The 72089-nt window shown below is 40.6% G+C and overlaps 1 protein-coding gene and 1 long non-coding RNA gene across 6 annotated transcripts; one reads left to right on the top strand and one right to left on the bottom strand.

The window, feature by feature from the left end:
* Window positions 1–9685: 9685 nt before the first annotated feature.
* LOC311292517 lies at window positions 9686–11838 on the bottom strand. Its single transcript, XR_014627733.1, has 3 exons — window positions 11621–11838; window positions 10623–10750; window positions 9686–9720 (listed from the first exon to the last, which is right to left on the bottom strand). It is a non-coding gene; the product is annotated as an uncharacterized lncRNA (long non-coding RNA).
* A 39348-nt stretch (window positions 11839–51186) lies between these two features.
* Window positions 51187–70808, top strand: LOC311292027 (oxysterol-binding protein-related protein 1). 5 transcript variants are annotated; one of them, XM_084411460.1, is made up of 13 exons: window positions 51187–51302; window positions 52568–52657; window positions 55199–55271; window positions 55450–55584; window positions 60134–60231; window positions 60312–60494; window positions 60641–60748; window positions 60885–60974; window positions 62843–62966; window positions 63128–63247; window positions 65864–65987; window positions 66960–67050; window positions 69990–70808. In XM_084411460.1, exons 2-13 carry the CDS (start codon window positions 52599–52601, stop codon window positions 70090–70092), a joined length of 1308 nt encoding a protein of 435 aa, XP_084267586.1. In that variant the 5' UTR covers window positions 51187–51302; window positions 52568–52598; the 3' UTR covers window positions 70093–70808. The 5 variants fall into 5 exon arrangements, with proteins under 5 accessions (XP_084267586.1, XP_084267585.1, XP_084267583.1 ...); XM_084411459.1 differs by having other exon boundaries at window positions 51187–51306; XM_084411457.1 differs by having other exon boundaries at window positions 51224–51306; window positions 66960–67059.
* The last annotated feature ends 1281 nt before the right edge of the window (window positions 70809–72089 follow it).

Here is a 72089-nt window from a genome sequence, read left to right as displayed (position 1 = left end):
TTTCAAAGTAGCAGATGGCAATTTGGGAGCTGCAGTAGTAGATGTGCCGATCTGAAGGAGTGATGCGTGTAAGCTTCAGGGTTGAGACCGCAGAGTTAGCACAGCCACTTCAGATCACTTCACTTTTTGCAAACCAGGAGCTCATCATGGAATGGCCGTCAACGAGGAGAAATAAAGGATCATCAGGAGCAGCATGACGGCAAATTTCCAGAAATCGGGATACAGATGAAAAAAGGGCAGAAAACAGAATTAATGCAAGATATAATGTTAGGGGATCCTTTATTAAATTGGTCAGTGTTAGACTGCTTAAAACAAAAACATCATGCCACCATATACCCGACGCGACAATACAGAGCAACAGCATTCTCATAAATAATAAGGACCAGCACTGGCTATATAATCAATCATATTAGTAACAAAGACAAAAAAGCAAAAACACATCCTGCCTTTAGAAAAGCTGCAGTCGACGAGTGGAAGTGTTAAACTTTCTCAGAACGAGGTCTTTCCATTCGTTGTGGATTTTCTTTGTAAGGTCCCGCTCAAATTCAAGTTGCACGAGCTGAGCCTTACGGGTGTGGTTCATTGCTCGTCTGTTGTCCGTGAAAACATTCTTGACGTAGAAAATGAGTTCTCACACATAGTGTTAGAGGCCCGAATGTGACAGCGAGTTTAAGTGCGGACGAAACACTAGGCATAGCTTCAAGTACTTTGCGATGTTTAGAGAGAAGTCTCCTAGTAGTCATCATCTGCATTGATGTGGCATTTTTTGGAATTGTTTTCACAATTTCAGCCAACTGGGGGTCCTTCCTGATGCTGAATTCCAGTAATGACATGAACAGTCCACTCCCACCTTCATCCCAGTCCACTCCCACCGATTTTTGTCGTTGTTCTCTGTACTGACAGCACTCCAAATGTACAAAAAAATGAGCTCAATGTTAAAATTGACCGGAGTTCTCCTTTAAAACGACTAGAAGGACACAAGCGGAAATATACATGATGAGAACAGTTTCAAAATGTTATGTCAATGATATAGTTAGCTGGCTTTAGCTGCCTACAATTCATCAAAGTGCAGTGAAGTTAATGAATCATACATCTTGCAGAAGCAGCCATTGTAGGCCTTCTGCCAGCTGCTGAGACCCCCTCCAGAGGCAATTGGGTGTTGACATTTTTCCCTGGCCCCCTGGAGACTATCAGAGCTAATCTTAATTAAACGTAAGGGCATGCCAATGTATTCACAGTAGTTTTGATAGTTAAATGTCAGTATCTCCTGCTGCGTATGCTGTCAGAATGAGTGGACCACACCCCACCAGCTATTTACCTGATATGCTGTAGCAAGATATGTGATGCTTGGGCACTTGAAAATAAAAGGATATGTTGTGTCAGTGTTTTTTTCTTTGGTCCATATAAAAAAAACAATAGGTTCCAATGCTTTTTTGGCATCTTTTGCCATATATGGAATACATATACACATTTACATTAACTCATTAAAAGCATCAAAGTGTCCCACAAGTGTCCGCTGAATTACCATTACACGCAACACAATATACACATGGTGCTGTAAGCTCACCGTAAATTACACAAATGCAAACATTACATATCTGTGACAGCTATAATTTTATGCACAAATAAATGCACAGCCATTCGTATTTGTTCTCTGCATCGAAAATATATAGGAACATGCTGTTGTATCTTTGACAACTTTTCAGACTTATTTTGCTGGGGTATATAGCGTTTGATTGGTTAAAATGGAGTAAAGACCGGGTACACTCAGTGTGGATAAATCGCATTTGTGTCGAAGACTCGGGATCTATTGAAGAGAACTTATGTATGCAGAAACTTTTACAAAGCAAAAACAATAAAAAATAGTTTTTGATCCATTAATGCATCTCTCACTTACTGTATGCCATCATCTCACTGTTGAAGTGCCTGTCCCATATGAAAAAAACCTGCATGCTTCATATACAGCAACCATATATCTTCCTTACTTAAATCGGCCAGAATTACCTTCTGTGTTTCATGTAAGGCCAATACATGTCCTATACAAAATCAGACCGATTATGGCCCATTTCATACTAAATAGCACACATACAACTTGTAGGGGATTTTTGCGTTATATATATGAATACTGTAAAAAGTCTTATATGAGTTTTACATGACAAACGTATGCAAATGTGTATGGTATTAGTAGAAAATAACTGATATTCATATATAAATCATTTAAAGTTCTTATATTGAATCATATGACATATCACAGATCTCAGCCAGGATTCTGAACCTTATGTCAACACTGTAAAAAAAATCCCGTTGTTTTTACGGAAAAAAACTGGCAGCTGTGGTTACCAGAACAATACTGTAAAAAAAACACATCACACCGTAAACATACTTACGGAGTTACATGTAAATTTAACATTTTAAACATGTATATTTAACATTGGATTTTAGTAATATGATATAATGTTAAATTACCGACCTATTGAAGTATTACAGTAATATCTGTTTTATACCATAGTATTACACTGACAAACCAATAATATCAGCAGTAATGAGAGTTACATGATTAATCAAAGCTCATCACAAGTAGTTCTTCCACAAGAAAGTTCATATAAATATCTATAGAATCTGCACAGTGTCATTCACACAAACATTAAACACCATCATGGTAACACATGAAATTTAAAAAATACAATAAACATTAATTTAACAACATTAAATGTAACATAAAACCCTAATGTACATAACTGATTATAAAAAAACTAAGAAAACTATGACGAAACATAGTTATTTCAACAAAAATACATCAAATGTGAAGTGTCACGCAGAGAATTGTGGGAATGTCAATTTACATTTTTTCACTGTAAATTATACAATGACTTGTTCGTTTTTACTTCCAAAAACTGAAAATTTAAATTAATTCTGTTTTAAATAAAAAAATCACAGTTATTTACTGTATATAGTACGGAAACTTTCTGTTAACCAATTAACAGTTTTTCACTGTAGCATTTTTACAGTCTTTTACTGTTAAAATTACAATCATTTTTTTACAGTGAAGGTTATCAAGAAAAGCAAGAAATAATGTTGCATTTACATATACCAAGTTCTGTCATGAAACTCTAGATGGCACAGGCTGATGAGTCCTCAACTCAATTTGGTAGCGATCACATCATTATCTACATGGCACAGCTGATTGGTTGCTGTTGCATCAGTGGCCAATGAGTTGCAGCTCAACATTCTGTACTGGTAGTGTTGCTGTTAGCAGTCTACTACGCTTTCAGAAACCCTTCCCCTTCCCCAGCTCCACCTGTATAGATCTGCTATGTATGTTACATGCACAGCACCAGCATGTCACAACAATCAATGTCTGTGAATAGGGTTGGGAATCGAGGTCAGGAATCGGATACTTGTAATAAAATTAAAATTTCCATTCCTCTCATCGATTCATTTGTGTGCATTTCAATATGACTTTAAACAATTCAAGTGCGAGACGACTCGCGAGCTGTTTTTGTTATAATGAGAGATAGAGGACCAAACAGCGAGTTTGACAATAATACAGTCTTTAATGGAAATGAGAAGCGAATCACTGAAGCAATAAAGAATGAAAATCTTCTCTGGATTCACAGGAAACAGTCAACTTAAAACCTCGCTTTGTAGAAATCAACATAAACTGCTGGAGGCAGAAATCACTGGAACTCAGGAAGCGCAGCGAGGCGTCAGGCGAAGTAGAGCTCCGAGTGAGAGGCGAAGTCCGCCGAGAGAGTAGGTACCGTAGGCTGGATACCGCGTCTTGATCAGGAACTCAGCGTCTGAATCGGCAGGGCAGAGTACAGTGAGCCAGCAAGAGAGGGGATGAGAATACTGACTCGAGGAAAGGTTTCCTCACGAACCACACAGGACTCGACACGACACGACAGGACAGGACAGGACAGGACTCGATTCGTTGACAAGAGAGGTAAGAGAAGCGTCTTTGGCATTAGAGAGATTGGAATAAACTGACAAAGAGGCAGAGAGAAAGAGTGTTAGAAATAGCAGGAAACATCAGGGGGAAAGGGAAAACAGGTGAGATGAATGAGCGGAGATTAAGGATAAATGGGAACAGCTGGTACTGATGAGACCAGGGTGATGGTGTAGCGAAAGGGTGTGAGATGTGGCCACAAGAGGGAGACAGAGAAAGGAACCCGGATCATGACAGTACCCCCCCCTCAACGAGCGCCCCCTGGCGCTCCCGAGGAGGAGAGCTGGCGAGAGCGGAGGAAATCATCAATGAGCGAGGGGTCCAGGACGTCCCGGGAGGGAATCCAGCTTCTCTCCTCCGGTCCATACCCCTCCCAATCGATTAAGTATTGGTGACCACGACCCCGGCGGCGCATGTCAAGGATACGACGAACCCTGTAGACAGGAGAATTATCAACACGAACCGGCGGACAGACAGGACAAGAAGGCGCACGCACGACGGGCTTAATATGCGAAACATGGAAAACTGGATGGACTCGACGAAGATAGGCTGGGAGGCGAAGTCGTACCGCGACAGGATTAATGATCTTAATAATACGAAATGGACCGATAAAGCGAGGTGCCAACTTGCGGGAATCGGAATGTAAGGGTAAATTTGCGGTGGAAAGCCAAACGCGCTGCCCACGAAGGTAGCGCGGACTCTTGACTCGACGCTTATTGGCAGTAATGCTCATGCGAGTGTTTGAGCGGCGAAGTGCAATTCTCACCCTCCTCCAAGTGCGCTTACAACGGTCAATATAGGCTTGTACTGACGGTGAATTTGATACAGCCTCTTGAGACGAAAACAAAGGAGGTTGATAGCCGAGACAGCAGTGGAAAGGCGAAAGACCTGTAGCAGAGGATGGGAGGGAATTGTGTGCATACTCTGCCCAGGCCAGTTGCTCAGACCACGAAGCGGGACAACGGTGAGCAAGGCTGAGAAGAATGCGGGCGACAATTTGATTGGCACGCTCGGCTTGCCCGTTGGTTTGAGGGTGAAAACCCGACGAGAGACTGGCGGTAGCTCCAATTAGACGGCAAAACTCCTTCCAAAAAAAGGCGGAGAATTGCGGACCTCTATCAGAAACCACGTCAGTGGGAAGACCATGTATCTTAAAAACATGATCTACCATAATTTGGGCGGTCTCTTTGGCAGAAGGAAGTTTAGTGAGAGGAATGAATCGAGCAGATTTAGAAAAACGATCGACAACTGTTAGAATGACCGTATTGCCAGCCGACGAAGGAAGCCCGGTAATAAAATCAAGCGCGATATGAGACCAGGGACGAGCTGGCACAGGCAGTGGTCGAAGCAACCCAGCCGGGGGGGAGTTGCCGGTCTTGGTTTGAGCGCAAGTAACACACGAGGCGATAAAGCGACGCGTATCGCGTTCAATAGTGGGCCACCAGAAACGTTGACGAATGAAAGCAAGAGAGCCCCGTACGCCGGGATGGGCAGACAATTTGGACGAGTGTCCCCATTGGAGAACAGCGCGGCGAACGGATGTGGGCACAAAAAGGAGATTCTTGGGGCAGTTACGCGGCACCGAAACCTGGCGTCTGACCAACCTTTCGATTCCCCACACGGCAGCACCCACAACACGACCGGGAGGAAAAATAACCTCAGGGGTTACGGCTGTGGTGGGGGAGTCGAAGAGGCGAGAGAGAGCATCAGGCTTGACATTCTTTGAACCGGGGCAAAAAGAGATGGAAAAATCAAAACGTGTAAAAAACAGAGCCCAACGGGCTTGACAGGCGTTGAGTCTTTTAGCCGAGCATATGTATTCTAAATTTCGATGATCCGTCCATACGATAAAAGGAAAGGAAGCGCCTTCTAACCAATGTCTCCATTCGCCGAGAGCCAACCGGATGGCGAGCAGTTCACGATTGCCAACATCGTAATTTCTTTCGGCGGGCGCGAGACGGTGAGAGTAAAAGGCGCAGGGATGTACCTTTCCGTCTGAAGAAGAGCGTTGAGAAAGTACGGCCCCGACCCCCACCTCCGAGGCATCGACTTCGACTATAAATTGTTTCGAGACGTCAGGAGAGAGTAAGACAAGAGCGGAAGTAAAAAGAGTCTTTAGCTGATCAAAAGCAGCTTGAGCTGTCTCTGACCATAGGGGGGTGGTGTGGCGCAATGGATAAGACACATGCCTTTGGTGTGAGAGACCCGGGTTCGAATCCACTGTGAGACACCAATGTGTCCCTGAGCAAGACACTTAACCCCTAGTTGCTCCAGAGCCATGCGACCTCTGACATATATAGCAATTGTAAGTCGCTTTGGATAAAAGCGTCAGCTAAATGAATAAATGTAAATGTAAATGTAAAGCGGGACTTAATAGAAGTCAGTGCAGTGAGGGGCGCGGCTACTTGGCTAAAATTTCGTATGAAACGACGATAAAAGTTGGCAAAGCCAAGAAAGCGTTGAAGCGCAACACGGGAATCAGGAACGGGCCAATCGGTGACCGCTCTGACTTTAGCCGGGTCCATACTGACTCCTTCTGCAGAAATGACTGAGCCCAAAAACGTGACCGACGGAACATGAAACGAACATTTTTCAGCTTTGACAAAGAGTCGATTTTCTAATAGACGTTGCAGAACACGACGAACGTGTTGGACATGGACTTGGAGTGAGGGAGAGAAAATGAGAATGTCATCGAGATAGACAAAGACAAAAATATTTAGCATATCTCGTAAGACATCATTGATAATAGCTTGGAACACGGCGGGGGTGTTGACCAGCCCGAAGGGGAGGACCTTATATTCAAAGTGACGAGGGGCGTGTTAAAGGCGGTTTTCCATTCGTCACCCTCTTTGATGCGGACTAAGTGATAGGCGTTACGAAGATCGAGTTTGGTAAAGACTTTAGCTCCCTGTAGGATCTCAAAGGCCGACGACATCAAAGGCAAGGGATAACGGTTCTTGACAGTAATCTCGTTCAGCCCACGGTAATCAATACAGGGACGTAACAAACCGTCTTTCTTCTTGACAAAAAAGAACCCTGCACCGGCAGGTGACGAGGAGGGCACGATAGTACCGGCGTTGAGGGAATCGGACAGATAATTCTCCAGCGCCTCCCGTTCAGGAGACGATAGAGAATATAATCTGCCGCGCGGGGGCGTGGTCCCCGGGAGAAGGTCGATACTACAATCGTAAGGACGATGGGGGGGAAGAGAAGTGGCCCGGGCTCGACTAAAGACCTCCCGCAGATCGTGATAAACCTCCGGGACTCCAGACAAATCACCGGGTTCCTCCTGAAAAACAGAAACAGAGGAAACAGGTGGAACAGCAGAGGTTAAACACTCAACATGACAAGACAATTTCCACGACAAAATAGAACCATCAGACCAGTTAATCTGGGGATTGTGTAGTACTAGCCAAGGATGACCGAGTACCACAGGGGTAAAGGGGGAATGGAAAATAAAAAAAAGAAATTGTCTCTTTATGATTTCCCGAGACGGTAAGCGTCAGAGGCGCAGTCTTCTGATTTATTCTAGGAAGGACGCTACCATCTAGGGCATAGAGAGGGGTGGAGTCTTTTAAGTCTATGAGGGGAATACCTTGCTTCCGAGCCCACAACTCATCGAGGAAATTCCCCTCCGCCCCCGAGTCAACCAGAGCCATGCAGGAGACGGACGAGGCGGGCCACCGAAGAAGTGCAGGAAGGGTTGTACAGGACTTGGATGGAGAGTTCCTTGACATCGCGCTCGCCAGTAACCCTCCACCTACTGACGAGCTCTGGTTTTTACCGGACAATGAGTGACAAAGTGGTTTGATGAGGCGCAGTACATGCACAGGCGGTTGGTGATGCGTCGCTCGCGTTCCTTGGGAGAAATTCGAAGACCACCAAGTTGCATGGGCTCAGAGTCCGTGTCAGGGGCGAGAGGAGAAACGGCAGAGGAAGAAGCAGGAAAGCGAGAGGCTTTGGTCCGACGTGCTCTGTGGCGCAGGTCAAACCGCTTCTCAATTCGGATCGCCAGATCGATGAGGGCATCGAGTCGAGCAGGCACCTCGCGCATGAAAATCTCGTCCTTGAGATCAGGATTCAACGCCTCTAGAAAGCGCGCAACCAGCGCCGGCTCGTTCCACCCGCAGGACGTGGAAAGGGTGCAGAACTCTATAGAAAAGTCAGTAACAGTACGCCTTCCCTGGCGAAGAGACGAAAGGAGTCGTGAAGCCTCCTCCCCGTGGGCTGACCGGTCAAAGACACGGATCATCTCTTGTTTGAAGACTGTGAAGTCGAAGACGCATTCACCTTCTGCCTCCCAGTGAGCTGTTCCCCATTCCCGAGCTCGTCCTGCAAGGAGGGAGATTACGTAGGCGACCTTGGCTCGGTCTCGAGTGTAAGTGGCAGGCTGTAACGAGAAAACCACCTCGCACTGGGTAAGGAAGGAACGGCACTGAGTAGGCTCACCGGAATACACAGGAGGATTGTTGACACGTGGTTCGGAAACTTCACGGACCTCAGAGGCGGGCGGCTCGTGCCGAATATGATGAACCCGCTGTGTGAGGTCGGCCATCTGGCTAGCGAGGGAGTCTACAGCCTGGCGAGCGGTGGATATCTCCTGCTCGTGTTTTCCCAACATGGCACCTTGAAGCTCGACTGCCGCTTGAAAGGGATGGCCACTCGCTTGGTCCATAACTGGTCATTTTATTCTGTTATAATGAGAGATAGAGGACCAAACAGCGAGTTTGACAATAATACAGTCTTTAATGGAAATGAGAAGCGAATCACTGAAGCAATAAAGAACGAAAATCTTCTCTGGATTCACAGGAAACAGTCAACTTAAAACCTCGCTTTGTAGAAATCAACATAAACTGCTGGAGGCAGAAATCACTGGAACTCAGGAAGCGCAGCGAGGCGTCAGGCGAAGTAGAGCTCCGAGTGAGAGGCGAAGTCCGCCGAGAGAGTAGGTACCGTAGGCTGGATACCGCGTCTTGATCAGGAACTCAGCGTCTGAATCGGCAGGGCAGAGTACAGTGAGCCAGCAAGAGAGGGGATGAGAATACTGACTCGAGGAAAGGTTTCCTCACGAACCGCACAGGACTCGACACGACAGGACAGGACAGGACAGGACAGGACTCGATTCGTTGACAAGAGAGGTAAGAGAAGCGTCTTTGGCATTAGAGAGATTGGAATAAACTGACAAAGAGGCAGAGAGAAAGAGTGTTAGAAATAGCCGGAAACATCAGGGGGAAAGGGAAAACAGGTGAGATGAATGAGCGGAGATTAAGGATAAATGGGAACAGCTGGTACTGATGAGACCAGGGTGATGGTGTAGCGAAAGGGTGTGAGATGTGGCCACAAGAGGGAGACAGAGAAAGGAACCCGGATCATGACAGTTTTATGTTCTGCACACACATCCAAAGCGCGCTTACAGAAAAAGGCATTGATATTTAATTTCTTAAGCTGTATAAAACTCATACTTACTTGAGAATAGTAGTTGCCTAAGAAAGCGCCAGACAGTGCAAGCCCATCATAGGTGTCAAATCTGTTATATATGTCTTTCCTTTTTGTATGCATGTAGTCCCCATCAGTCTGACTCTTGTGGTGATGATATGCCTTATCATGCTGGTCATATCGGTGGAAAGAGGACCAATGTGATCCTTCAGCTCTCCCTCCACCATCTTTTCCATATTTTCCCACATTCCCCGTATGACCCCCGTATCCCCCTTTTAAAGGGCCCAAGTTGATGATGTCTCATGATATTTTGTCTTCTGTAAGAAAGCCATTTCCTGTAGGGCAGAGCACAACATATTTATATGCCTCTGTTAACAGTGCCTGATACAATATTCACTTGTAAGCAAAATGCAGGGTCTTAAATTAACACCTGCTAAGTATGAAAATCATCTTTGGCGAGTAAGTGATAATGATATATCACATATTACCAAATCACGTTAACTTGATAGGAATGATAGTTTGACCCTTGCAGATGTAAGCGATGTGCATGATGATGAAAGACAAAAAGAAAACTCTACTTGTTTCTTTCTACTAAATAAAACATCAAAACTTTAGACCGTCCAAAACTAAAACATACAACCAGACGTTTGCTCTAAATTTAATCTAGGTCAGCTAATCAGATTAATTAATAAATAATAGGCATATGTAATTATTAGGTTTAACAATTTGTGTGGTTGACAGTGAAGAGTAAACATTTCTGCAGCAGCGCTCTTTACACATGTACAGTAAGTCAAGTCACATTTATATCTATAGCGCCTTTTACAATACAGATTGTTTTAAAGCAGCTTTACAGAGATAACAGGAAAATAATGTAACACAGTGTGTTTCCAGAAGAAAACAGCGTCACAGTCCAGCTTAAGTAAGTTCAGTGATGTTTCATTTTGTTGTAAAAGAGTTATTAATTTCACCACAGACTGAACAAAATGAAGCATTGATTGGTGATTGGTTGAGCTAAACTGGTATTATCTAATAGTTAAATTTAACAGCTGACAGATATTCAACATAATTCATTTGTGAGACAGTCTAACAGAAGGACGGACAAAACCAGTCAAATATCAACTGAGTTCATAACTTGTCAAGTTCGATTACCATTTTCTAAACTATAGCGAATAAACTGTGATAATGTGAGAAATGCTGAAGTTCTGAAAATTCTGCCTTGTACTGTAGTGTCACTTACCTTGTCCTCTCCCGGTCCTTCAGTGTTATATGGGATAAGCTGCTCTTTAGCATCAAATGGGATGGTCTTGAAATCTGCTGCAGCTGCGGCACCGCCACAAACACAGAACAGCAGAAGAAGAGGAACCACTGCAATCACAGACAACTCAGTGTTCATTCAGCTGTAGTCGTCTTTAAACATATCCACAACCACTCAGGATTCTTATGTAACACTTACATTTTACTAATATGTATTGTACGTACAGGTATACTTAGATTTCAAAATCCAGGACCAGATGTAATCAGTATTTTGTTATTTTAAGTGCTTATTACTTGAGTAGCCTTTAGTTTGACAGTGATGTAGGGCTCCAAAAAATAGGTAACACTTTATTTAGATGGCCCACTTTTGACATTCTACTAATTTTAAGAAACTTTGCAACGACATATCAACTTATTCTCCTAACCCTAACCTTAACCTAATAGTCTACTAGTACTCTAATGACTGCTAGTTGACATGTAGTTGCAAATGTACCGCGCCACAGTTCAAGTGCAACCGAACTCTGACCACTTTCTACAGGTAGTCTCGGGTTCTGCACTGCGGTGCGCTCCTGTGTACACATGACAGCTTTCACATTAACAAATGCTCATGCAAACCCTGCTCTGTTTCAAACTAAACTATGGAAGCTTGTTTCCGCCACAGAATAAAACATTTTAAACGATAATTCAAGCTTATCCCACATTTGCGACAATCTCAGAATTTTGAGAAATAAACTTGCGAATTGTGAGTATATTTCATGCAATTCTGACTTTATAACTCGCAATTGCGAATTTATATCAATTTATACCCGCTGTAAATTTATATTTATAACAAGCTTCCTTACTGAACTGTCTGTGTGAAAGCAGTCAAAAAAATATTTCTAGAAAACCATACATTTTACTTTTAAATCATGATGCAAGTATTTCTGTGTTGACAAACAGCACGTCCCTACAGCAAGAGAGAGGTTAAATGTTGCTACTCACACAGAAGGAGCAGCAGTCCCAGCAACATTAGAAAGACACCAGATATCCCAAATCTAGAAACCGTTTTTTTGTGGCAGGCAAACTTTCGATGCGTCACATATGCAGATGTCTATGCTGAGCCTCTGAGCAGCACAGATCTTCCCCTGCTGGTCACTCACATCCACAAACACATCGTACGCACCGGGCCATAGTGTTGTTTGAGATCTGAATATCGCTGTAGTGTCTGAAAATATGATGGTAAACAAGAAGACATAAAAAGATTCATACATGATTAATGACCTGTTTTGAGCCAAAAATTCAGTACTAAAAGTAGTTTCTAACATTTTTAGGTAACTAATTGCCTGACTTCATTTACTAACAGTCTTAGGGTATGTTTACACGACACCGTTTTCAACTGAAAGCAATTTTTTTTTACTCGTTTTGGCCGTTCATTTATACGGCAACGGTATTTTGGGGGCCTGAAAACACAAGCTTTTGAAAACGGGTTTCAAAGTGACGTCATGCGCATGCATACTACATGTTCATGCTGTACGCGTGTGTATTACGTGTTTCTTGACATCCCCAAATACTGGCCTGGCATGCATAATACAGCCTTTTTGGCCATTTTCGCAGTGTGTTCGTCTGTGTGAACGGGGGTCGTTTAGACCAGAGGTCCCCAACCCCCGGGCCGCGGACCGGTACCGGTCCGTGGGACATTTGGTACCGGGCCTCACAGAAAGAATATATAACTTAACGTATTTTCCGGACTATAAATCGTTCCGGAGTATATGTCGCATCAGTAAAAAAATGCGTCATGAAGAAGAAAAAACATAATATAGCCTAAGTCGCACTGGACTATAAGTCGCATTAATTTAGAAATGTAGCCTATTTCACAAAAAAAATATATATAAAAAAAAAAGAATAATAATAATTGTTCGGATGGTACTGTTCACCCTTACGGACGTGCAGCGCTCTGAAAGCGGCACAAAAAGACTGCTTTAAAACTTTCACAGAGACCTCAGACAGAAAGCAAAAAGCCTGTCTTTAAATTGTATTTCGTTTTGTATTAATTGTATCTTAATTTTAATCAATGTTTCATCACCCAATTGCCAGGATTTAATAAGAAGTAAATATAATAGAAAATATTTTATCAGGACACGGAGGCGCGGGCGCGTGAACTGGAGCTGATCTCATAAATTAACCGAAATTCAGCATATAAGGTAGCCTACTTGCCTCACAGACCTGAGACATAGAAAGCTTGAAATGTCTAATTTTAAACAGAACAATTCAAAACAAAAGAAAACTGACTGTTCTCTGCTTATGTAATTCGTATATGTGCATTTCTCTCTGGCGCGTTCACTAGGCATACTGCGAAGATCGAGTCAGCATTGTCAACTTCATCTTTGCACAGAAAACACTTGTTTAAACAATTAAAATGTCTCCTGCTATATTTTACATATTCATAATCATTCATTTTGGTTCTTAAAATCGGTTCTTTGTGACAGCTTTTAGGTGCTTTATTGGCAGCGCCACCTTACATCGCATCAGCACCGTAAACATGGAGATTTTTTTCTTTTGGGGGGCTTTTTGTTTGTGTTCAGGCTTTCTCAGTTGTCTTTAGGCGCGATATTACGAGTACCCTGCTAATAAAAATGCAAGTAAGCCTACACATTGGATTCACGTTTATTATTATATTTAATTGTTTTTTATATTTTTTTTTATATTTTGTTGTATTTATCCGCCGCACCTTAAAGGCCGGTCCGTGGAAATATTGTCTGATATTAAACCGGTCCGTGGCGCAAAAAAGGTTGGGGACCGCTGGTTTAGACAACGTTATCGTCTGTTTTTAGTACATCGTTGTCTGTAAACATACTCTTAAGCCCTATTCTGATAGGATGTGGGGTAATGTGATAATTACCAGAGCTTCTTCAGGATCCCAGACAGCAACTTTGGGCCCTATTTTAACGGTGGAAGTGGAAAAGCGCAAGTAACTTTGTGGGCGGGTCTTGGCGCTGTTGCTATTTTCCCGGCGGGATAAATGACTCTTGCGCCCGGCGCAAATCTAAAAGGGGTTGGTCTGAAGTAGCTTCATTATTCATAGGTGTGGTTTGGGCGTAACGTGAAATAAACCAATCAGAGCGTCATCTCACATTCCCTTTAAGATCAGGCGCGCTTGTTCTATAGCGGATTGCTATTATAACGGTGGATTTGCAAGGGCGCACGACAGGAGCGGTTCACAACCGAGGAGACCGACGTTCTCGTCAGGGACGTTGGGGATGGAGAAACACACCCAAATTAACTTCGGTTAAACAGGCGTATGATAATTTGGGTAAATGTGTAAGCTGGATGTATGCTTTTATAATAAAATGTCTATCTATCTATCTATCTATCTATCTATCTATCTATCTATCGTAATAATGTACGATTTGCAAAAATGATAACTGCTGCTTCTGTGTAGATGTGAGAATCAAAGTGTATGTGCGTTGTGCACACGCTACATTGATTATGGCCAAGCATGCGCCCTTAAAATAGCATATGAATAACATGCGCAACGCGCCACTGACTTTAAACTATTTTTTTCCGGTCAGTGGCGCAATTGTTTTCTAAACCTGTAAAATAGCATGAGGGAACGTTTGCGCCGGAACACGCCTCCTCTTTGCGCTGAACCGCCCCCGGGAGCGCAAGTGTGTTTCTTAGTTAACCGACGTGCATCTGTGGAGGGAAAAGTCCGCTGTGCGCGGGTGCAAAATAGGAATGATACATGTGTCGGTGTACAAAGTCAATTGCGCTGGGTGCAAGATAGGGCCCATAGTGTCATACTGTCCAAAAATCTGCCTTTTTCTGAACAGTGCATTCTTGTGCTTGTAAAGAAATGTCCTTGAAAATACCCTCAGGCTGCTGATGCACTAGACTGCATCCAGTTATTTATTCAACTGAATATTGCAGAGCGTTCCTCACGAGATGTTCCATGCATTTCGCCTTACAGCCACGCACTTTCCAGAGTGAACATGCAAAGGTGGCATTTGTATTGACCCTGCTGTCAGGGAAAGCAGCGCTTTGGGGAACGGCGGTGTGGGAGAACGGAAACGACTGCTGCACCTCGTTCCAGGCACTCTCCGAGGAGATGAGGAGAGTTTTCGATCGTGCAGTGGCGGGTAAGGAGGCGGCCAGATTACTCGCCGAACTGCGACAGGGGGAAGGCTCGGTGGCGGACTATTCCATTCGGTTCCGCACCCTGGCCGCAGAGTGCCGTTGGAACGAGGAGGCGCAGTGGGATATGTTCCTGCATGGGCTGGCTGACCGCGTTCAAAAGGAGATATACACAATGGACTTACCAGAGTCGTTGAACGGACTGGTGGAACTTGCTCTGAGAGTGGACGCTCGACTGAATCGTGTGACCAGATTGACGCGTCCCAGCCGTCCACAGCCCGACACGGGGGACCACCCGCCCGGTGGTGCGAGCGCGGTCAGCCCCGCATTCGACCACGAGCCCATGCAGGTGGGGAGAGCTCGGCTTTCCCGGGAGGAGAGGGAAAGGCGGAGATCCCAGGGACTCTGTCTATACTGTGGCCGGGCGGGCCATTTCATCCATTCCTGCCCGGGTAAAGGAGCTAGCCCGGTAGTAAGTATGAGGCTACTATCGGGTGGGATCTCCGCCGAGAAGACCTCATCACCATCATCGACCCTCCTCCCGGTAAGACTGAGATGGCGAACGTCGACGCACTGCACCAATGCACTACTGGATTCGGGAGCGGAGGGTAATTTCATGGACTCCAAACTTGCACTTAAGCTTCAGATTCCCGTCACTCCCCTCCCGCACCAGATTACCGTCAACACACTCAATGGACAAGAACTTCCCCGGATTACGCATTCTACTGAAAACATCACTCTCATTACTTCTGGCAATCACACAGAACTCATCTCATTCTTACTCATGGACTCACCACTTGCACCAGTGGTTTTGGGACACCCGTGGCTTTCAAAACACAACCCCCGTGTCGACTGGGGCACTAATTCTGTTTCCACATGGAGTAACCACTGTCATGAGTCCTGTTTAGTGTCTGCCTGTCCCTCTGTGTCTGGTTCTGTGTTTCAGAGTGAGGCAGCGGATTTGTCTAACGTGCCCGCGGAGTACCTCGACCTGAAGGAAGTGTTCAGTAAGTCTCGTGCTGCTTCTCTCCCTCCGCATCGTTCCTATGACTGTGCGATAGATCTACTGCCAGGTAAATCTCCGCCTAAGGGCAAACTTTACTCTCTTTCTGTTCCCGAGAGGGAGGCCATGGAGAAATATATTTCTGATTCTCTAGCCTCTGGGTTCATCCAGCCTTCCTCTTCTCCTGCGGGGGCGGGGTTCTTTTTCGTTGGGAAGAAGGATGGTTCTCTGCGACCTTGCATTGATTACCGAGAGCTGAACAACATCACGGTAAAGAATTCTTATCCTTTGCCGTTGATGTCTTCAGCTTTCGAGAGGTTGCAGGGAGCATCCATTTTCACGAAACTGGACTTACGTAATGCATATCATTTGGTTCGCATCAGGAAGGGGGATGAATGGAAAACCGCTTTTAATACCCCCAGGGGGCACTTTGAATATTTGGTTATGCCTTTCGGGCTTTCCAACAGCCCAGCGGTTTTCCAGGCACTCGTGAATGACGTGTTGAGAGACATGGTAGATCAGTTCATATATGTTTACCTGGATGACATTTTGATTTTTTCTTCGTCTCTCCAGGAACACGTTCAACACGTCAGACGAGTGCTCCAGAGACTGTTAGAGAATGGGCTTTTTGTCAAGGCGGAGAAATGCGCGTTTCATGCACAGTCTGTTCCCTTCCTAGGGTACATCATCTCTTCTGAGGGAGTGCGCATGGATCCTGACAAGGTTAAGGCTGTGGTAGATTGGCCAAGTCCAGATTCCCGTAAGGCCCTACAGCGGTTTCTGGGGTTCGCCAATTTTTACCGGCGTTTCATTCGCAATTTCAGCCAACTAGTCGCACCTCTGACTGCCTTGACCTCCCCCCGAACGACGTTCAGGTGGTCGAACACTGCCGAGGCAGTGTTCACCAACCTCAAGAGTCGCTTCGTTTCGGCTCCAATTCTTGTCACCCCTGATCCCACACGTCAGTTCGTGGTGGAGGTCGACGCGTCAGAGGTGGGAGTAGGAGCAGTGCTTTCACAACGCGCTTCCTCAGACGACAAGATGCATCCCTGCGCGTTTTTTTCTCATCGACTATCGCCTGCCGAACGTAATTATGACATTGGTAACAGAGAGTTGTTGGCAGTCAAGTTAGCGTTGGAGGAGTGGCGTCATTGGTTAGAGGGTTCGGGGGTACCCTTTATCGTTTGGACCGATCATAAGAATCTTGAATACATCAGATCTGCTAAAAGACTCAACTCCAGGCAGGCTCGGTGGGCTCTTTTTTTCGGACGTTTTGATTTTGTTCTCTCGTACCGCCCGGGTTCCAAAAACATCAAACCCGACTCTTTATCTCGTATTTTTGATCCATCCGAACGCCCGGTGACTCCCGAGTGTATTTTACCTTAGAAGGTTGTCATCTCCACTCTGGTATGGGAGGTCGAATCGAGGGTCAAGACAGCCCTAGAAGGGGTAACGCCTCCGCCTGGTTGCCCACCGAGTCGTTTGTTTGTTCCGGAGGGGTTACGGTCCGACGTTATTCGATGGGGTCATTGCTCCAACGTGGCGTGTCATCCAGGAGTGACTCGCACCAGCTTTCTTGTTAAGCAACGATTCTGGTGGCCATTAATGGCTCGCGACATTCACGATTTTGTTTTGGCTTGCTCAGTCTGTGCCACTGGTAAGACATCTAACCAACCCCCAGACGGGTTACTTCGACCGCTGCCTGTCCCTTCGAGACCCTGGTCCCATATCGCTCTAGATTTTGTCACCGCCCTCCCGCCCTCCAAAGGCATGACGGTTGTTTTAACCGTAGTGGACCGGTTCTCGAAGGCGGCACATTTCATCCCCTTGCCCAAATTACCTTCAGCCAAGGAGACAGCGGTCACAGTCATAGATCACGTCTTTCGGTTACATGGCCTCCCGATGGACGTGGTCTCTGACAGGGGTCCCCAATTCGTATCCAAATTTTGGCGAGAATTTTGTAAGTTACTGGGGGCCACGGTCAGTCTGTCCTCGGGCTATCATCCCCAGAGCAATGGCCAGTCTGAACGAGCCAATCAGGACCTCGAGAGAATGTTGCGATGTTTGGTTGCCAAGAATCCGTCGTCCTGGAGCCAACAGCTTTCTATGGTGGAGTACGCCCACAATTCATTACCAGTGTCATCCACGGGCCTTTCGCCATTTAAGTGTAGTTTAGGTTACCAGCCACCAATTTTTCCGAGTCTGGAATCCGAGGTCGCGGTCCCCTCCGCTCACGCATTCGTCCAGAGGTGCCGCCGTACTTGGACTAGAGCCCGTGAGACTCTACTCCAAGCGGGGGGGCGCATGAAGGCCAAGGCCGATCGCCACCGGTCAAAGCCTCCCGTTTACGTCGTGGGTCAAAAAGTGTGGCTTTCTACCAAGAATATTCCGCTCCGCTCCGTGTCTAACAAGTTAGCTCCCAAATTCATTGGCCCGTTTCCTGTCACCAAGATTATTAGTCCGGTGACAGTCCGACTCAAACTCCCTCCTGCGTACAGGAGAATTCACCCCGCCTTCCATGTGTCTAAAGTCAAGCCCGTGTTTTATTCTCACTTTAATCCGCCTGCCCCAGTTCCCCCCCCCGCCGCGACTCGTAGATGGGGAACCTACGTATTTGGTACACCGTATTCTGGACTCGAGACGGAGGGGACGCGGATTCCAGTACTTGGTGGACTGGGAGGGTTACGGTCCGGAGGAGAGAAGTTGGGTACCTGCTAGAGACATTCTGGATCACTCCCTTATCGATGATTACAATCGACAGGTAAGGTTGTCTGGGAACGCCAGGAGGCGTTCTTAGGGGAGGGGGTACTGTCACGGTTCATGAATCGGCTGTCTCACGCTGATGTGTCTGCGTGAGTGTAATTGTGTGGGTGTGGTTACTCGTTGTGTTGATTAGTGTCTCCAGCTGTCATCAATCCCAGTTCCCTTTATATGCCCAGTAATTTCCCTCTCATGTTGTCAGATCGTTGTGGTTGTTCCCGGTGTGTGTCCTGTGCTCGTGCCTCGTCTACAAGGTTCCTCGTCTGGATTTCGTCAGTTCTTTGTGTCGTCTGGATGTTCCACGGTTCCTGGGTTTCACTCGTGCACGCTGACCACTGCACCACCACCGGATCGCCATCTCGTCCCTGCTTCGACTGCCACCTGAGTGTTTGTCCCCGACCTGTGTCTTTACATCTGACCACAAAACAATAAACTGAGTTTTACTTGCATCTTGCATCCTCCTGTTATTTCCTCACAATACATGGATGTTTAATCCGCATGCTCTCTTCTGTTCCCTGTGTTTCTCAGTTTCTTGGTTTTAATTACAATCAGTTACTTATTGATGGTTTCAATTTTAATGGAAAATCTAAATGCAATGCTTACATAACACGTCTGTCATGCATCTGCATCTACAGCATTATTCCCATGAAGGGGGTTTAAAGTGCTGTAAAAGAGATATAACAGGCAAACTCTATTGCCCCTCATGCTGATTTCAAGTCAGCATTTCTCAGTCTTTCGCTAGTGGGTGATACATGATGATAAATAATACCTCATGGCTTTGACGTTTCCAAGAATTACTGTATATATAAATATATATATATATATACACACACACTACATTCAAAAGTTTAGGGTCAGTAAGATTTTCTTTATTAAAAATGTCTTCATTAAAGTTTTCAAAAGTGACAGTAAATTATAATGTTACAAAAAATTTCTTGTTAAAGTTTGTTCTCACAGTCGGTTACCTTATATTATCAATCCAGCAATCAGTTCCAATGGGCATGAACATGTTCAGGTCCATCCAGAGAGGAAACCAGTCCTCAGTTTTCTTGTAACACATCCGCACTGGTGCACTACCAGTCTGGGCTTGTCTATTAATTTTGGCCTCCAGGCGATTGCCCAAATTTCCAGGTACTGTTTCAAAGGGGTAAAAAAGTATTATTATTTTTTATTATTTTACCAGACACATATTTTGTTACCAAAGATGGACCTTACAACAAACTTCACAATAGGCTATATGAATTTGAACTTGTCTAAAAGTGAGGTCACTCTGTTGTCTATGTTGTACACAAGATAACAACATACAACACAATGGTATGCTTTTTACTAAATTAATGAACCAAACACTTTAAACAACATATCCAAACTGAGTAAGATCGCTTATGATAAGAGGAGGAGTGCTATTCAGGGCCGTGCAGAGACCTCTGGAGGGGCAGGTCCTCAAAGTATAAAAGGGGGCACATGGAACAAGTAGGGCTGTGCTCAAAATATCAGTACAGTAATATATCAATACGGATGATTCTGTATTGATACAGCAGCAAATGCATTGATGCAGTTTTGAAAAAGAAACAGAACAGAAAAGACAAATTTTAAGTTTAAAAGTTAAACAAATTATTTGTGTGCACCTATTAATAACTCTGGGATTAGAAACTGAAGTATCTTAAGTTGTCCCAACCTGATGGCTTTTTCTTCTCTGTTATACAGAATAATAAAGAACAGCTGTTATAGTGAACTGTGTAGGACAAAATCAACGTGGCCCATGTTTCGTACAGTATAATTTTATTTAATGCCATATCAGCATCTGTGGCTATTTTCATGGCAAAAACTGATTTACAAAAATACAAGAGAACATTTATACAATGAAAATAAAAACAAAGCAAACAGAAACATCAAGATTTTTAACATTAATGTGATACCTGTTCTGGTAAATTCTTACTAAAGTCCTTACGTGAGTTTGCTGCCTTTGCTGTTGTTGTTGTTGTTGTTGCTGCTGCTGCTGATACTGATACTGCTGAGTTGATCTGAGACTGTAGACATTAAAACAAACATATAGGAGATATATTAGCTGATTAAACAATTTTTATGTGACCATGACCAGATGTAAAGATTGCTGACAGTGTTTGGAACTGGCTCATTAGCTCACTGACCTGCTGTAAAGCTGCAGATTCTGCCCAGGCTGTTCACTAAGCTAGTTGCATCCAAAGCAATATCTAAAGCCCTTGCACTCTTACAATTAACCTCAATTAAAGCTTGGATGCGTGTCTCTAGTTCTGAAATCTTCCCTGTCAGCTTTACTATCTCTCTGCATTTATCACATGTAAATCCTGTGCTGACAGAGAAGGATATGCTAAACATGTTGAATTAAGTAGTAGGAAATTATTAGTCATCCAATTTTTATATCACCTATACATTCCGTTAATTTTGTGAATTGGTAAGTATCGTCAGGGCGTGAAGAAATATAGAGCTGAGTATCATCGGCATAACAGTGAAAACTAATTCCATGCTTCCTAATGATATCTCCCAAGGGTAGCATGTACAGAGTGAAAAGCAACGGTCCTAGTACTGAGCCTTGTGATACGCCATACTGAACTTGTGATCGATGAAACATCTCTTCATGTACTGCTACAAACTGATAACGGTCAGATAAGTATGATTTAAACCATGTTAATACAATTCCACTAATGCCAACATAATTTTCGAGTCTATTTAAAAGAATGTTGTGGTCAACAGTATCAAATGCAGCACTAAGATCGAGTAACATTAATAGAGAGATACAACCACGATCGGATGATAAAAGCAAATCATTTGTAACTCTAATGAGAGCAGTCTCAGTACTATGGTTCGGTCTAAATTCTGACTGAAAATCGTCACCGATATAATTTCTTTCTAAAAAGGAACATAGTTGTGAGGATACCGCCTTTTCTAGTATCTCTGACAGAAAAGGTAGATTTGAGATCGGCCTGTAATTGACTAATTCTGTACCATCAAGTTGCGTTTTTTTAACTAGCGGTTTAATCATAGCCAGCTTAAAAGTTTTTGGTACGTATTCTAGAGACAAAGATGAATTAATGATATTAAGAAGAGGATCTATGACCTCTGGAAGCATCTCTTTCAGTAGCTTAGTCGGTATAGGGTCTAACATACATGTTGTTGATTTAGATGATTTAACGAGTTTCGAAAATTCTTCCTCTCCTTTAGCAATGAATGAATCAAATTTTCCCTTAGGGAGACTACAATGCACTGCCTGATGCGATACTGTAGTAGACGGTTGCATAGTTACAGTATAAATTTCTCCCTGATATTATCAATCTTATAAGTGAAGAAGTTCATAAAGTCATTACTGATGTGCTGCTTAGAAACTTCTGGGCTTGAAGCTTTATTTTTCGTTAGTTTAACCACTGTTTCAAATAAATACCTAGGGTTTTGTTTATTTTCTTCTAATAGGGTTGAAAAATAAGCAGATCTAGCAGCTTTTAAGGCCTCTCTGTATGCAATCGAGCTCTCTTTCCATGAAATGCGAAATACCTCTAGTTTTGTTTTCTTCCAGTTGCGCTCCATTTTTCTGGCTGCTCTCTTAAGGGTCCGAGTGTGCTCGTTGTACCACGGCGTTGGACTGTTTTCTTTAATCTTCTTTAAGTGCAACGGAGCAACTGTGTCTAAAGTGCTGGAAAAGAGAGAGTTAAGAGTTTCTGTCGCAATATCGAGTTCTTCTAAGCTATCTGGGATGCTGAGATGATGAAACTGATTAGGAAGATTATTAATAAAGTAATCTTTAGTGGCAGAAGTGATAGGTCTAACATATTTGTAACACGGAGTCGGCTTTGCAGCCTTGGCTAAATGAACTTTACACGAGACTAGATAATGATCTGAGATGTCATCGCTCTGCTGCAGAATTTCAACGGCATCAACATTGATTCCGTGTGATAATATTAGATCTAGGGTATGATTACGACAATGAGTAGGTCCTGACACATGTTGTCTAACTCCAATAGAGTTAAGAATGTCTTTAAATGCCAGTCCCAGTGCATCTTTTTCGTTATCTACATGTATATTAAAATCACCAACAATTATGACTTTATCTGCAACCAGTACTAACTCTGATAGAAAGTCAGCTTCTCCAAAGATTTGTTCGGGTCCTAAGATTTTAAACTCAAATGTTTATCCAGCCTCCTGGATGAGTTCTGACCAATTAGACACTGGGCCCTATTTTAACGATCTGAAACGCAAGTATCAAGCGCGAAACACAAGTAACTTTGTGGGCGGGTCTTGGCGCTGTTGCTATTTTCCCGGCGGGATAAATGACTCTTGCGCCCGACGCAAATCTAAAATGGGTTGGTCTGAAGTAGCTTCATTATTCATTATTCATTATTCATAAACCAATCAGAGCGTCATCTCACATTCCCTTTAAGAGCAGGCGCGCTTGTTCTATAGCGGATTCCTATTATAACGGTGGATTTGCCAGGCGCAGACGCCAGGAGCGGTTCAAGGCCGAGGAGACCGACGTTCTCGTCAGGGACGTAAAACACAGAGAAGTGACGTTGGGGATGGAGAAACACACCCAAATTAACTTCGGTTAAACAGGCGTATGATAATTTGGGTAAATGTGTAAGCTAGATGTATGCTTTTATAATAAACTGTCTATCTATCTATCTATCTATCTATCTATCTATCGTAATAATGTATGATTTGCAAAAATGGAAACTGCTGCTCCTGTGTAGATGTGAGAATCAAAGTGTATGTGCGTTGTGCACACGCTACATTGATTATGGCCAAGCATGCGCCCTTAAAATAGCACATGAATAACATGTGCAACGCGCCGCTGGCTTTAAACTAGTTTTTTCGGTCAGTGGCGCAATTGTTTTCTGAACCTGCAAAATAGCATGAGGGAACGTTTGCGCCGGAACACGCCGCCTCTTTGCGCTGAACCGCCCCCGGGAGCGCAAGTGTATTTCTTAGTTAACCGACGTGCGTCTGTGGAGGGAAAAGTCCGCTGTGCGCGGGTGCAAAATAGGAAGAGATTTCAACCTTAGGGTCATTCAGAGTTCCTTAAGAAGAAGGAGGTCTGTTTTGTATATCTGTCATGGGATCAAGCAACCTCTGCTTTTATCTTGATCGGGCCATGAGCTTTGCCATCTCTGAACCAATCAGTCTTTTCCAAACCATCTAACATTGACAGCGTTCTTACTTTAGTTGCTTGCATGGCCATAAAGTTCTTAGCGTAGACTGGCTGGAGCCTGGATTTTATGGTTCTGGATTGGTGATTTGGGGTCTGGAATGTTGAGTTCGGTGTGGAATTATGTTTGAACAAATCACCTGGAAGATTAATTTGTGTTTGGTTCGCCCTCAAACCTTACATAACCTTACATAATGTAACATTTTAACAGGATGTACTGTACGAAACCAATGGAAAACTTGTGACTTTGAGTGTGTGCGTGTGTGTGTATAAATAACATAGTTTGGGAAATGAAACTAGACAGTCTGTTAGAATCTTGTGATTAACAAATGAAGTCATCATTAAAACAAAGTTTAAAACAAAAAATCCACTACAGTTTGGCGAGCCAGCCAGGAGTCCTCGGAATCTCCCTCTGTCGGATGGACGGGGATGAGGATTTACGTTGTCTTCACTCTGCCAGACTGCAGAACTCTGTTCGACAGAGGGAACCATTCCAGTCGGTCTAAAAGGACTTAAAGTATTAAGGTAGGATGACAGACCTCAGCACTTTTCCTTAAAAATGCTTCTAAATTAATTAAAAGGTTTAATTAAATTTTGGCTGTTCTGTTAAGTAAAATTTTGCAGAAAACTGGTAATCCCATCTAAAAGATTTAAGGATTTTGAAGAAAAATGTTTCTTACCTTGTCTATTAAGGGCAATGAGCAATGATTATGGTTAAATGCAACCAAGGTATACAGACCCTTTCCAAAAAATTTGAATATCATGGAAAAGTTGATTTATTTCCATAATTCCGTTCAAAACATTAAACTTCCATAGATTATAGATTCAGGGCCCACAACTTAAACGATTTCAAGTATTTAGTTGTTTATTTGTACATAATTTGGGTTTCCAGCTCATAAAACCCACGAAAACAGGATTTAAAAAAATGTGAATATTATATGAAATCACACAGTAATTACACAGTGATACCATGGTCATTGAACTAGGTTTTGGTTATTTTGGCAGTGTGGGCAGGTGCAAATCCTGCTGGAAAATGAAGTCAGCATCTCCATAAAGCTTGTCTGCTGAAGGAAGCATGAAGTGCTCTGAAAATGTCCTGGTAGACGGCTGCGTTGAGTGGACAGCACAGTGGACCAACACCAGCCGATGACCAACACAGACTGTGGAAACTTCACACTGGACTTCAAGCATCTTGGATTGTGTGCCTCTCCATTCTTCCTCCAGACTCTGTGACCTTGGTTTCCAAATCAGATGCAAAATTTGCTCTCATCAGAAAAGAGGACTTTGGTCCACTGTGCTTTATTAAATCCAGAGTCAACGCAGCCATCTACCAGGAAATTTTCAGAGCACTTCATGCTTCCTTCATTATGGAATTATTCTTGTGCCAATAATAATGAACGTAGCTTTTCAAGAAACTAATGGAAATATAAATTGAAACAGAATAAGATATCTTTGAAACTGAAAAAGAATAAATCACAGGCAATTTATTTTACTTCGTTTTTAATACACTGCATGATTTGCTAACTATTTCTCATATTTCAATCGCTTATCTGAACTTACAAATGCGCTTCCAGAGTTTTCATTTGCGCTTCTGAAGTTTTCGTTTACGCTTCTGAAGTTTTCGTTTACGCTCTGGAGTTTTCGTTCGCCGTTCTGACACATTTCTCTCGTGGGGGCGGGGCTAGTGTCAGTGTGTTCTCATTGGCTACTGAGGTTTTGACTGACAGCTTCTTCACCTGGAAGTGAAGACGTCAGTGTTGTGTTTACATGTGTGGATTTAAGCGTCTGTAATCGCAGCTTTCTATTTCATTTTAGTGATATTAAGTTATGTTTTTTTTTGTTTTGTTTTTTCTGTATTTACCTGCTGCTACTACTTTGTCGACAGAAGCTTTTAGGAGCACAAGAGATCTATTCAGTCTATTCAGGTGTAATTGTACATTAAAGTACTGTATATAATACTTAAAATATTGTAGTGTTCAATGTTTTCAGAGAATATTTGTTTATTCCTGATGATTATTCTGCTTGTTAGGCTCTGATTAGGTTGAGCTGTTACAATTTAAAGAGAATACTAGCAAACGTGTGTGATATATTCAGCCGTCAAGAAAGTTTCACTTCAGGTAATCAAGGTTGGCAACCATGGCCATCACACTACTCATTGTTAGCATGATATACATTTACACCATCAAAATTAATGATCACTTAAATAAGAGGAATTTAAACAATATGAAAATTACAATCGTGGCCTCATGTCAGATGATACAGACCTCAAATGATACATTTCATTACATATGTCACACAAAGAATGTTCTTGTTGCCATTTTTTTTATTGATAATTGGATTTAGTTATTTCATTTAATTAATACTATCTTCTAACATTTAAAATGGTAAATATATTTTAACAATCATCAACCGTTTCAGTTGTGACTTCTACAACCAGTTAAATGAATGTAATTGAAAATATGAATTCCAATAAATTGACATTCTTTATTGTCACTAAAGCATATACACAAGTATCAGAGTGAAAGCCTTGGATGCAATTATGTTGTGACAGGAAAGACCAGAATCCACAAAACATTAACTGCATACTATACATGTAATGCACAGTATTATCATGATATACATTACTATGCAAAATGCACAATTACAAATACAGAATACATTAAGAAAATTCATATACATTTTAAATGATGCAATGATTCTTTGAGCAGTTCCTGTTGCAGTACAATAGCAAAGCAGTGACTGGACACAAGCAGTGCAAGGATAGTCCACCCAAAACATGAGCATTCTCTCATCATTTACTCTCCTTCATGCCATCCCAGATGTATATGACTTTCTTCTTCACATAAACATAGACAAAGATTTTAAAGGAAATAATCCATATCTGTGAGTCCATATAATACAAGTGGATTGTAACCCATGTACGTAAGACAGTTGGTCGGAAGTGATTTTTAATAGTTAAAACTGTTTACAATATTAGTTTTCTTTTATCTAGCCTGTTGTTTGACTTCAGAAGGCAATGATTCATCCACTGAGGTCGCATGGATTACCATCACGCTCACTGTGTGTGGTTTTTAAAGCGTCTTTAGGACTCGCAGAGATGGATTACTTTCCTTACAATCAATGCATCAATAAAATGCATCTGGGACAGCATGAGGGTGAGTAAAATAAGTGAGAATTTTATTTTTGGGTGAACTATGCCCTTAACATTCATATGTTGTTGGTATGCTAATCCAAGATCAGCATAGACTAATAAGAATAAAGTGCAACCTCTTGTGTACTTGTGAACTGTGTTTGTTTTAATCTAGAGGAAATTGAAACATTTGCTAGTTTATAATATTAAAATAAAATAAATCAGGTGTCTGAAGATCAAGATCCCAGTCATTCAAAGGTGATGTGTCTGAACAAAGTAAGATTATTGTCTGATAGGGACAGTGGATCTCTGGTACTATCACTCCATCCTCTGTGTCAGCATCAGAATTTTGTTTATGGAAAAGTTGCTCCACTCCCTGGAAAATGAGAGAGGAAATGTATTATAATCTAACAATACAAACTGATTTGAACTCCCACATACAGTAACAAGTTGAAGACTTAAAATATTTATTCCAAACAAATTATATAAATGTTTTAAGAGATTTTACAGTACTAAATATTTAACTCGGAGTCATGCAGCATTTATCATCTGTAATACTGTTGTGTAACCAGTAGATGGCTGTATAGCCCTATATATAAACATATATCCATGGCTGTGTATTCCCTAGTTGCTGGATGTTTTCAGTCATAATTACTTGCATGTTTAAGTTTTTAATTTGGACATATATTTATTATTAAAGACTGTTAAAGATTAAACATTTTTCACAGAAATGTTCATTTGAAGTGCAATTTTTTGCATTATTGTTATTAGTCAAATATGGACACAGAAAAAGCATTGTGTTACTCATACTAGCTATAATAGCTTTATCAGTCACCTTTATCACACAAAAGTAATCAGAATAAATATTGCGACCAGGGCGATACTTCAAAATAATTGAGTGTTTACATATTATGAACAGAGACATGGTCTGTGGTCAAGTCGTGTCTCTCCTCTTTCAAAAACTCTGCATCGCAAATTAATCAGCAATTGAGAAATTCAGGTTTAAATAGCTTTATTGGCATGGTAAAAAAAAAGGCTTTACATTGCCAAAGTTGAATCAGGCAGTGATTGACAGTGCTCTGGTCCTATTGCATCGGTCATTGACTGATACAGTAGCCTACTTTTTGTACTTTAGGCTACAGTACAGATACTGTACAGTACTCTAGCCCAATGATGTTTGGGGTGGCTGGGGGGAAATATGATCTAATCGAAGACTGTAACCGAATGTAACGTTAGATAAACAAGTCATGTAATGATTGGGCTAAGTTAAATCAAGACAACACAGCTGTATAATGTTATGGGCTCTCACTGAGCTCTAAAATGCCTCTCCACCTGAAAAAAGCCAGTACTGTATTATAAACAGAGCCGGACAGTAACTGAGTACATTTACTTGAGTACAGTACTTAAGTAAAATTTTGAGGGATCTGTACTTTACTCGAGTATCATTTTTGGGGAGTACTCATGACTTTACTCAAGTACATTTGAGAGGCAAATATTGTACTCTTTACTCCACTACATTTCTATCCATAACTGTGAGTACCCGTTACTACTTCTAAAAAAGAAAAAAAGAAAAAAGAAACATCTCGGAAACCCTCTCAAATGTGATTGGATTGTGCAGGCGCCACTGATTGGGACAGCCTATCAGCAATCACCTTCAGCTTTCCGCCAAAGTCAACTCCATGGTCAGATTTAGATAAGAGACGAAACCATGGACGAAACAATAGATGAAGACGCAGCAGGTCCATCCCGGGAGCGATATTTTTTTTCCCAGGATGGCAGGGGAAGACTCATGAATATTCATTAGGGAAGTCATCCCTGATTGGTCTTAACCCCAGTGACAGGTAGGTTTAGGGGCGGGGTTATGGAGGTCATAAGACCCCCAGTGATGGGTAGGTTTAGGGGTGGGGGGTGGGGTTAGGGGTAGGTCATTAGACAAATCAGGGATGACTTCCCTAATGAATATTCATGAGTCTTAACCATCCTGGGGAAAAAAAAATATATCGCATCCCAGGAATGTGCCAACCCGTGGCCCCACCTCACCAGACTATTTCAATTTTCTGAACAAGTTAATGATAGTTTTCGCTTCAAGTGTTTGCTGTGTTTACCAATGTAAGCACTGTGGCAGTAGTAATGCAATATTTAGAAAATGTACTCTTGATACTCAAGTACTTTTAAAAACAAGTACTTTAGTACTTTTACTTAAGTAGACATCTGACTGTAGTACTTTTACTTGTACTTGAGTAAAATTTAGCAAGGGGTATCTGTACTTTTACTCAAGTAATGAAGCTGTGTACTCTGTCCGCCTCTGATTATAAATAGTATTAGTATAGTATTTTTTAAAAATCAGACTTACCACGAGTAGGCTATCCAGTATCCTGATAGCGACGATGACTAATGATAATGATATCATTCGTCTGTACTATTCCTTCTAAGAAATCATCTCAACAATATAGTGTAGCAGCAAATAAATACAGATATAAACTTAATATCACTCAAATGAAATAGAAAGCTGTGATTACAGACGCTTAGATCCACACATGTAAACCATAGACTGTAAGATGTAAACACAACACTGACGTCTTCACTTCCAGGTGAATAAGCTGTCAGTCAAAACCTCAGTAGCCAATGAGAACACACTGCCACTAGCCCCGCCCCCACGAGAGAAATATGTCAGAACGGCGAACGAAAACTCCAGGGGCCTGATGTATAAACGTTGTGTACGCACAAAATGGGCATAGAAATATGCGTACGCATTTTTCCACGCACATATCGGGATTTATAAAAAATAAACTTGGCGTAAATAAGTGCGCACCGTAAGGATGCTCTTGACCGTGCGTATGCACATTCTGGAGACAAAGGGAATTGGCGACACCGATGGTGAGCTGGAGTTAAATGTCTTTTTGGTCACTTTTAGACAGAACATCTAAAGACATATACAGAAAGATAATACAAAATATAATTTTACTCACCCAAGTCTATCACTTGAAGCAAATATACATCCCTTCTTAAATGTCCGCGCCAGCGAGCGCGTTGGGCCGTTTAGTGAAACTGACGCAAATAACACTTTAAATAAATAAAATAATGATTTAAACTATGTTTTACTTCTGATATAAACATTTAGATTAAATATGCCATTCAAATTAATGGAGTTAAACACTTAAACATGAAATCATTACTGAGAAGTAACAAAAAAAATGTATATTCACTCAATATAAATATTTGTTGTGGATGCGATGTTTTCAAACACTTTTCCTGTGGCGTGCTGTGTTTTAATGCTTTAACCACAGAGATAATTTATCATGATAATACCAGATTGTCTGAGAAAATAGTTTCGTGCAAATAATGCCCAAGGCCTATCTGTTTCCATTAAAAATATAAATCAATTAAAAATACAATTCGGCCAGTGGAAAAGATTGAGAAAAACTTTCTCCGAAATGTTTTTTACACTATTTGATTTATGTATTCAAAAACAAGGCAAGATATCTACGTGATTTTTATTAATGTAATGTGTCTTGTACGTTAAACATTATCACGTGGATGAATAATCATATGCAAATGATATGCAGATGAGGATCTGCATAGTAAAACTAGGCGTTGAAAGCTCCATATATGGTTATTTCGGGTGGAGACGCATGTGCGCACAATCTTCCGCTGACTGGGATTTATAAAGTGAATTCTGCGCAGGTTCTGGCGTACGAACGGTTTTATAAATCTGAAAACTTTTGTGCGTACGCAAATTCTGCCTTATGTGCGTACGCACACTTTAAGGATGAAATCTACGCAAAGTTTTATACATGAGGCCCCAGAAGCGTAAACGAAAACTTCAGTAGCGCAAATGAAAACTCTGGAAGCGCATTTGTAAGTTCAGATCAGCGACTGAAATATGAGAAATAGTTAGCAAAACATGCAGTGTATTAAAAACGAAGTCAAAAAATTTGCCTGCGATTTATTCTTTTTCAGTTTCAAAGATATTTTATTCAGTTTCAATTTATATTTCCATTAGTTTCTTGAAAAGTTACGTTCATTATTATTGGCACAAGAATAATTCCATACTTCATTTTCCAGCAGGATTTGCACCTGCCCACAATGCCAAAAGAACCAAAACCTGGTTCAATGACCATGGTATCACTGTGTAATTACTGTGTGATTTCATGTAATATAATTTTTTTTTGCAATCCTGTTTTCGTGTGTTTTATGAGCTGGAAGCCCAAATTATGTACAAATAAACAACTAAATACTTGAAATCGTTTAAGTTGTGGGCCCTGAATCTATAATCTATGGAAGTTTAACGTTTTGAATGGAATTATGGAAATAAATAAACTTTTCCATGATATTCAAATTTTTTGGAAATCAAAATAGGTGTGTTGGACATCGGCTTCGGCTGGATGTAACCGATCGGCGAGAGTAGCCGCGTGCAGGCGGGGAGGAGCTGCAAACGGAGACGTGAAGTCGGACACTTTCTGGTTCCTGTAGTGACCGCTCACGTGGTGTTTGCATACTTTATCACAGCTGAAGTGAAATAAATGCAATATTTGCCAAATAATACACAGATGTTTCAGAGACATTTTCATTCAATACTTTATGTACTGCTTCATACAGCGTCTGTTTGAACAAGAATAAAGTTCAACATAAGCTACTATCAATGAAGTGGAGTCTATACGTTTTTTAATCAGTTTTAATTTGATAAACATAACACAATATAACATCGCAACAACATGAAAAGTGTGTTTACTGTTATAAAAAAAATGATTTGTGAGCTTTAGAGGAACTAAAGCTGTTCGAATAAACACGAAACACACGTGATCGCTGTCATGCGGTGAATCCGGCCAATCGTGGAACAGCTGTGTCGTCATCAGCCCTCATGCAGCCGCTCTAGAGAAGCTGAGCTGGCTGAGTTCTCCGGCTACTCTCGAATCGCTCTCGCTGTACTCTCTGATGGCATACATCACAGTCACGTGGCGTTGGCGCTGTATCAAGTCGGACAATATTCTAACCGGCATGCAGAGCTGCATGAAGTCGAACAAGCCTATAGACCTTATGCACCAGAGAAACAAGGGCGCCGCCATCTTCGGAAAATTGTCTTTTAACTTCCGTTTTGCGGTCGCTCTGTATATTTATATGGCATTTCTGTCCAGGAGTAATTAGCTTTTTAAGTGGATTTACTTAATGTAAAGTTAACGAAAGTTATCATGAGGACTGTAATGTTTAAAGCAGATGACTTAACAAATGTAAATCGACCGGGAAGATTTTAAAACGAGCCGTTCATTAATAAACACACAAAACGCTGTGAAAATACAGACCGGAAGTCAAAAGACAATGAGCGCAGCGCTGAAAAGGGGCGGAGCTACATAAGGTCTACAGACTGCATCCTTGGAAGGTCACATTTGAAGGCCGATTGCGTCACGCGGCTCGATGAAGGCTGTCCCAATTCAGTTCTGCATCCTCCGAAGGCCGTATTCGAAGGACGGTTACGTCATCGCGCCGCGACAAAGGCTACCCTGATTCAAAAGCGACGCCAAATGCGCCCTTCGTTTCCCCGTGAAAGGAAGGATACATAAATGGACACTTAGCGGCCTATCCTACCCTATTCTACCCCATAAGTCATTGCGCGCCGCTGACGACAGCATTTATTTATTTATTTTTAAAGGCGGCCGAGACTAGAGATTGGTGGTGGACAGCAATTCACATTTAAATGTAAGTATTATGTTTTCATTTACTCAAATAGCTAGCAAAACCAGAGTTAAAGTTTATTATAAACTTCATCTTAACTCCTTCGCCACCATTGCATGGCTTCATTTGTCAGGTAGTTTTAGGCAAAACTTGTGGTAATAACGTTATTAGTTTAACGACCTATTTGTAATATTTGCACTAGTCTATCTCACTTGTGTATTATAAGAAATATCACTCACCCTATAAAGCCTAAAACAATAAGAAAAGCAGTAGATAATGCACTTTTATGTGTTTTTGTAGTGCTGTCATGCAAGCTATGTGTTATTAACCAAATTTGAGTATACAGAAATATTAAGTATATTTTGCATGTCTTGATGTGTCATATTTTGCAGTGTTAACAATGCACTTAAGATTACACCCCGTGTTAAGTACCCTTTTCTGCTTTTTTAGAACAATTCAGGGAAAAATGGGTCTGGGGAATGTAACTCCCATACAGGCACAAAATAATATACATTCCCCAGACCCATTTTTATATATTTTATATATATATAAGAAAATTAATACACGCATCTTTGCTGAAATGTATTGTGCTGTTGTTGTTAACAAGCCATGGTTCATTTTCTCTGCCTTAGGATTGCACGTGTCCTGGGACAGGAGAGGGTGTGAGTGGGAAACCCACTGCTGAAACTTGGCCCTGGTTTGTCCTCATGGATGAGGTGTTGGGACAGAGGCATTGCACCAACCCCCTGTCCTCATTGCCTCAATCCCTGAGGACAGACCAGGGCCGAGTTCAGCAGTGTGTGACCAAAAAGAGGAGGAGCCAGGGGCAACACCAGCATCAGCACCAGCACCACGAAGAAGACGAGACAGAGAGGACGAGTTTTTGGACTTGATTAGAGAAGACATGGGACTGCAGAGGCGAGGAGAGCACTGGAGAGTAGGGAGAGGATGGACAGGCTGTTTTCTCTTCTTGAAAGAATTATTGAGAAATATATATATTCTTGTTTAACTTTTTTTCACCTATATTTTTTAAAAGGAAAAAAAAAATCTGTACATTTATTTATTTTTATGCAACTTTAAATGTGTAAATAAAAGAGAATTCATTGCTCTGGACATTGTTTATTTTTGTAATGACAGTCATCATTTCTACATGAAACAAATTCTTCTATACCTTTTTTTCCCCCCAACTATTTACAACATACATTAAACATATCAAAATCAACAAACATTTAAATTTACAGTACATAAAATAAGAAAAATGATGTAGACTTTTATTCAGCTGAGTGGGAGACCCTGGTGTGCTGCTGGACCGGGATGGGCTCCACAATAGAGACCCTGGTAACGCCTCCTGCTGGTGGGACATCATCTGGGATGGTTTCCAGAGTGTTTGACTGCATATTTTCACTATCCACTAAGTTGTCTACCAACAGGTTTGCAGGGCTAACTCATGGAATAAATATTGAGATACTTTATTACACTAAAGTACTTTTAATAACCACTAATACCGCATTGGAGAAAAACTACTAGTCATATATTTTAAACCTTAGTTAAGCAATTTTTTATTATTTATTTTCATTATCTTGCATACTCTAATGTACTTAAGGTATCAAGAGTAAAAGTAAAGGAATTCTGCAGGAAAAAACAAAAACATGTCAGGGTTTTTACGATGTTTTGCATTTCTATTACTGCATGTTGCATTTTACTTCTGAATATTTTCAAGGTTGATACATTTAAACTATATACTTTTGTGTAGTTTAATGTAAAACAATGCATCATATTGTAAAATAACAATTTTGTAGTGTTGCTGTCCTGTGTGGGAAAATTACTTTGAGTATTAACGAAGTATGTAGTTCCTTACATACCACCACTGGTTATTTTGAAAATTAAAGTAACAAAATGTAGGCCTATTGTCACAATATTAACAAATTGTTGCTAACTACAGCTCCGTCCCACTTCAAAGGGCGCATCTGAAGCGCTCGGACCGGTCTAGCCTACGGAGGATTGTTCTTGTCGCCTAGCAACAGTGACTGACAGCTGCCGATGAAGAGCGGGAGTAACATTCGCACTGGACTTTTTATATTCAACTGGGTTTTATATTCAAATGGGGTTAAAAACCTGCGTAAATATATTTACCATGGTCCATTTATATGCATAATAAAAAGAATACACTAGCCTACAAAATCGCGTCAAGGTAAGATATAAATGAACATTTGAATCTTCGGCTAAGCCGAAAGTATGACCTGAAACATTAATACCACACTGTAAAAAATTTCTAACCCTCCCAAATCAAAAATTTCAAGTGACCGATAACATCTAAATTTTTCAATTGGCCCAAGTAAAATTCTGTAAATTATAAAATTAAATGTACAGATTTTCACTTGGGCCAATTGAAAAATTTAGATGTTATCGGTCACTTGAAATTTTTGATTTGGGAGGGTTACAATTTTTTTACAGTGCATGTCCTCCAGTAAAATATAAAACATAAAAATGACAATAGCCAATTCTGGCTCCATAGCATATCAAATGAATTGTCAGGATGGCAGCATACTCTCGCACCGTTGCTTGGCGCCTGGAGCGGTAATCGGGAACACCTGGCTGCGCAATTAGGAAATCCTACGGAGGCTACATGGTGCGTCCTTCGGAGGACGCATAGGCTGCATCCTTGAAGTCTTCAGTCCTTCGAAGGATGCAGCCTTCACATTGGGACACAGCTATTGTTCACCATGGTCCATTTGTGTACATAATAAAAATAATACACTAGCCTACAAAATTGCATCAAGGTAAGATATAAGTGAACATTTGAATATATAGAGGCCTATGTAAGTTTTATTTTCATATATCATTACATTATGTAAGTTAACACCCAATACTTGAACAGTTTAAAGTGTAATCAGGAACACCTGATTGCGCAATTGGGAAATCCTACGAAGGCTACATGGTGCGTCCTTCGAAGGACGCATAGGCTGCATCCTTCGAGATCTGCGGCCTTCGAAGGATGCAGCCTTCACATTGGGACACATCTACTGTGTACTAAAAAGTACGACATGATGCTTTAGTAAAGTAAAAGTTTCTCAAAATAAAAATATTTACTTAAATAAATACTTAAGTAGCCTTTCTAAGTAGTCTTTCATGTAGGCTACTTGTGTGAATGGGACAGTAACAAATTGTACTTTATTACTGTACTATAAGTACATTTTTCAAGTATCTGTACTTAAGGGATATTTTGATTTTGAACATTTTTACTTTTACTACATTCTAAAGCACTACTGTAAGTAGCGTTTTTTTTTTATAAATGGATTATCCAACAATTTATAAATAATTAATAGTTTCAACTTTAGATTGGGTACTGCAAAAACATGAACAAATAATTAATAAATGATTTGTACAAATGTGTAAATAGTACATTGCCAGGCCAAAAGTCGCCGTTTGGATTCAAATAGGCAAATGCTTAATTGGATCATTATTGCAGTGATTATTATGTTTCTAAAATGTTTGGCAACAGTTCTTCTAACTATCATTGATGGAGTGTGTAGCTTTTCATTTCTTAAACAACCATATAAGAAGACACATGGTAAATGTCAAGATTCAAAAGGCTCATATTGTGAAAGAATGGTTGGGAGCATGAAGAATCATTTTCACACATGAACTTGCACCTCTGAGTCCAGAGCTTAAATTCATTGAAAGTCTTTGGGATGTGCTGGAGGAGACTTTACAGAGTGCTGGACTCTTGCATTGACAAGGAGAGCGGTGCATTTGAGTGGCACTAAGAACACAAATATGACAGAAGCAAACCTTCAGATGACATACTGCTCATATCTTTATCGCTGTACGTTACCAAAACCACATGAAAACCTGCAACACACGGTAGACACGTGTTTGTGCAGCACAGAGCGGCTCTCTTGCACTGTATGGTGTGACAGACAACTAGTTGTCCAGTGCGGTTCCGTTCACACAACATAAAAACGTTCATATCTCCTTAAAGCGGAACGGAAATTTGTGTGGAATGCTGAGTGTGAAGCTGCATTTGATTCTGCTAAAGATCTGTTATGTGATGCTCCTGTGTTGTCTGCTCCGAATTTTGATTTGCCTTTTAAGCTACAGGTGGATGCTAGTGGGGTTGGAGCCGGGGCAGTGTTGCTGCAAGAAGACAAGGCAGGAATTGAACATCCAGTGTGCTACTTTTCGAAGAAATTCACCACATGCCAAAGAAACTACAGCACCATCGAAAAGGAAGCTCTCGCCTTGATGTTGGCATTGCAAATTTTTGAGGTCTATTTACGTAACGGTAGTATGGGCCCTATTATCGTATACACTGACCACAATCCTCTCGTCTTCCTGTCTCGTATGGCAAACTCCAACCAGAGATTAATGAGATGGTCTCTTATTCTGCAAGAGTTTGTTCTTGATATAAGGTATAAAAAAGGAGTGGACAATGTAGTGGCAGATGCTTTATCAAGAGCTCATATTGATGACTAAACTGCTCATAAAATGTGTGGTAAGTCTTGTTTCTCTCTTTTACAAACCAAGAGAAATCATAGTTTGTAATTACGGGTGGGGGTGTTACGTCCAGAGACGAAGTAATTATTGATTTATATTTACTTCTAATGTGTCTTGTTTCTTTTTTTTTGCTCCTTCTACTCAATCTGCCTGGCAGGTAGTTGATCGCTCCCAGCTGTAACTGCTTACCAATTAAGAGTGAGCCAGCATAAAAGCAGAGCTCTAGCTACCAGACGGTGAGAAAACGTTCCCCCAAGAGCTTTCTCCAGAGTGTTGTCTTTCTCCTGCCCAGCCTGTTGTTGCAGTTACAATTGGTGGTTATTGAGCTGCTGATTATTCTATTTTGGTATTCTTGTTGTTGGTGCATTGTGATATTTTTCCAAACACTTACTTTTTGTTATGTTAGTTAAAGAGAGTTATATTCTTTATCTTTTGAGTTTATGTTGCTTGATTAATAGCTGCTACTATTAACATCCTCTTTAGCAGCTACCTTAATGTTTGCTTATTTGTGTTTTGGGTTTATTGGTGTTATTTGGAAGCTGTAGGGAGGTGGATGCCCTTTGTTTAAATCTGTTTTCTCCTGTTTTGGGGCTAGTAAGGGAGTTAGGGTATAACTCTGTTATTTTTCTTTTCTTTTCTTTTCTTTGTTAGTCTAGTTCGAGGTAAATTATTCCAGTTATATTGTCTTTTGTTTATTATTTTGGCCTTATCCTCTCCTGAAACTATTGCTTCCTTTTGTGTTTTTCTTTGTATTTGTCCCACGAGCTGTGAAATCAAATCTTTTTCTGGATACTTGTAGCTTGTGGTGCTGTGGCAGGACTTAGATTAACGCTCTTTAAAATTTGGTTTTGCTTTTGTTGCGTCCCCATTTACTCCTAGACTTATGTGGGACGTAACAATGTGTTAGAGGAGACTTTACAGAGTGCTGGACTCTTGCATTGACAAGGAGAGCAGTGCATTTGAGTGGCACTAAGAACACAAATATGACAGAAGCAAACCTTCAGATGACATACTGCTCATATCTTTATCGCTGTACATTACCAAAACCACATGAAAACCTGCAACACACGGTAGACACGTGTTTGTGCAGCACAGAGCGGCTCTCTTGCACTGTATGGTGTGACAGACAACTAGTTGTCCAGTGCGGTTCCGTTCACACAACATGGGATTTACGAGAATGCGGTTGTGGGTCCTGAAAATGTACAGGTGTGTGTTCGGTTATAAAATGCGGTTGTCACTCTTGTAAATATCTGAACTGTGTGTGAACATAACCATATTATGAACACACATAAAAGACAGACAACTGCATTTTGCTGCTGTGTAAACATGGTTTATATCATTTCATCATGAAAATTGAACTAAATAAAGTTTTCTTATTGAAAACAATGGAGTATCCTGTACATTGAAAACATTACACTAAAGAGGGACCCTGCACGTTAAAAGTGATGGCAAGTGGTCCTGACCAAGTGTCCATATGTGATGAGTTGGGAGTGAGAACGTGTTGGATAAAGAGAGGTGTAACGTAATATTTCTTGGTCTCATTGAAAACCAGTCATGCTTCTGTGTTCTGGATCATTTGTAGAGGTTTGATTACTTTCTGGAAGTCCAGCCAGAAGAGCATCACAATAGTCATGTCCAGAAATGACGAGGGACAAGGTATGAGTTGTGTGTTGCATGCTCATTTAGGAAGGGCCTGATCTTTCTGATGTTGTGCAATGCAAACCTGCATTTGAAGGTCAGCTGGTTATTAAAGATTACTCCAATAAGTTTGGCTGATCTGGTAGGGGTTATTGTTGATGATCCTAGTTTAATTGTGAAATTGTGCTGTAACAATGGAGTGGCGGTGAAGATGAGAAGTTCTATCTTTGCGATATTGAGTTGCAGGTGATGTCTGTGGTGTGTGTGTGTGTGTGTGTGTGTGTGTGTGTGTGTGTGTGTGTGTGTGTGTGTTAGAAATAATTGACGATGGACTGTTGTATTATTGAAAATGAATGTGCACAAAAGGTGGTGATGATGCTGAGACTGCATTAATTTTCAATAATTCAAGTGTCTGTAGTCAATTATTTATTGTATACCACTGCATTGTTAAATTCTTGATGCTGATTGGTTAACACATGCTCATACAGTATCTAGTCTATAAAAATGTGCTCTCAGAATCACAAAGAAAAAAACAAACAAACAAAAAATGTATTAAATAAATAAATATTTCACAAAAAAAAAAAAAAAAACATTTTAGGCACTGCCAATGTCTACATTTGTGTGAAAACTTATATTTTCTGTTCTTATGTATGTGCATATGTACTGTGTAACACTGTCAAAAGCTGCATAAAAATGTATTTTCAATTTTTATGCATGGCGTAGCACAGTGCAAAAATAAAGCAAACAGCTATTTTCATACTGTATATAGTGCAACGGTCTCAACTCAGTTCCTGGAGGGCCTGAACACACCTGATCCAGCTCATCAAGGTCTTCAGGATTACTAGAAACTTCCAAGCAGGAGAGCTGAGTTAAACTCTGCAGGGTTTCTGCTGGCCCTCTAGTTACTGAGTTTGAGACCACTGATTTAGTCGGTCCTTCTAAATTGCATTAGTATTTGCATTCTTCGCCTGTTTTATCGTGTTAAAAATGTGAAGAATTTGTTCTTCTCCATAGACTGCGGAATATGTTATTTAATCTAACAAACCAAATCTTATGAAGGCTTTTAAAGGTGTGTTCTGTGCACATTTATGAGGTTTGTTTACTCAATCCTGCATTTGAATGGGTGGAGTCTATAGTCGTTATTCATCCAAACACCTGATCACATTTCATATTCACAAATGTAAATTAACAAATGGCAAACCGAATTTTACAGTGCTTAAGAAGGAGATTAAAATGTGCATAGATGTGATGTCAAAATCTAAAATAACAAAGCAATACGCTGATTTCACGCAGCCGTTATTTTGAAATCGAAAGCGAGGCTCCGGTGGGAAGAAAACCGGAAGTGTCGCCTTTAATCATAGGAGAGTCGTGAATGCGATGGCGTATTGTTGTGTTTAATGATGTTGTGTCAATTCTAAAACTGTACATACATTTCTTTCATACTTTAGACTATATACAGTGAAATTTATTTATAAATAAAATATTTTTTTTATATATAATTCAGAGAGTAAAAAATGAAGCAGGAATGAACTATATACATATCCTATATTAGATATTATCTTCCAATAGTGTAAATCGCGGCAGAAGCTTCAGGTTGGTAGTCCAAGGCATTGTTGTTTATCTGTACTTCCGGGGTTCTTCCCACCGGAGCCTCACTTTCAAGTTCAAAATGGCGGCTGCGTGAAATCAGCGTATTAAAACAACTGCAATATGCTCTTCATTTAACAATTTCATATGAAAAGTACCTATTTGCTTATTCAACAATATAGATATGCAGCCTACCCTCTCTGTTATTTGTTCCCCCCTTTTCTTTCTTTTTTTTTGTGTGTAATTTCTATTGTATTGTTAAGCATGTGATATGTTCTTCTGATGTAATATAAAAGATACCCTTGTACATGCTATTTGTTGGAAATAAAGCATAAAAATAAAAAATAAAAACCTGATAGCCAGTTTTCGCACTGTCCAATGCTTCCATCTAGTGCACCATGTTCACATTACAGTAGTGTTATAAAACCCACCTGTAACCCGGGAACCGGCGAACGTTTCACAACTTTTATAAAATGAATAAACAAATACAAAACGAAAGTAAAGGCAGCAGTCGCTCATGGACGACTGCTGTCACACAAAATAAAACAGAAACAACACAAAATCCAGGCCTGGCCTCTCTCGTCCTTCACTGTCGTCGCTGCTCCTTTTATGCTTCTGCTCCTTTATGAAGGTAAAAGAGTAGCAAAACTCAAGAGCATGTAGATGTGAATTTTAGAACTTGTACAATAAATATTCGTACTTGTATGTTAAAATTTACACTCACAGCTCCGATGTGAAAACCTGTAAAATAAAAATATGAAGTTGAATGTTGAGATTTGTACTCGCAGACAATAGTCACAAACCTGTATTCTGAATTTGAAGCTGTAGACAAGTAGTCACAAATGTGAGAAATGCCAGGGGGTTTTATTGGTTGGCGCCAAGCCAATGAAATGGGACTTTTTTTGTACGCAATGATGTCACGAAACCCGCGTCCTCCTCGGGGATGTTCTGAACATGGCTTAATTCATTAGACAGTGATATTAAAAGAAAGACATAATAATATCAAACTCAGCAAACACCATACTAATAATGCATACTATGTACAGAAAAGCAGACGAGCCCAGAATATGAACACAACACGTTTAATTATACTCCTCTGTGAGAGATACGAGACCGGTGCATCGCGCAGGTGGCGCTCATCATCAATCACGCCACCGGCCTGGCGCCGTTCTCTCACGGCCCTCGGCCTCGTGGTTGGAGGCGAGTAGGTCAAATCAACACCTTGATTGTACTTTAACCCTTTTGTGTCCCACTTTATATTAGGCATCTGTAGCTAATATGTACTTACACCAAAAAAATAAAAAATAAATTAAATGTCACACTTTAGATTAGGGTCTAATTCTCACTATTAACTAACTATTAACTATGACTTTTGACTCAATAAACTCCTAATTACTGCTTATTAATAGTAAGTAACGTAGTTGTTTAGATTTTGGGTTGGAATTGGTAGGATTAACGTAGAATATGGCCATGCAGAATAAGGCATTCATTTATATAATTAATAAGTGATTTATAAGTACTTATAAACAGACAATATCCTAGTAATATGCATGCTACCAACCAACTAGTTATTAGTGAGAATTGGACCCTAAACTAAAATGTTACCTGGAAATTAATTACAGCTGTAATCACATGCATTTTTAAATATAAGTAGCTTAATGTTAAAGCATGTATGTACACAACAAGTGCATTGTATCAACTGATTCATTTAAATGTTACTACATAATAGTTAAAGACACTTAATATTGTACTTTGTACAATAATATGACCATTTAAAATGTGCATTGTTTGTTAAAGATGTCAGGACGCATATCTTAGGGCCAATTTTCATAACATTTCTTTGATCGTATGAAATTCAAGAGATTTATCAAAAATGTAAATGTATAGGTAGCGTTGACATTTTTCAGGTTGGCCCAATGTGCATACAGTCCCCAAGCACGTATCTCAGGACACTGACTGTTTCTGTGTGAACCAGAGCTTCTCATGACAGCTACAGTGATGCAATGACTCTTTTATTTAGAAGGTGTGACTTATCCCATATTGCATATTGCAATTTCTCTCATTCACAGTAATACCTGTCATGATTCCTGTCTTGTGTGGACTTCTATGTTATTTCCTGTTCTGTGCCATGTTTTGTAGTCCTTTGTAGTTTTTCCTGTTGATTAGTCTTCCCTAGGTGTGTCTTGTTAACTTGTTTGCCCCTGTGTGTTTAAACCCCTGTGTTTCCTGTGTTCTTTGTCAGGTCTTGTCCTACATGGATCTACGTTTGGTGTGTCTCATTCTGTTCTTGTTTCCCTGGTCTCTGTTTCGGTTTTGTTTATGTTTATGTTCTTATTATACTACTTTGCATTTGGATCCAACTTTCATTTTGTTTCTTGAGTTCACCCTGCGTTACAGAAGATCTGACCAAAGATGGATCCAGAAAACCATTCCTGTGTCTTCAGACAAGATGGTCGCCGCCATGCCTGTGTCTTCAGACATTCAGACAAGATGTCCGCCGCCATGCCTGTGTCTTTGGACAAGATGGCAGCCGCTGCGCCAGAGCCCTGTGCTAAGATGGCCGCCACACCTGAGCCCTCGGAGGTTGCAGTGTTGACCATATGGGCCAGGGCCCCCTGAACTGTCGGCGCCACCCATGGCCCACTGAACTGTCGGCGTCGCCCCTATCCCCTGAGCAGCCTGCTCCGCCCTGGCACTGAGACTTGAAAATTAAAAAATTAACTTGAGACTGAAATTACGGTTAAAACGTCTATAGAAATGAGCAAACCCCAAAAATTGAAGATGTTGTAACGCGTTGTGTCAGGGGGGAAAGAAAATATGGATAGCTCACAGCCGAAGTTATTAGGCCAGACAGACTCACGGAGGCGATCATCTCACAAACAACTCGCGCTTTATTTCCCCAATCGAACTCGGGCAACTGTCTGTCCCAGGCTCCACCGTCCACAGCGTTACTAAAACAAACAAAACAAGATAAATAAAAAAAAAGAGCTCCAAACAGAAATTACCCGCATACATGGTGGATTCGAGGCGCACGGCACATACAATACCATACAGAGTGCAGACAGTTCAACAGGGAGCGCGCAGCTCTTAAATGGTCCACACTTATTTCCACTCGTTACTATGTGCAGACTACTCCTACAAACGAATGTGAGTCTAACTGCAAAGAAGAATTTAGATTGATATTTGAAGCCGAACAGCGGCCATTCGGATGGGTGAATAGGCATGATTTTAAATGCATCAGTTATTTCAGCTTTAGCAAGCAACGCTCCATATCCTGCCAGCTTGATTAACTTAATAACATTATCAACCGAAGCATAGTACAGGGAGAAACGTTCTAGCAGGATGTTTTCGCTAACACTAGCGAAACTGTTAGAATGTGGAGAAGACATGTCAAAAGTCAGACGCTTTTTCCCAGAATACTTGCGTGTACCAATGCCGAGAAAAAGGGGGAGAGCTAAAAGTTCCAATGAGAGAGCCTTTATTCGATTCTTTTTCGAGGAGTCAGGAAACGACTTCTGGTTGCAAATTTTTTTGCTATGTAAGAAGTAGACAGAGTAGAGAGAACACCGACCCGAAACCCTTGAGACAGTCCAGAAATTAAATCAACGAAAGATGGATCAGGTTGAGAGGAAAGGAAGCTAGAAAGGGTTGCCACATTAATAGGGGTGGAAGGGAGGCCGCTTACAATTTTTTCTGAGGAGGCGCTTTGCCTTGTGATTCGGGTACGGGTCCCTGCAAAAACTGCAAACATGTGAAAATCTACAGCAAAAAGTACACTCAGATTTATTGAAATTATTACATAAAGGAATGCCATTAAACTTCATGATAGTATAGGTCGCCCTTTTACATCAATAGATGCACTTGGAGGTTCAGCACCATGGACAGCAGAATGTCCTCTGCTAGCACAAGTTTTAGGGCAGAAAGAAGCTGATTGACCGTGGGAACTGAACACTACACAAGTCAAAGCTTTTTGACCTCCAAAATGCCAGACCAAGAGTTCAGTATCTAAAATGGACCAATCCAATCTGGTGTTAAAAAGCGTAATGAAAGAAGCAGATTTTGCCGAGAAGGATCTGTGGTATTCGTAAAACAAAGTACCTCCCTATCTTTGTAAAGATCTAGTTCTTCCCTGCGATCAGGAAATGCTTGACTTAAAATATCTCTGTAAATCCTGAAGGCTATTACGAACTCGCTGAAGGAGAGGGGTTGCGTTGCAGTCTGGGATCTTAAGTTGTCCTATCAGGCGACGATTTTGCAGGCCGCGTTTTTGCACGAAGGTTCCTCACGAAACTGATTTTGGACAGACTTCTGAGGCAGCGTAAGCGTTTAATGATAGAGCGAGCTTTGGTGAGAACTAAGTGAATATTTAATGACTACAACAGCCATTTCTAGGTAGAAAACGTTGATCAAAAATGTACATTTACACACAAACTATGACCAGCCGCAACTTTCAGACTTTCAGTAAGAGTAAACAAGGAGTTGTTCACTACATTTCTGGCCTGGTTGTATTTATTTTACACCACATTTTGGTGACAAGGATGGCAGATTTTTCTCTTCCTCTTCCGCCGCCCTTCCTCTCTCTCCCAGGTAAACCTCCTATACCGTGGCCCCACCCATTGGCTGCAGTCCTTTTAGACAGATCTCATCGCAGCTGGCCTAACAGAGGTGAGTGTGGCATGGAAAAAAGCACTTCTCCAACACTGCCTGGGTGTGGAGGGACAGCGAGTGCTCGGAAAAATCAGTGACAGTAGCGAAGCCACTTTTGAACAGTCTATGAATGAACATTTCGGCGCTCCACAGAGTTGCTGCGGCGGTTCATTCCACCGGTGCCATCAACTCCCCGGTGAGTCTGTGCATCAGTATGTGGCCAATCTGAGAGGGCTAGCGAATCCTTGTAAATTCGGAGGGCTGCACGGTGAAATGATCCGCGACCAGCTGATTGAACACACTAATACCGTATTGTTCCGAAATTAAGATGACCCTGAATATAAGACACCCCCCCCCCCCCCCCCTTCAAGATGTAGGCTTTGTTTAAAGCTACTTGTTTAAAATACTTTGTTTAAAATAATTTTCATTTTGCATATTGCATATGTCATATTGAATATTTAAAAAATTTGTATGTAAAGTATGGGAAATAGTGGTAAAATGCACCAACAACAATCACATTCAGTAATAAACACGTTATGGCATAGCTACCATAAAAATAAACTGAATTAAATTTCACTATGACTGATTTATCACCTTTTTTATGTACAGTGACAGATGCTTGCATGTCAAAAACCACAGGTGTTTGATCCGCATTACCTGATTATCTGATCTAGGGGGGATATGAATGTTTTTTCCTTAGACTTATCACATAGTGCTGAAAAGACCGCAGTTTCTCCCTGAAGTCAGAGGGCAAGTGCTTATACATTACACCACATCAAAGCGGCCGCTTCGAGGTAGCCGACATAAGAAATGATCGGGCTCGCTGGAGGGTAAGTTCAGCTCTTTTGCGATATCCATTGCCTTCAGCTGGATGACAGCTCTGGTTATGGGCAGCGGCAGCCCCTCATTTCTTTTTTCAGCTACGTACTGACACACTTGCCTGTCAGTTTCTTCAAAGCGGCCGCTTTTAGGACCGCAGTAAGCTTTTCTTTGACTATTAGCATTTTTAAGACTGTCTTTTTGGACTCGCCATCCTCTAACAATACACTCTGACACCATATTTCTTGGCTGCTTAGTAAGAGTTGTTTGATGACTCCTCTGTATTTATCAGTCCTGAGGGAAACACTTGTTTTACACGTATTTGATGCTCCCTATTGTTGCCGGTGTATTATTGACATGTCAAAGTCTAGACCCCGAATATAAGATGACCCCATTTTTTCAGATGTATTTCCAAGAAAAAAAACATTGTCTTATTTCTACCAGAAAGACTCGGGAGATAAAATGATATAACAAGAGTAAATTTAGTAATAGCTCAGCAAGCATAGTCTTTGGCGTAGGCCCCGTCCTTAGCAAGCAATGCGAGGGTAACGGAATCTGCAAATCCCGCCTGAAGATGAAGGCAGGGGCGCAGCCGACCCCCTGGAGGTAAAGGAAGGGACGATCCTGGTGGTGGTGGTGGGGAGGATGGAGGGAAAGGACCATCTTGGAGGTGGTTGGGGAGGATGGAGGTAATTGGCGCCGTCAGTATCTGCGAACTCAGACGGATGTAAGTACCATTCTTTTATACTGAGAGTGTTAACACATGATTGGTTAGAAGTGAGTTAATTCATGACGCGCTGATTGAGTCTTCCTGGCAGAACTTAACGCTAAGCTTACATATTCGGAAGAATACGGTAATAACAAAATTAGAAAAAGCCCTGCATTACAGCCAGACGACAACGTGTCAGCAACAGTGACCAACACTATTTGATGGAATTGGCTGCCTCACCTAATTTATGCACCAGCCCCTCATCGACCATACCGTCACTCCTGTCATTCAGCCGCTATGCCACATTCCCCTGGCCCTGCGTGAGTGAATGTCAGCCGAACTACAGCGCCTGCATCATTTAGCCTGTGGACATGTCACCCTGGGTCTCAAACCTGGTGGTGGCCACTAAAAAATCTGGTGCCCTGCACATCTGCATGGACTTGCAGCAAGTCAATAAAGCAGTTATTCCTTAAAAGTTCCCTCTGCCAACGAAGGAGGAATTCTATCTCAATTCAATGGCTCCATAGTGACTTGCTAGCAGTCTAGGATGAAAAAGAGATTTGACAGACTCAGATGCGTCAAAGAGCCAGATATCGCAGTTCAGGACTGGGTAAATTCGCAGACCCCGCAGGAGCAATCAACTGGCCTCGTTCTGGTCTACCTCCCAGTTGGGTCCTCGTCAGATTGGCAGGACATCTTATCTCCTGGAGGATGGTACCTGGTGGCCGTCTTCGTAAAGTAGCTGCACCTACCCCAGCCTGCCCACAAAGCAGTGGGAATCAACCACATACCGCTTGCTCCCACTGGAACGGGAAACCACAACACCTCAGGTTGGCAGGCAAGACTTAGACCCCTCTTTGCCCCCACCCCCTGTTTCCCCTTACCCCACTCATAATTTCACAGGCCCTGCAATCTCCAGGCCCTTTAGCCCTATGGCAGGACTCTTCTCTCCTTCCGGGTCACCTGAAAGACTTTGTTGCCACCTTCCATGTTTAGAGAGCTGCATGGGAGGGGGAGGGGGATGTTGTGTCCACTAGAGGGTGGAAAAGCTCTGTTTACAAAAAAAGAAAGACTGTTCTGTAATCACAACACATGTTTGTGCTATGGGCGATTGGTTCCGCCTGATTTATATATGTAAAAGAGAGTTGCGGCGAGTAAGAGTTGTTGTTCACTACATGTCTGGCCTGGTTGTATTTATTCTACACCACACCCTAGTCAACACATTTCTTGCAGTGTAGGACTCAGTTGTAAAAGTCAACACACATTCTAAAACAAAAGTTTTTAATGAGCATGTGTCCTGCAGGATTTTTACTGGTACTTCATCTGTTAGTCAATCTGACAAACCCGTCTGTAACAAATGGAGTATATGTTGGGCAGACACGGCAAGAGTGACTAGTTTTACTGGAGAAGGAGAGATTTAAACTTAATTTTACAAGTGTCTCCTTTTAGGGGACATTCGTTTTTTCAATGACCATGCACATGGCAATAATTGCCTTTATCCCCAAATGAATTATGCACCTGCCCCTAGCAGAATCATATAACAATTTGGCAAATTGAACAGACTAATGCCAGGGCTATGTCCTAATGTTTTGCCCATAGGTTTTGTAGCTAAAAGAGGTTTTGTGAATCAAAAAGAACTTGTCAGCCAAAACTGCAGCATCATCATAGGTTTACATTCACTTATGCGAGTTGCTACATGGTCTGAAACATTTATTGTTCAAGCACCAATAAATCTTTTAAATTGTCAAGGTTTTTTTTTTACATTAGAAACCATACACCAGCGATTAAAATGCATTGAGATCTCTCATGATACTCAACAATGTCTGTTTTTCACATTTTTTCCAAGACCTCAATTTTTGTCTAGCTTATGTCTATTTGGCCAATCTCACACATCAGCTATATGTCCAAACAGTGAAAAGAAGCGCTCAATATCTTTTTAGTCAAATGTGGGATTTTTACACATTTACACAAGTCAGTGTGTTGCCTTGAGCTCTACCTGAAAATTATAGAGAGAAGAACAGGTGAACATAGTTCTTTTGATGAGCTTCCTAGCCACACTCACTTGCCGACAGTTGCAGGATGAGCAGGAGATCGATCACAGGTCTGAGGAGGTGAAGAAGATCATCTTGATCAAACTTACAGTCCTTAAGATGAAAGATGAAAGACCAAGCCTTTAAAAGAAAGCAAATCATTAGCCAAAGATTTATTAAAACAAACAGCTGGATGTTGAAATACATGGCTTCCACCTGTTGTGGTAATGAACACATTAATTTACACTATTAGAATCATGATTCCGGTCTTGTGTACCTCTTTGTCTTGTGTGGACTTATATGTTATGTCCTGTTTTGCTCCATGTTTTGTAGTCCTTTGTAGTTTTTCTTGTTGATTAGCTCCTGATTGTTCCCAGGTGTGTCTTGTTTCCCTATCACCCCTTGTGTATATATACCTCAGTGTTTCCAATTAGTGATGGGAAGTCTAGCTCTTTTCAAAGATTCGGCTCGTTTGGCTCGGCTCCCTTAGAAGAGCCGGCTCTTACGGCTCTTCGTTTAGTATCACTCGGAGCCTTCTATTTTAACCCAATTTAGCAATTGTGAATGATGTGTGTGTTGGTAAGCATTTTTTTATTCAGTGTTTTCATAAAAGCCTTATTTTTTATGCATTTTTCGTTACAAAAAAATACACAGTTACTATTATTTGACATTTTAATAAAACTTTAATTGAACACAGAAACACAGCAAACAAATCAAATAAATAAAGGCATAAGTCTTAACATTAGCATTTAAATCCAGCTCCCCCGCCTCTCTCTGTCGCTCTGTGTACCTGGCCTGTACCACAACACTCGCCCTCTTCGAAGCGTGTGTCCACCTTCCTTCTTTCACAGAATGGTATGATCCTAGTCTGTCCTCCCATGTGATTGGCCGCGTGGTGTGCCCATCCAAATAAAGTCCCACACCAAATAAAGATTCAGCTCTCCCCAATGGGTTTACGAACGACACATCACTATTTCCAATGTTCAATGACTGGTGATGTTATGTGTGCGCTTCTTGTCAGTTTTGTTTGCCTTCCTTGTCCGTGTCTGTATCGGTTTTGCCTGGCTTTACTTTTATTTTATTTGTTTGAATAAATGTTTTCTGCATCTGGGTCCTACTCTCGTTCCTTTGAAACAGCCACCGTTACAGATCTTATTATTCTTGTCTTGTGTGGGCTTATGTTATGTCCTGTTTTGTAGTCCTTTATAGTTTTTCTTGTTGATTAGCTCCTATATCCAAATCCAGGCAAAACTGATAAATACAGACATGGGCAAGGAAGGCATTTTAAACATTTACAGTGCATTCATATTTTAACAAATTAACAATGAACTGTGTTTGTGTGAAAGAGTGTTTGAGTGTTTGTTTGTAAATGTGAAAGAGCATGATGGATTATTAAGAGAATGGCAAGATATTGCAGGTTAATCAACATTTGCATATTTTTACTATTATGTAAGTGTGCAATTACAGTATGAGTGTACTTATCAAACTTTTCTAGCTTTTAACAGCTTTCTCAGTCCTATAGTCAAACTCTCCCACAACATCATCTTTTTACATTTAATTACTATAAAATTAGTTATTTTTTACAGAGTCATTCTCAAATCACCTCCACTGAAAATGTGAGTTTCAGTAAATCTGTACTAGTGTAAAATGTGTCATTTTGACTTGTGGTAAAAACAACTTCAGTTCTTTGACATTCTGTGAAGTCAATAAAAAAATACATTCAGACACTTGAGAAAACCTAATTTGAGTTCTGAGTGGATTTTCAGGGAAGTAAGACTGAATATCAAGAAAAAGACTGTACTGGGGGGGAAATATTCAGATTGATAGCCTAAAATGATTGAGAGCATTTTTGAAGGGTGCTTACTCTGTTAAAGCACAGTAAGCCTCTTAAGACAGCTCAGTGTATAGTGAGCAGTATTGTTCCATTACACCCTTCATAATCACTTCCACACTTCAGCTACTGCCTGCCTATCTATCTATCTATCTATCTATCTATCTATCTATCTATCTATCTATCTATCTATCTATCTATCTATCTATCTACCTATCTAACAATCTATCTATCTATCTATCTATCTATCTATCTATCTATCTATCTATCTATCTATCTATCTATCTATCTATCTATCTGTCTATCTATCTGTCTATCTATCTGTCAATCTATCTATCTATCTATCTATCTATCTATCTATCTATCTATCTATCTATCTATCTATCTGTCTGTCTGTCTGTCTGTCTGTCTGTCTGTCTGTCTGTCTGTCTGTCTGTCTGTCTGTCTGTCTGTCTGTCTATCTATCTATCTATCTATCTATCTATCTATCTATCTATCTATCTATCTATCTATCTATCTATCTATCTATCTATCTATCTATCTATCTATCTATCTATCTATCTATCTATCTATCTATCTATCTATAAACCGGTCATATAATGATGTTAATCATATTCAATTATCATAATGTATATTTATTTATTAATTTCTAGACAAGGGTTGTAGACACCCCATCTTTACTCTGTAATGTGTGTTTTGGGGTGTGAATCCCATGACATCAGTATGCAGTGAAAATACAGCCATTGAGATAATCACATTTATTACAGAAACTCTGCAAAAACACTGATAATTATGAAAACATTACTGATTTATAAATAGTTGAAGTACGTACTATAGCTGTATATGTGTATGTTGTCTCAGTGTGTGTGTTCATCATAGCCCAGGTGTAGTGTGATCAGCTGCTCTCCGATCCTCTTTATGCTGAGCTCTGCAAACACATCCTCACACACACACACACACTCCCGTCTCTCCTGTGCTCCAGTTCACACACCTACAGTCTCACACACAGGAACAGCAGAGAGGACGCAAAACAAGGTGACACCTTCAGCAGCCATTCAGGCAGGTACATTCACATTTCTGCTTTTCTCTGCTCACATTTTCACTTATTTCACTGTCAAATGAAGATTTGGGCAGTAGATTTAGTCAGAGGTATGCCCAGAGTATGTGTCAAGACAGGTCAAGTGACTGTAAATGAGACCGGTACAGTAGCATTTGTCATGATGTCACTCTGAAGGTACAGTAACCTTAATCCTGATGAGAACCTGCACATTTACACTGAATGTATCATGTCAAATATTATATGTAGCAAATAATAATTGCTATATTTGATCTTTTTTACATCAAGGGTCAGTTTTGCATCCTGTTATCGGTGTGTTTGCAGGTGTGACATCATCACAGACACACGCTGTAAGCAGAGTCTAATCTAATTAGATACAACTTAGTTCTGTCACCAATTACAACACATGAATAAACATAACTATATTATTTAATTTAATGCAGTCCATCTATTTATGTCATATTATCCATCCAGCTTTTATAGCACTTATAAAATACATGTATTGATAGATGTCAGTAGTACATGATGCTTGTTAAATTGTGGATATATGTTTGGTTGTTATCATAGGCGAGGTTAAAGTTAGCTGAGCTGTGGTATTTTTAGAGCTCTGTTAGTTGACGGATTCAGCAGTTCAGTCCAGTATGAACACACTTAAAATAGCAGTGCGTGCCGAAGCCAGAAAAACCCATGAATCACCTCAGGATGAGCTGTGGGATTTATAAAGTGGAATTGCACATTACATTTAAAAGAAAAACAAAACTGATTAAGGTGAAGGGGCATGTGCTCATCTGCAGTCGACAGATGTCATCATATTGCTGAATCTAATACTGTTATAATCTCATAATCCGACATGCTTTTCAGTGATAGAAATGTGTGAATAATTTGCGTAAACTTATGCTTCATAACTAAGCATAAAAAAGCAATCCAAAGAATTTATCCAATACAAATCCATTTGTTGATTTTAATTGTCCACATTCTCTTAACAGGAGTGCTGTCAACTCTTAATCTCTCAAACAGTGTTTCCCGAAAGCATCATAAGCCTGCATAGATCATAGAAACCACAGGCACCAATGTTCTCTACATCTACTTACACTGCTTTTGGATAAAATAGCTCTGGTCTTGACAGTCTATTTCATTCTATGTATTTGTTTATCTTTATAAAATAATGAACTATTCATAATTTTCCCTTGAAGGACCACAGTTTTACTATTCTTTTATGCATTTCTAGAGCCAGATCAGTAAACAGTTTGGTGTTTTTTTGACACAGCTTCATCTGTGACCCCAGAGACTGAGACATCATGTCAGGGGACGGTAGCCAGGGAGACACGACCCAGAGCAATGGAGTCAAAAATCACAGGTATACCTTTTCTATCATGGGATTTGGCTTTCCTATCTCATTTTTAAAAAGTACACCTTGTTTATTTTTGTTAAAAAACGATTCATTTTTTTTTGTATATTAGTATTATTGTTGTTGCTGTATTGTTAATGCAGTTAAAACCTCATGTAATCAAATGAAGTACATTTTATGTGTTTACCTGAGTGAAACAATACGCCTGTTAATTGTTAACAGGCGTATTGTAATAAATAAACAATTAATAAACAATTAACTAGCTACATAAAGAATATAGCCTATAATTATGGTCACATTATGAGTCAGTTATAACAATAGAAGACCTAATACAGAGCCTTGTGGCACTCCATAATCTTACGCTTGTGTTATGACAATATCTGATTGTGACACAAAATATAGGAAGTATCTAAACATTTCTCCAGCCAGTTTAAGGGAATGTCATGATCCATGTGACTTAAATCCTTGGTTGTACAATTGGTTTTCTAGTATCTAGATCAGGGGGTCTTCAGCCTTTATCAGGTTCAGTTTAGTGAAATGAGTGATGGAGCAATAACATCTACATTTATTCATACAGTCATGTAGGTAAACGTCATACTATAGGGCAGGGATAGGCAACTCCGGTCCTGGAGGGCCACTGTCCTGCAGAGTTTAGCTTCAGCCCTGATAAAAACTCACCTGCCTGTATCTATCTAGTAATCCTGAAAACACTGATTGCCTTGTTCAGGTGTGTTTAATTAGGGTTGGAGCTAAACTCTGCAGGACAGTGGCCCTCCAGGACCGGAGTTGCCTATCCCTGCTATAGGGTAACACTTTACAATAACAGGGCATGAATAATCATGTACTAATACCTGAATTAATAGTTACTTCAACATGAACTCATGATTAGTGAAGATATGAACTAATAATGAACCAATGAAGAGTTAAGGATCGCTCTTAAACATGTTAGTACATGTTTGATAGTTAATGCATGAATTAATGTTGATGTCAATAGTTTAAATGATGACTAATAAATTGTTTAAATGTATTTCAAAGTCAGAGTATTTATTTTTTATTCTTATGGAGCCTGATTGATTTAGTTTACCCCTAAACGTTAATTAATGCATTGACTATCAAACATGTACTAACAAGTTTAAGGCTGCTGTTATTCATGCATGAATCATTATGACTCCTGTTGTAGTTAAGGATCAGTTAATGTAGTTAAAGTTCATATCTTCACTAATCATGAGTTCATGTTGAAGTAAATATTAATTCAGGTATTGATACATTAATATTCATGCCCTGTTATTGTAAAGTGTTACATAGCCTTATATTTGATATGGTCAGCCAATGAAGTGAGACCGAAAGAGGAACATTTATAGTTTAGGTTCCACTTCACATTAAGTGTCTTTAACTACTATATACAATGCACTTTTTGTGTACATGCATGTTTTTACATTGTACTTTAAAAAAACCAAAAAAAACAACACTTGCATTTATAATTACAGCTGTAATTAAATTAAATTAAATTAAAGTAAATTAACATCTATAATTACACTTTTGTAAACCTTATCCCTTAACCCACCCTTTAACCTACCCATACCACCATACCTGTCCTTAACCTAACCCGTATCCACCTTAATAGCAGCACAAGTGTTTTGCAATACAACAAAATAAGTACATACCTAAAAATTATTAAAGACACCTATAAAGTGTGACCCAATATTAATATGAATTCATTTATATACCTTCTTTTGTGATGCTTACAAACAACTGTCAATATGATTTATTCCCGAGAGCAAATGTGCCACAAAAATAAATGCAATACTTACAGATACCAGCAAATGGTTCTCCTTCAAACCAAATGTCAAACCGTCTCTTCGTAAATGTCCTTTTGTACTCGTTGTGTCCGTCATTTGGTCAGATGGTGCTGTTTGCATCAGAGACACAGTCACAATGTAATTTAATATTTCATTCACAGAATATTAGAAAACAATCTAATAAATGCATTGGACATAATCTTTCATCTGCCTAAAGTTAACTTAAAGGAATGCTCAGAGTTCAGTGGGAGTAAAGTTCAGTCATTGCCAGTACATTACTGTAACAGAGGAGTGTTGTTAGGTAACGACATACGACATGTTTAGATTTTTTTCATTGTAAGACTTTGTGAATGCTTGCAGACAACCAGAAAGATAGACGTCTGTGTGGTGATTCAAGACAATGCTGGTAGACTATCTGCTCACTTCTTGGTGTTCTTGTGTGAACAACATCACGTAAAAGTTACAGGGTTAAGCCGGGTTTATACCTGATGTCACTACTGTGAGTTGCTTTGAGACATTGCAACGGTTGATTCTGCTTTGGTCTATTTTCGTTGAAGAACTTCTGTAAAGTTACTCAAAGTCAACTTGTAGAACTGTTGTGTATAAGCAGTGTCACAAGGCTACAGCCATTCTAATATTTGGAACAACGGCACTTTTGCTCATGTAAATTGCTCATGTAAAGTGCTTAAATAAATTGCATTTAGTGTCCCCCCAAATTCTGAAATGTGTTTCATTATCCGTTTTGGAATAGGTCGGCTCTTCCCGCTGCTATGTCTCGAAACAATGCCAGTATGTGGAGCGTTCTCAAAAAATGCATCGGGATGGTAAGTCAATTTAATTTTACACATTTCTTCAACTTCAGGCACTTTATGTTCCAAAATTTTGATTGTAATCTGAAATCATTTTTGTGAATGTTTACTGTAAGGTTTGCATGCTGTTTTTTGCCAGATTATTTATAATTCAGCCTGTTAATCAGTTATTCTCATCTTTAAATCTTCACAGGAACTGTCGAAAATCACAATGCCAGTGATTTTTAATGAGCCTTTGAGTTTTCTTCAGAGATTGACTGAATACATGGAACACACATACCTCATCCAGAAGGCCAACGCGTCACAAGACTCCATCCACAGAATGAAGGTAACTATATATTAGAATTTTTTAGGCCAAATACCCCTTGGTGAAGAGAAAAATAGGGCAGGTACCTATTGAGTAAAACAAAGCTTTGCATTTTAAGCCTGGCCTATATTAGTCTCGCGTAGCCAGACCTTCAGACTGACGGCAGAAGGTCTGGACTCCATCGCAGCTTTCATTGGCCAGGGACCGCCTAGGGCCATCTAACTGACATGTAAAGAAACCAATCACAGTTCGTAGTGATGTAGTAGCCTACTCGAGTCCGGTCTCGAGACCAATTTCTGTTTTCTCGGACTCGACTCGGACTTGTTCCTTCAAAGACTCGGCCTTGACTCGGACTCGACCCTTCAAAGACTCGGTCTTGACTCGGACTCGGCATAGGCGGTCTCGTTCCCATCACTAGTCCACTAGAATACATACCACTAGAAATTGCTCTGCATGTCCTAACTATGATTAAAAAAGTCAGGGTGGGCTTAACATGTTGATGATAGAGCAGCACTGTTGAAGCAGTTTAGAAAAATAGGCAGAAGATGATGCATGTGGTAGGGATTTTTTTAATGATAGTAAAAGCATAGTCCATATAAGACGTTAAGACTGCTCCTCTAAACAATTCCCAATCTAGCTTAGTCTGTAGGCCTAACTGTTGATTATTAACTGGGGTGATATTAAATCATGAATATGAAAACTGACATGTTTTTATGGTCTTGGTCTCGACTCCTAAAGACTCGGTCTCGACTCGGACTTGCTTCCTCAAAGACTCGGTCTTGACTCGGACTCGGCATAGGCGGTCTCGTCCCCATCACTAACAGTTCGTTTTGTTCTGCGTCATGTTAAAAGCCCCCTGAAATCAAAATTTACGTTTTTTAGCTTTTAGTATGATATGTTGGCCTTAAGGCTATGAATAAGCTGGTGTGTTCCAAAACAATGAAAAAATTCGTTTTAGGAGAAACTTACAGTCTCTCACTTCCGCTAAAATGAATCACAGATTTTTATGACATCATCGTGGACTTCAGCCTCTCATCACATCTTCTGTCCAATCAAATGCTCTCTAGAATGTTAAGTGTCCCGACCCCTATGCTATAAATACCACCTGGCCAAAGCGACCATTGCACTCTAAAAAATGCTGGGTTGTTTCAACCCAACTTTGGGTCAAACATAGACAAACCCAGCCGTTGGGTTACATTTTTTATTACTTTTTTAACCCAACGTTTGGGTTTGTCCATATTTGACCCAAAATTGGGTTAAAACAACCCAGCATTTTTTAGAGTGTGACACGTCACAGAGCAATATGGATTGGAGATTAGGCTGGAAAATTGGAAAATGGTTCATATTAAATATTAGCAAAATTCGAATTATTCGAATTCTAAAGGCAATACTTAATGTAACAGTAAAAAAGTACCGTATTGTCTCCTATGCCCACAAGAGGGCGCAAGCGAGCGAAATTAGCAAATATAAACCTAATCAAGCATTGCATCTTTTATTGAAATTAAATGACATTCACTTTTTAAAGTGCATTAACTTTTGAAACAACTGTTCTTAAATAAGATATAATTTCCTTAATGTGCATGCAAGGAAAATTAGGTTACATTAGTGCATAAAACTGTGTTATGCCTGAGAAAACATGCTTCAACAGACAGTACTACATGAACACAAAACAGCAAACTGCCATTCAGAAACAATCCACTTCTACTCACTACACATCTACATATTGTTTGTCATAAACACCAGATGCTCAACTTGATCTGCAGCGAGTGCTGAGCGCTTTCTATTTTTAGCTGATGAAAACACACACTCATCTCTGACCGATGTGCCAGGTACGGTCAAGTTGTTGTTGCACGATCTTTGCCAGCAACTGAGAGGGTTTTCGTCAGCAGGAAGCCTTTTTCCGTCATTTTTTCTAATTAACAATGCAGCCGCACTGCTGGTGCCGTCAAATACGACTTGCAGTCTGTAAGGTAAACTAAAGGCTATTGGCTATTTGAAAAGGGGGAGGAGCCATTTAATATGTCCCGCCTTAGCTTCCTGTTTCAGTGGAAATTACGTCAACGTGTCACAAAGCTATGCGTTCCAAGGCACTTCAGTGGGCCTTTAGGGGGTATGAAAATGTAAAGTTGATGTCTCTTCACAGACTGGCGTGCATCTAATAAATTATTCATTCATGAATGTTTTGCAAGTTTACTTACAACAATGGAGCCACAAACTTCACATACTTTTAAAAATCCAGCGTTTAATTGATCTTGATAAGCGCTCATTGTCACAGTTGTAAACACGATGGCTTTCTTCTTCCGTGAGGCGGTTTGGCATCACAACGGCTTTGCTTCCAGGTGGACTGTTAAGGGGATAGTTTGGCCAAAAATGATATTTAACCCATGATTTACTCACCCTCAAGCCGTTCGAGATGCATATGTCACGACGCTTCCTACGCTACGCCCTACGTCATACGCCAGCAACCATCTCCGTGAACGCGCGTCGACCGCTACCGGAAGCCAGTTATTTTCTTTTATAAAGTTTTAAATATGTATATTTTTACGACAAAACCGCACGGATTACCCTCAGAAGGCCTTCGTTTATCCCCCTGGAGCCGGATGGATTACTTTTGTGAAGGATGCATGCACATTTTGGGACTTGAAGGAGGTGGACCCCATAGCTTCACATTATAACCACTGAAAGATCTAAGACATTTTCTAAAATAACTGAAAATGTGTTCGTCTGAAAAAAGATTGACATATACATCTCGAACGGCTTGAGGGTGAGTAAATCATGGCTTAAATATCATTTTTGGCCGAACTATCCCTTTAAAGAACACGAGACACACGGAAATCCTGTAGAATTCAACCAATCAATTGACGACTTCCAAACTCCTTAAAGGGGTCATATGATGGCTCATAAAAGAACATTATTTTGTGTATTTGGTTTAATACAATGTGTTTACGCGGTTGTAGGGTAAAAAAGTCATTACTTTACACATACTGTACATTATTGTTGCTCCTCTATGCCCCGCCTTTCTGAAACGAGTCGATTTTTACAAAGCTCATCATTCTGAAAAGCGCGGTGTGCTCTGATTGGCCAGCAATCCAGTGTATTGTGATTGGCCCTAAAACCTTAAGCGTGTGATGGAAATGTCCCGCCCGTTACCATATTTGGAACATCAGTTCCCAAAGCGATAATGACAGGTGATAATGTCGGCACTACCTTATCGATTCGAGCCCGAATCTGATGCGGAAAATGCAGATGACCAAGCTGATCGATCAACTTTGCCTGCGCGACTGGACCAGATCGTATCAGATTGGTAAGGCTTTATTTAATTGGGGACATAATTACTGATTAAAATGCTTCCACAAAACTTTCTTTGAGGTCATACAATAATTGGCAGAACTTTGACCTGAATTATACTATATGCTTTGCATTTAATTATTCAGCATACAGAATCCATTATCTAGATTTGATGTAATCTTATGTAAATGCAATACACAATACACTGCGTTTTATTAGCAGCGAATAGCTATTACATCGATGGAATTTTAGGTTTTATGCATACAATTAATTATGACTACAGGCAAAAGATCTGAGCATAACAATTATACACTATAAACCTGAAATGTACAATACTGGTCAAAAGTTTTAGATCGGTAAGATTTTTTATGTTTTTAAAATAAGTCTCTTCTGCTCAAGGCTGCATTTATTTGATAAAAAAAAAATATATATATATATATATATTTTAAATTCTATTTTAATATATTTTAAAATGTAATTTATTCCTGTGATCAAAGCTGAATTTTCTTACTCCAGTCTTCAGTGTCACATGATCCTTCAGAAATCAGTCTAATATGATGATTTGATGCTCAAACAACATTCATTATTTTAAATGTTGAAAACAGTTGTGTACAATTATTATTATTTTTTATTCTTTGATGACTAGAAAGTTAATTCAGCATTTATTAAAATATAATATTTTCTAACATTATAAATGTCTTTACTGTAACTTTTGATCAGTTTAACTCATCCTTGATGATTTTATTTATTTTTTATTTCCCCCAAAAATAAAATAAAAATCCTTACTGACCCCAAACTTTTGAACGGTAGTGTTTAATGTTACAAAAGCTTTCCATTTCAGATAAATGCTGTTCTTTTGAACTTTCTATTCATCATAACATCATGAAATACTGTTTTCAACATTGATAATAATCATAAATATTTCTTGAGCATCAAATCATCATATTAGACTGATATCTGAAGGATCATGTGACACTGAAGACTGGAGTAATGATGCTGAAAATTCAGCTTTGATCACAGGAATAAATTACACTTTAGTATATATTCACATAGAAAACAGCTGTTTTAAATTGGAATAATATTTCACAATATGACTGTTTTTGTTTGTATTTTTAATCAAATAAATGCAGCCTCGGTGAGCAGAAGATACTTCTTTTAAAAACATAAAAAATCTTACCGATCTAAAACTTTTGACCGGCAGTGTATATCTGATGGCTCTGCTACCATCAACTGAAACAAACTCTTAACATGTCAGTAATGTTAGGTTTCTTTGATTTTTGAGAGTGTGGCAGCGTTTGCGGTGTCAGCTGTGGCCTCGCAGTGGGAGAGGACCGGCAAACCCTTCAACCCTCTGCTGGGAGAAACCTATGAGCTGCTCAGGTCAGTGTCTGCTCATGTACGAGCTGATCATGTCAATGTTTCCAGTGAGCTGATCACGTCAGTGTCTCTTCTGTCATCAGAGAGGATCTGGGGTTCAGATGGATCTCTGAGCAGGTCAGTCATCACCCGCCGGTCAGTGCCTTCCATGCCGAGGGCATAAAGAACGACTTCATGTTTCATGGCTCCATTTATCCCAAACTCAAATTCTGGGGAAAGAGTGTGGAGGCCGAACCTCGTGGGATCATCACCCTAGAGCTTCCCAAGTGAGTGGTTTTCAGCCTTACATGTGTTCACCAGTAAACAGAAGGAGCATGTGTGTATTCAAGAGCATGTCATGTTCTCACAGACATAAACATTTATTAAACAGCTTTATCACTGACATATTCATTTCTAATCTGTTGTTCCGCAGTCACAATGAAGCCTACACATGGACCAACCCTACCTGCTGTGTTCATAACATCATCATGGGACAACTGTGGATTGAGCAATATGGAAATGTTGAAATTATTAATCATAAGTAAGAGCAAATATCATGAGAGTATCATTAGGTGTAAATTAGATCATTGTTGCTTTATTAAGGTTTGAGAGGAACAAAGAGTCTAACTACTGCAGAAGACAAACACACAAATGATTTCACTGTGTTTTTATTACAGAACTGGGGAAAGATGTTGTTTGACTTTCAAGTCGTGTGGCATGTTTGGAAAAGAGTTGCATAAAGTGGAAGGATACATACTGGATAAAAGGTATGTAAACACTACTTAAATGACAAATATCTGATGATTTTTTTGTCCCAGAGCCTCTTAATAGGCTTATTCAGTTTTACATGACTGTAGTGTGGTAAATACAACTTAAAACAGGTCTGATCCACTAATTTCATTGGATATGAGGTGTTCAAAGAGGATTGATATTGCATATAACAGCACTGGAGCATTTCGCTTTTATTATCACTTTATATTCACAAAATAGGCCATTTTGGGTCAAAATGATTGTGAATTATAGTGTTAGTTCACCCAAAAATGAAAATTCTGTAATCATTTACTCAGCCTCATGTCGTTCCAAACCCATAAGACTTCCATTTATCTTCGAAACACAAATAAAGAGTTTTTTTTATTAAATCTTAGAGCTCTCTGTCTCTCTATTGACAGCTACTTCGACGCTTCAAAGAATGTATTGTGTTACGCAGCTCGTTTGAGTTTCCGCAAAGACCAATGAGGTTTGTTCTCACGTGTCAAGTATCTGCTAACTCTTTATTGTGATGCTCCTCCAACAGACATTCTACTGATACAGGATTGATCTCACAAGGGGATTGTTTAGGGCTCCTTGTCATTAAAAAGTTTGAAAACCCCTGATAAAGAAAATATTGGCAATTCATAAGCAATAAACAATCATTTAATTTTGATGGCTTAATGCTGCAAGTAGCCTATAATTGACTGTACAAAAACACGTTATTGTCTCAAACCATGTCAGTGTCACTGCTAAAAAAATTTCATACTATATTATATTACTGTAAAGAATTGAACTGTCCTGCTGGAGATTTTGTAAATTCTTTTTTAATAGAATTTCTGGTTTCACTTTATTTTGATGGTCCCTTTAACACATTCTGTCGTCTATAAGTAACATTGCACCTACATGTCTACTAACTCTCATTAGAGTATTAGTAGAGTATGAGTAGACTAGTAGGGTTAGGGTTAGAATAAGTTAACATGTAGTTGCAAAGTTACTTATAGTCAGTAGAGTGTCTGTTGGAGGACCATCACAATAAAGAGTTTGCAGATATTAAGCAGATATTCCACTAATACTCTAGTGAGAGTTAGTTGACATGTAGCTGCAAAGTTACTTATAGTTAACTGAATGTTCTAAAGGGACCATCCAAATAAAGTGTTACCGAATTTCTTGGTAAAGACTGGTACTCGAATCTGGTACATAATTCTCGGGTAATTTAGTGACTTCTTAATTAACTGCTTGTTTTCAAAAATATGATTTAATACCACTAAGTTACATCAAGGGTCAAATAACATAGAAATGGCACATTAAATTTAAAAGTTACCATTTTTTTGTGTGTGTGTTTACAGTACATACGCTGTACAGGTCTGGTGGCGAAAAATGTGCGCCCAATAGAGAAACGTTTCACTCAGCGAGAAAAAGAAATTGAGCGAACATTGATCTTACCTCGCACTCTTTGATTGTTAAAATCAAATGTTGTGCTGAAATTTGCGCTCAGATTCTGTGAACAGTAAGGCTCGCCTTCTTGGTTTGATTGGCTGTTTCAGTCGTTTTGCCATTGACGAGCGCTGGTAGACGCCTGAGACAGACCCCTGGTGGTTCTGGCCCTGGTACAGAAGATGTTATACTGTATGTGACAGTCATACTGATATTCAGTACAATAGCATGATTGCAAGTGATGCATTTGCATTACATTTGCTATGACTTGGACTGATATTGGACTGAACTTATATATGAAATTTGTTCTTGAAAAAAAAAATGAGCTACATCTAACTAACAATTGGTCAAAAGGAAAATCTTTAACAAACAAAAGTGTGTACATTAATGAAGTGCCAGCCACACACAGTAAGCTGTCTGTAATACGATCGTTTTCTTTATGTCTGTCCAGTAAAAAAAAGGTGTGTGCTCTCTATGGGAAGTGGACGGAGTGTTTGTATTCTGTGGATCCAGCGACGTTTGACGCTCACAGAAAATCTGACATAAAGCGTTCTGACAGGAAGGGAAGTACACAGGTGACTGTCGAGATCATGATCACGAATGTTGATTCGTTTTACATTTTTATGTAATATGTTGTTGAACATAAATATGCATTTTAAACCGTCAGAGCAGAAATTGACTTGGTGTTAATAACATTAATTAATGTCTAATGTAATGTGTTTTACTAATGTTGCAGAGTAATAATGCGGACGAGGAGCCGGATGAAATGCCTCCTCCAGAAACAGAGACTGTGCAGGTGATTCCAGGAAGTGAGCTCATCTGGAGGATATCACCGCGACCGGACAACTCGGGAAAAGTATGCCGAATATTTCCCTATTTGTCATTAAATGCCCTTGTTATTATGATGTGGCTTTAATTTAGGCTTGAGATGAGCACAAGTACTTGGACGTGACTGCCATGATCGATCATGATCATATGAGATGTGACCCTATGGGGCACAGCAATATTTATGTGTAAATTAACATTTGTTTCATTGTCGATGGGCCATCGTACAACCCTGTAACTGTCACGGTATGTTGTGAGAAGAAGCCCGACGAAGAATAATCAGGTTCAAATAGTACTTTAATTATATCCACAGGCATTTCCAATGATAGGTAGGCAGGCAAACATCAACGTAGCATAAACGAGACCAGACAAAGAACACTGAAAACACAGGTAAGGTGAACACAGCTAAACCAAATGACAAGTGTTACGCCCCATGGCTCAAAAGGGACGCAACAAAATTGGGACACCCGAGAAAGCCAAACTTTTAAAGCAAGTTTTTTATTAACAAAAGGAAAACTATACAAAAACTGTGTAATGTAGCAGTCAGGCGTCAGTAGTGTCATGCTAGATTAATGCATGGGAATGTAATGTGCTGTGGCATCATGGTGCATGCAAAAATGAAACATAACCAAGCAAATTTTAGAAGCAATCAAATCAAATAGGCTGCGTGTCACTGATGTAATCATGTGGGAGAGCGGAGTAATCCGTCCAACGCTGGGGAAAACCCCATTAAAGACACAGGTCATCACACTCCTCCCCTTAAAACAGGGGTCAGTCAAGAATCCCTGCAAATTACCAAACAAGACAATTGAGCCAAAAATGTAAGCCCCATGACTCCCAAGAAGTTAAGAGCCAAGGACAGCAGATGAACACAATAGAGACTTAACATTTTCAAAAGCTGTCACACAATTTGAAGACCATATGAACTTTGCCTTGGCTTTCAAAAGATCGGTAAGTGGTACGACAACTGCTGAAAAGTTGCGACAAAAGAAACGGTACTAACCTACTAAACCCAAAAAACGCATAAGCTGTTTTTTGGTAGTAGGCGCAGGGTACTCTTGAATAGCTTGAATTGTAGCATTTAACGGTCGGACTTCACCAGGTCATCACACAAGTCATATTAGGAACCAAGGTGACAAACGAGTGGCGGGAACAGAACAAAGGAAAACAGGAACCAATGAATACTAGTCTGTGAAAGTGAAACTAAGATGACACAGACGGAGTGTAACATGGTGCCTTCTCCCGGTAGGCACGACCTTGCGCCGTGAATGAAGCGCAGAGATGAGAGAGAAGGGTGGAGGTTTGGGAGGGGGACGCGGTGATGGTGGAGGGATGGTGAAAGGGATAGTCGAGGGTTGGAGAAGCAGGCAGATGAAACCAGGTTGGTGAAGACGGATGGAGAAACCAAGGTTGCGATGAAGGGAGGAGCCAAGGAACACTCAGGAGGATAGTCCAAGGCGGAGTGGATGAAGGAGCCAAGGGGAAATCCAGGGTGATGGTGTGCTCTGACTTCCCTTCCTCTGGCACAAGCTTACTCGTCACGGCGGGTGGAAGCTTCCAGTCTTCTGGGGCCTCAGGTGCTGTCAATCACAGGGATGACTGGCTGGGCTTTGGGCTTGGCTGGGATCGGGGGTAGACGCTCTCCAGAGTCCAGACACCTGATGACGGCGTCCCTCCAGCAAAGTCCGTAGGTGTCTGGGAGGTCTACGGGATAATGGTAGTTTCCCCGATCCAGAAGAGAGACTTTACCGTCTCATTGTCTTTACAGCAAGCTGGCTAAAATGGAGGGCAAAGTCCGTAAGGGGAAGCCCTTCACGGGCTAAGGCGGCGAATCTCTCATCCATTTCTCGGTCCGGTCTTCTGTCACGGTGCGTGGGAAGAAGCACAAAGAAGAAGAATCAGGTTCAAACAGTAATTTAATTATATGCACAGGTATTACCAACAATAGTTAGGCAGGCTATATATAACTGAAAAACCTTTGGTGAAATGATGTAGAACTAATGCCATCGAGACTTTGAACTAATTTAAGTGTACAGTTATTTAAAAAAATATTATTACATGGCTTGGTTGAATTCTAATGTAGAATGCGGTGTGTTATTTCTTGATAACAGACCGCTGCTAAGTATAACACACCGTTGCCATGAAAAACAGAGCGTTGCTATGGACGCAGGATTCTAACCGTAGAGACGGAACAGACTATTTTCTTTAGCGGAAGCAATACAATAGTTTTTAAATCAATAAACTCCTTTTTAAATCAATATTTTGTGTCACATTATTGATTTATTTGGTAAGTAGCCATGTAATAAGCGGGATAATGTAGAGCGAGGCGGTTGTTATAGCGAATACAACCCCTTCAGTCTGATTCAAGACTGATCAGCCTGTCGGGGTTGTATTCGCTATAACAACCGCCTCGCACTACATTATCCCTTACATAATAATCATCACCTAAGAATGACTGTCAGGCAGACATGATCAAGCATTCAACAATGTTGAATATGCAAGAAGACAAAAAACAAACATGTTTGTACCTAGACAATGATTTTCTTATATGCATTTTACCAACCCCTGTTAATACATAACAAATAACATTCCTGTTTTGTGACAAACTGTCATTTATTCCTCTTTGTCTTCTTTCTCTTTCTGTCAGTACTATGCCTTTACATCATTCGCTCTGCAGTTGAATGAGTTGGATGCAGAGATGGAGCGAGTTCTTCCACAAACAGACTGTCGTCTGAGACCTGATATCAGAGCACTGGAGAGCGGACACATAGGTACATTAACCTCTTATTGTATTCATTCACCCATAAAACAACATCCAACCAATTTCTGAAATGCAGGATGGTTAAGTTTTGGCTGATACCTGTTTTGTCCTTGTCCCTAAAGCCCATGTTGAGCCTGCAGTCAAGCCTCCTGTTTTATTAACCATTAATGTGGTGCATATATCATAAACACCACTCTCCTTGTTTTGTACATATACATAATGCAAATAAAACTAATTAAAATGACAAAAGCACATCAACAAAAGCACTAAAAGTTCAACTAAAATGAAAATGAAATAACGCTGGAACATTGGAATGTTAGTGTGAACTATGGTCATGAGCTGTGGGTCATGACCGAAAGGACAAGATCCCGGATACAAGCGGCCGAAATGAGCTTTCTCCGCAGGGTGGCTGGGCGATCCCTTAGAGATAGGGTGAGAAGCTCGGTCACTCGGAAGGAGCTCAGAGTAGAGCCGCTGCTCCTCCACATCGAGAGGGGTCAGTTGAGGTGGCTCGGGCATCTTTTCCGGATGCCTCCTGGACGCCTTCCCGGGAAGGTGTTCCGGGCATGTCCCACCGGGAGGAGACCCCGGGGAAGACCTAGGACACGCTGGAGAGACTATGTCTCCCGGCTGGCCTGGGAACGCCTCGGTGTCCCCCCGGAAGAGCTGGAGGAAGTGTCTAGGGAGAGGGAAGTCTGGGCATCCCTCTTAGACTGCTGCCCCCGCGACCCTGCCCCGGATAAGCGGTAGAAGATGGATGGATGGATGGATGGATGGATGGATGGACATTGGAATGTTGTTGCAGTGCTCATTAAATATTATATATCTTTAATATTAACCGTATATCAACATCCTGACCTCAATGATGGACGACATATCATCAGTCCTTGATCCATCCATCATCAGTTATTGTTCAACTTTATATATAATGACATAATATACAACGACTTAATTATATATTGCATTGCTGCTGTTTCCACAGATGTAGCCAGTGCAGAGAAGAACAGACTGGAAGAAAAACAACGCATGGCTCGGAAAAATCGCTCTCAATCAAATGAAGAATGGAAAATAAGGTTTGAAATGTTAGAGAAGCTATTCTGCTTTTTTCATGTTCATCTTTAGAGTGTAATTTTGTTGCTGTTTCAGCATGAAAAAGGTCTGCAAAGAACAAAGTTATTCTCTATATCAGTGTCAGTGTTTCTGAACTCCCTGAAACGCCTCCATTGTAGTCTTGAGTTTCTTCCGGGAATGAACACATCACAATATTCCTCATTTAAATAATTAATATGCAGAATAAAGGGGCGGGGCCTGGTTGAGTTAGTTAGTAGTGTGTTGAAACTGTTACGGTTATGGAAAGAGGCGGGACATTTCCCAAACACGAAGTGCTTGACCAATCACAACACAATGCTCCAGCCGACCAATCAGAGCACAGTGTGCTTTTCAGAAGGAGGGGCTTTCAGAGACAGGAACTAAACAGAGCGTTGCTGACAGACAGGGAAGAGAGGAGCCGCAACAATGGAGAATATTGGAAAAATAAGGTGTTTTATGAACATTCAAGCATGAAAACCTGTCCTAGTAGAGCCTAAAAACAACATCAAGAGTTTGTAAAAGGGCATAATAGGCCCTCTTTAATAAATATGCATCAGAGTGCGTAACTGAGGTGTCTTTGCGCTAAAACGACTACCCCTTTCCACTAAGTGAGGTTGATCTGCACAACAACCAGACATGAACTCTTACAGATTTTATCCTGATCCATTAGTTTAAGATCCAGTTATACAGGTAAAGCAATGATTATTCATTAGTTCTAGACAGGAGGAGAATCCACAGATTTGAACTTCATCACACATGTAACAATGAATGTAAATTGTTGTGGGTGTAGGCAACATTTTGGTACATAATGCCTGTGTAAAATTTAAGAACAAAACAATTATTATTGTCTTTATCATCATTTATCATAATGATAAACTAATTTAGCAGTATAATTTCAGTGTTTACCTAGAGAAGCTGACTCATTTTCCAGACCTCACACACCAAGCCGACGTCAAAGAACTAGCGGCGACTGCGTCTGGGACAAAAAGCTGTGCTTGAACACACCGCAAAAACTACAGCCGACTGTCAATTAGCATGTGTGTTCTGTGCCTGCGTGTAAGGAAATAACCGTCTAAATCAGCAGGTAGCAGTAGTCTACACTCACCTAAAGGATTATTAGGAACACCATACTAATACTGTGTTTGACCCCCTTTCGCCTTCAGAACTGCCTTAATTCTACGTGGCATTGATTCAACAAGGTACTGAAAGCATTCTTTAGAAATGTTGGCCCATATTGATAGGATAGCATCTTGCAGTTGATGGAGATTTGTGGGATGCACATCCAGGGCACGAAGCTCCCGTTCCAACACATCCCAAAGATGCTCTATTGGGTTGAGATCTGGTGACTGTGGGGGCCATTTTAGTACAGTGAACTCATTGTCATGTTCAAGAAACCAATTTGAAATGATTCGAGCTTTGTGACATGGTGCATTATCCTGCTGGAAGTAGCCATCAGAGGATGGGTACATGGTGGTCATAAAGGGATGGACATGGTCAGAAACAATGCTCAGGTAGGCGATCCCCAATTGGCACTAAGGGGCCTAAAGTGTGCCAAGAAAACATCCCCCACACCATTACACCACCACCACCAGCCTGCACAGTGGTAACAAGGCATGATGGATCCATGTTCTCATTCTGTTTACGCCAAATTCTGACTCTACCATCTGAATGTCTCAACAGAAATCGAGACTCATCAGACCAGGCAACATTTTTCCAGTCTTCAACTGTCCAATTTTGGTGAGCTCGTGCAAATTGTAGCCTCTTTTTCCTATTTGTAGTGGAGATGAGTGGTACCCGGTGGGGTCTTCTGCTGTTGTAGCCCATCCGCCTCAAGGTTGTGCGTGTTGTGGCTTCACAAATGCTTTGCTGCATACCTCGGTTGTAATGAGTGGTTATTTCAGTCAAAGTTGCTCTTCTATCAGTTTGAATCAGTCGGCCCATTCTCCTCTGACCTCTAGCATCAACAAGGCATTTTCGCCCACAGGACTGCCGCATACTGGATGTTTTTCCCTTTTCACACCATTCTTTGTAAACCCTAGAAATGGTTGTGCGTGAAAATCCCAGTAACTGAGCAGATTGTGAAATACTCAGACCGGCCCGTCTGGCACCAACAACCATGCCACGCTCAAAATTGCTTAAATCACCTTTCTTTCCCATTCTGACATTCAGTTTGGAGTTCAGGAGATTGTCTTGACCAGGACCACACCCCTAAATGCATTGAAGCAACTGCCATGTGATTGGTTGATTAGATAATTGCATTAATGAGAAATTGAACAGGTGTTCCTAATAATCCTTTAGGTGAGTGTATATTTGCCATTAAAAAAACTAGGACTAAGACAAAATGTGAACAAAGCAATGCTTGCTTACCAGTTTGAATATCAATCACACTGACCACTTTCTTCATTCCTGGCGGCTCATTTTATGAAAATATTTGCGTATTGGAAAGCTCAAAATTATAACAGCCTTCTAAGTCTGTACTGTCTTGACTTTGCTCGCTTTCATCACTTTTGCTTTTATTCTCATACACTGACTCATTCGCTAAACTGAGCAGCCAATCAGAGTTCTCTCTCTCACAGACGGCCATTCAACATGCTGAATCGGGTGAACCGCCACAGACATAAGCCCGACTAGTCAGTGCCTTCTTGACTTCTTTGCTTGCTTTCATCACTTTTGCTTTTATTCTTATACACTGACTCGCTAGAGCTGACATGTGGAACATACCTCAAAAACTACCCTGACAGACGCTCACAGACGGCCCAACGCCCAACAGTCGTCTTGGTGTGTCATGGTCCTAAAGGGTCTGTGTGTTTACAGACATCAGCAGTGATTACGATCTGCATGAGTCTGTGTGTTAAGTTATTGTGAGGAGAGAATGATTGAGCATTGATCTACACCTTAACATCAAACTCATGTTCACTCACAGATGGTTTCATCAGGGGTCGAGCCCTCACACCAAAGCTCCAGATTGGCTCTACAACGGCAGCTACTGGAACAGGAACTACTCACAACTGCCTGACATATACTGACCTCAAACTACTGCAGACATCTGGGGGAATGGAGTACATGTACAGTACAAACGTCCTACTGTTGAGGAAATGCATTGAGTTTATATAAATGCATCACTGATATGGTGATAAACTGACAAAGATGATAAAGGGCATCATGATGTAAATTACAATAGTGTTTCTTGTACAACTTTAAATAGATTAGGATCTCATTAAAAGAGCAAATGATTCACATCCATTTCAAATGTTCCAGGGTGAGACATAAATATTCGGAAGATATATGATGTGAAAATACTCTAGTCAACTTAGATTTAAATCGATTTAATGTGAATATTGAAAAGTTTTGCTGAGGAGTCTTTTGGAAGGACACAAGATCTGCTTGGGTTTGACAATGACGACACTCTGCATTCACAATAAATTGCATCATTTAAAAGCAAGTTTTACATTTTCGTGTTTTGACATCAGCAGGTTTGCTGAAATTCTTAAAAGAAATGGCCCATTTTTTCTGTATATTCATGTTATATGTCCATAAAACGTTGCACCCTGAAAAGTGCAAAATTTTCATCATGTAAACACAATGTTTATTCATTCCATGTAACACTTTTTACTGTTGCTTAATAAAGGCTTTCTGAAACTTCTTTATTGTGATAAAATGTAAATGATATAGTGATGCCATGAGCTTCTGTGCCATCTATTGGTTTGGAGGAGAATAAAATAAAATGTGTAATGTAAATTCCACCGAATCTCCCCATTCTTCTGTCTTCACCAACTCGACCTCGGTCTACAGGCCCACCAGTCCATCCTAGTCTTTGGAGTGACGGCCTAAGCCTATGACTTCCGACCGTCCGGCTCCGACTTGGCCCTACGATCAGTCGGCCCAATGAGGTCCACCATCCTTTCAGCTCTACAGCGTCCCCCGTCTCCAGACCTGCTTATTATAATTTTAATTTTATTCTATACAGACCACCATAAAAAGTCTTTAGGGCCATTTGGATGCAGTAGCAGTGGCTGGCTGAAACAAAGAGAGGCCACAATAATCCATCCAAATCCATTCATAACTGTTTGGAAACCTTAAAATTAATGTAAAATACAACACATCCATTTCACACTCAGAGAAATAAGTATTCTCAGTGACAGCTATTTGTAGTGCTAATTAAGGTACAACGTACAAATGAATGCATGCATGACAATTCAGTCTTTTTCCATCATGTTTGGACCATATATGTTTAGAACATTGCCAAAGGTATTCTGGAGGCGGTTTGGGAAGTGTGTAATGCACTGTTAAAACTTTAAGCCCAGGACACACAAAGCCGACGTCAAAGAACTAGCGAACTAGCCAGAAAATTGCGCCTGAACACACAAAAAGGCCTAAAGGCGACTGTCAAAAAGCATGTTCTGTGCCTGCATGAAAGGAAATATCTGTCTATACCAGCAGGTGTCAATAGTCTATTTTCGTCATTAAAAAAGTGAAACCGAAACTAGGACTGTAGATACAAACTGTCAACAAAGCAGCGCTTGCTTGAATTATCAATCTCATGTTATTATGAAAATATTCAATCATTCAAATGTTCAGGTAAGATGACGTAAAATTATAACAGCCATCTCTCTGTGCCGTCTTGACTTCTAGACTAACTTTCGCCTTTAATTCTCGTGCACTGACTCGTTCGCTAAGCTGAACAGCCAATCAGAGTTATCTCTCTCACCGACGGCCCGACGCACATTCAGCATGCTGAATCGGCCAAAAAAGAAAAAAAAAACTGACAGTGTCCAATAGGGTGGCCCTTAAAGCTACACTGTGTAATTTTTTTGGTTGATTCTTAGCAAAAAACACTTAGTTCTTTCAAAAATATATGTGCTCATTAATGTATATTTACTTCTTTCAAGTAATAAAGTATTCTCGTAAGTTTATAATCTGCCATTGAAAGTACATACGGGTGAGGGGTTCGAATGCCGGTCGCCATGTTGCCCCTCCATCTTGAAACTACTGTGATGAATGCGGGGATTTATCTTTTTGTTTG

The sequence above is a fragment of the Rutilus rutilus genome, assembly GCF_951802725.1.
Source record: "Rutilus rutilus genome assembly, chromosome: 6".
Taxonomy (NCBI): domain Eukaryota; kingdom Metazoa; phylum Chordata; class Actinopteri; order Cypriniformes; family Leuciscidae; genus Rutilus; species Rutilus rutilus.
This window is presented reverse-complemented; position numbering and strand designations above follow the sequence as displayed.

What these genes read in the sequence shown, in the direction of transcription:
- LOC311292027 (XM_084411457.1), top strand. Translation starts at nt 52,599, where the DNA reads ATGTCAGGGGACGGTAGCCAGGGAGACACGACCCAGAGCAATGGAGTC. An exon ending in AATGGAGTCAAAAATCACAG is followed by an intron (nt 52,658 to 55,198) that starts GTATACCTTTTC and finishes GTTTTGGAATAG; the next exon opens with GTCGGCTCTTCCCGCTGCTA. An exon ending in GGATACATACTGGATAAAAG is followed by an intron (nt 60,975 to 62,842) that starts GTATGTAAACAC and finishes ATGTCTGTCCAG; the next exon opens with TAAAAAAAAGGTGTGTGCTC.